The sequence below is a fragment of the Schistocerca americana genome, chromosome 1 (genome assembly GCF_021461395.2).
Source record: "Schistocerca americana isolate TAMUIC-IGC-003095 chromosome 1, iqSchAmer2.1, whole genome shotgun sequence".
NCBI lineage: Eukaryota > Metazoa > Arthropoda > Insecta > Orthoptera > Acrididae > Schistocerca > Schistocerca americana.
The window spans coordinates 657,772,321-657,844,409 of record NC_060119.1 but is presented as its reverse complement, the minus strand read 5'-3'; the positions used below and the strand labels follow the sequence as shown (position 1 = coordinate 657,844,409).

General features: G+C 43.1%; 1 protein-coding gene across 1 annotated transcript; it reads right to left on the bottom strand.

The window, feature by feature from the left end:
* Positions 1–14,762: 14,762 nt before the first annotated feature.
* Positions 14,763–52,918, bottom strand: LOC124586965 (putative glycine-rich cell wall structural protein 1). Its single transcript, XM_047131428.1, has 2 exons — positions 52,648–52,918; positions 14,763–15,088 (listed from the first exon to the last, which is right to left on the bottom strand). Exons 1-2 carry the CDS (start codon positions 52,916–52,918, stop codon positions 14,763–14,765), a joined length of 597 nt encoding a protein of 198 aa, XP_046987384.1.
* Positions 52,919–72,089: the final 19,171 nt, after the last annotated feature.

The window sequence follows — 72,089 nt, the reverse complement described above, 5'->3', positions numbered from 1 at the left end:
CTGCCATACAATTACAGACTGCACACGAAATCTGTTGCCAATTTTTAGGCTGTTAGTTTTCACCTACATATACATCCACAGTGGGGGAGCCGCCGTGAAGTGCGTGGTAGAATATACTTCCAATTGTACCAAATATTACGGTTTATTCCCATTCGCGCGTGGAATGATTATTTTTAAGTGGTAGTCAAACGAGAACGAGACAGGTGGAAAAACAGTAAGCAAACTATTTATTATTTCAAAAGTAATCGCTGTAACTGTTAAATACATTAACCCCACTGAAAGACAAAACGGTCATTGCCTGCATGGGAAAACGTGTGACGTTGCCTATGAAACCATCACGATACCCAGGCGTGCAGGTCGTCGTCATAGCAAATCGACGACGACGACGACGACGTCTTCGTTCACGGCTCTAGAAATATGGAAATAACATGGGGAGGGACAGGTACTGTATGTCGTATGTGTAATGGCTTCCCAGCGAAACTTCTGCAACATCGTCGAAACAACGATGGCAATATTTGGGCGGACATTACCCTTCAACAGAATGATGCTGCTCGTCAACGTACGTGGGCGTTTGGACTCAAGGGCATGCATCAGTTTTTGCAACGTGTTCATTTACCGCAGTGCGTTAATTGGAGCGTCGTGTTCAAGAAAGCCGGTGAACAGCGGGCCCTTCCACTCTGAGAAAGAGCTCATCATAACTTTTAGGAGCCGCCGTGCACGGCTTTGGGTATTTCCACTGGGGGGGGGGGGGGGGCTAAATCGGTGTGCTTCCATTGTTGCCGCCGATGGTTCCTCTCCGGCTCAAAATGGTGACACCATGTTTCATATTCCGCGACAATACGGGACTGGCAACAATATTCTTCATCGTGATACCGCTCCACGTTCTGCAGCGAAGTAGACATTCTGTTCGCTGATGGACAACGTGAGTTGAATGTCATTGTACGACCTCTGTCGAACATTTCTGACGGCAGTGTCCACCGCGAGCAATGACGGAAGGGGTAATGACACGATGAGCTTGTCCTGGACGACTGCTGTGTTTCAATAAACTCTACTTTCCCGAAATCGTTTATTTCTCGCAAACACAGGCGCACGCGACGTACTGTGTTCACCATACACAGCAGACATTCGGGCATGAAGTTACATTCCACACGCTCCCTCCGCATTCAAAAACCGCTGAATACCTCGTTGTTGGCTGTTCCTCTTTCCCGACCTCCATCGTGAAGTCGGACGCACACACGGCTCGCTCATTTCACGTCGAGCAGGCCTAGCAGACAAATGGCAAAGCGGTGCACGTTCGCGCTATTCGTTCCCCATTCCTGATGTAGGGCACTTGCATACGCACACCTACCTCCGTTACCAGCGTCCGCGCCATTCTAGTTCTAAGACTTTCTCTCGTTTTCATTTGATTGCCTCTTATAAATGCCAAGGTGCGCGCTGCAATTGGTCCAGTCTTGTTAATATCGGTTCTTGAATTTTCGTAAGCAGGCTTTCACGGGCTAGTCTGCAAATTCGCTTTTCAGCATTTCTATGACGCTCTCCAACTGGGCAAACAAACCTGTGACTGAAACTTCCTGGCAGACTCGAACTCGGGATCTTTCTCTTTCGCGGGCAAGTTTTCCATCAGGCAAGGCAAAGGTCCCGAGTTAGAGTGTCGGTCCGGCACAGAGTTTTAAATTGCCAGAAATCAGCGCACACTCTGCTGCAGAGTGAAAATTTCATTATGGAAACCTGTGACTATCCGTACTGCAGCATCTTCATATACATCCACTACACCCCGTTAGTCGTGTTTGGTGCGGGTCTCTCTCTCTCTCTCTCTCTCTCTCTCTCTCTCTCTCTCTCTCTCTCTCTCTCTCTCTCTCTCTCGTGTTCCGTAAGACGTCTCCTTTGTAGATTGATGCCTTCTTCCCCATTTCCTGCCATTGAAAGGAGGTCTTTTAACTGCTTAACCTGCGACTGCGCGTTCCTGATCATTTCATTTCAAATCCCCACGTATACCAGCCCCGAGGTATTTGTGTGACCTGACTGATTCCAACTGTGATTCATTCCTACTGCAGTCATAGGATAATGCGGTTTTTCGTTTTGTGAAGTGCACAGTTTTATATTTCGGAACATTTAAATCGAACTACCAAGTCTCTGTACCACTTTGCAGCGTCATTGAGCTATGCCTGAATAACATAGTCATGGGCGTCCGCAAGTAGTCACTTGCCCGTGCTATAATCTGGGTGCAGGCTGTTCAGTCACTACGAAATTATTACATATCTCTAAGAACGATGGAAAAGGAAACTGAAGATGTGTTAGACAACCTTTAGGAAAGGTAAATTCACCAGAGAGGTAGTTGTGACGTTGCGGTTGATAATGGAAGTAAGACGACAGTAAAATAGACGCATTCATAGCATTTTATCGACCTGGAAAAAGCCTTCGACAATGTAAAATGGTGCAAGATGCTGGAAAAATAGGAATAAGCAATAAGGGAGAGACGGATATTAGACAATACGTACTAGAACTTAGAGGGAATAATAAGAGTGGACGACCAAGAATGAAGTGCTCCGATTAAAAAGGGTGTAAAACAGGGACTTAAGTGGACTGTTTAGACAGAATGAGGATGTCCTGCGCAGAATCGGAGAGGAAACTAATATGTGGAAAACACTGTCAGGGAGAAGGGACAGGATGATAGGACAACTGTTAAGACATCAGGGAATGACTAGAGGGAGCCGTAGAGGGCAAGAACTGTAGAGGAAGACAGAATTTGGAATACATCCAGCAAAAACTTGAGGACGAAGGTTGCAAGTGCTACTGTGAGATGAAGAGGTTGGCATTGGAAAGGAATTCGTGGCGGGCCGCATCAAACCAGTAAAGAGACTTTCGAACCTACAATTCAATCTATATATCGAAGAAGCAGTGATGGAGGAGAAAAAAAAGTTAAAGCGTGGAATTACAATTCAGCGTGAAAGGATATCGATAAGATTCGCTGATGACATTACTATCCTCAGTGAAAGTGAAGATGAATTACAGCTTCCACTGAGCGGAACGAACAGTATAATCAGCACGCAATATGGATTGATAGTAAATCGAAGAGACACGAAAACAATGAGAAGTAGCAGAAATGAGAACAGCGAGAAACTTAACATAAAGATTGATGATCACGAAGTAGATGAAGTTATGGAATTCTGCTACCTAGGCAGTAAAATAACCCACGACGGATGGAGCAAGGAGGACTAAAAAGTAGGCTAGCTCAGGCAAAAAAGGGCCAAGAGAAGTCTACTGGTATCAGACATAGGCCTTATCTGGAAAATAATGAGAAAGAGAAGGGGCAAGATGATAGAACATCCTAAGACATCAGGGAGTAACTTCCATTGTACTAGAAGGATTTGTAGAGGAAGACAGAGACTGGAATAAAAAGACATCAGGGAGTAACTTCCATGGTACTGGAAGGAACAGCAGAGGGTGAAAACTGTAGAGGAAGACAGAGATTGGAATAAATGCAGCAAATAATTGAGGACCTAGGTTGCAAGTGCTACTCTGACACGAAGAGCTTGGCACAGGAGAGGAATTCCTGGTGGCCGCGTCAGAACAGTCAGAAGGCTAAAAAAAAAGAGCGAATGAGCTTTCTCTTTCGATAACTTGTGTACAAGCCTATATTTCTCTCTACCCTGATCAGGAGACCTCACTGCCCGTGAGGCCATCTTCTAGGGTGGCCTTCGGCTGTGCGTCTGAGGTATGACTTGTGAGGTTCTCATATTGAGGTTCTAATAATTGTATGACAATGGTCTATAGCGTCCTTGCCTAAAGTCGAAATACCTGTTTGCACACCTTATACCATTGGGCATAAATACATATTCTCTATAAGCGTCCCTAAACTGACGCACTGATTCATCCAAGTTAGGCATATAATACCACAACTCTTCCAACACAATAACAGCTGCAGAATAATTAATCTTGTTGCCATAAAATGTTATAGCAAGTTCATCAATCCTCTGCTGGTTGTTAGGAACAAGGAAGGCGAGACGTAGATCGTCCGGGTAATTTCGGATATGGTCCCAGTTGGCATAAAAAAATTCCAACGCAGACATTAGCTGTAAACAAATACCTTTATTCAGAAAGTAACATTACCTTTCCTCTTACAAAATGTCATATAGACTCTATTCCATACAACGAATGTAACATATTTAACTTCACTTTGAACATTATCATTTTTCTCAGGTTCATCACCAGCAATTTGATGTCCAATGTAAAACGGATTAGTGCATTGAAAAAAGCGATTCTTTACATTCCTTCTCTAGATCGGTCCATGATTTAACTTTAGATATATCAGCACTTTGTTCGAGCAACGCTTCTCAGTGAGTCTACAGAACAAGAGGTTTAACACTACTGAGCCCGACAGAAAATATCGTGACTTTGGCAATTACTATATGTAAGTATCTAGGATTTTACGCTGTTGCGGGAACTTAACCGTCTTTCCTAAACGCCCTCTGTAGTGCCTGAGACCTTCGAAAACTCTGTAAGACAGCCCCAAATTCAGTAATACAGCTACGATTTATGCTGTCCATGTGGCTTATCTGCGCAAGAATGTGACGAGAACTGCCTTGGCTCAGCTCTAGACACTTCAGTCGGTTTTGGTTGGTTTTTGGAGATTTCCCGCATTCATCTTGTTAAATCCTGCTCCTGAGTAAAATTTGTTCCATACAGTCCATAAAATGTAACTTTCAGAAAACATGTTATTCAATTTTATTTTTAAGATAAAACTGCTTCAGCTGAAAATACTTCATTTATAAGCACAACTGGTTTTGCATCGTTATAGCTGCATTATCAGGTGCAACAAAATCCACTCATGTTCTGATCAAAAAAGAGAATGGTATGTATGACCCAGCATAGTCAGAAATTTTTCCCTATGTACCGTACGTTAATGCTCCCGTGACACCAGGACTACCAGTACCTGCTGAGCTGACGCGTCCCCAAATACCGAAAAAGATGGCCAAATGCCTGCCGTTTATGATAATCTACGGGATTATTTAAAATAAATCAGCGCCGGACCCTCATTTACCATCCTAACCACTCGCACTGTATGTACTTCCAGTTGAAGCGGTTTTATCTTTAAATTGATGTACTCTAGGCTGTGGCTGCCGTGAATACAGTCTTTTGCGTATTCAACTTTAGTTATGCCAGTCAACTTCAAAAATAGAAAGCATAGAACTGGCGCAATAAATCCATTAATGTGATAAGGTGTTTTGAAGTTTCGTAATCAAATTAATTGTTGAATAAGTGTTCCTTGTTTTTTCTCTTTCTTCACTTTATGGAACATTAATGTGGCACATTTTATTGATATCAAACAGGATTTTCTGAATCATTCAGATTTTTTATGTTGCAGAATTTTTAGCTGCAGTGTCAACCTAACAACATTCGAAAATAACGTTTCTCTTGTGAAAATTTTCTGCCTGTACTTTCAAGTAGACCTTGGATTTTTAGGTTGTAAAAAGTGCATTTTAGGGCCTAAAACAGGCTCTTTTAGTAACTCATTTAGGCTGTATAAAACCTAAAATAGGTCCTAAAAAGCGTTACGCAGGAAAACGAAACATAATGTAAAATACACACACAGTGTTGATATATATTATTATTCATTAAAAGAAAGAAAAAGAAAATAAGCTCAGTTCCACTACACAGCAAACATTATACTGTTTTAATGTTCAAACTAATATCATACCTTTGTTTTATCCAGATAAAAAACTATAAAACACATGGCCGTATGTTGAAATCCATGTAATATGCAATTTAATAAATGCCGGGTAAACTAGTGGTTTCACATATTCAAACGGTAGTTGGTTTCACAGTAAATAAATTGAATGTTTTCTAGTCGTTTAAGAGAGCAACTACATCGCTTGCCATTCCGTATTGCTTTATACTCCGAAATAGAATGTTCTACATCAACTGATATGACGGGTGCGTACGTCACTTTCAGCACATGTTGGGCACGAATGCTGCAATCAGGGGAGCTAGATTTTCCGCTAAGTATGTATGCTGCAGCGCACAAGCGCTCCAGGTGAGTGTTCTACAAAACGTTTTGCATTTGTGCCCGTACGTTTTCTCCCACTTCAACCGGGGCTTTATTAATTTGCTTTGTAAGTTCCTCTAGTAAAGAAATGTTCTCCGAGAGTCTATCTCTGAACCTTATAAACTGGAAATAAATCTTACGCCAAAATTAATGTGTAGTTATCTGTAATATAAACCGAGTGCCGTTGGGTTGAGGCATCTTTCAGTTATTGTTTTGCTGAAGTTACAGAGGCTTCATCCTCCAGTATCTTTTCAAGTACCTTCTGGACTGCTGGTAACGATTACTGCAATATTCTTCTCCATCTAACCACGTGGCCCAGCGGGTAACAGTAGGTTCAGGTGGCAAGCGGCGGACATCTGGAAGTTGTTCTTTAAATGCTTGTATCACTAATGGTGCACTAATAAAAACTTATTTTTTACCGTGGAGATGAATTTATTTACCTCAGGAAATTCTAGCCTTACTTGCTGTGCTATACAATTCATATCATGTGCTACATAACGTACATGCAGCATCACAGGCTAGAATACTTGATGCTGTAGAAACGCTTTAACCAAATATGCAGGGGCATCTGTGACGGCCAGAAACACCACTCCATTTGGGATAGCACTTCAGCCCATTGTTTCCAAAGGGTGCAACAGTTTGCTGGTTAGTGTGTGGGAGTCGTTTTGAACAAATCAAATAACCCTGGATGGCACATCTGGTTCCAACTTGCTAATAATCAGATTTACTTTGTCCCGGCCAACACAGTAATAGTTTAGTAACCGAAATCCATATGCATGACTGCCCAGTATTTTCTCAGATTCTGCGCAATGCGTCAGTGTCTTTCGAGGACAGTCTATTTTTCGAAAATTGGTGTTTGCTGCCACAATAGCATTACACAAGTCACTGTAGAATTGATTCTTGTGAGTGAATTCATCAGATGTCTGTATTAAAGGCGTTTGCTTCGATTTTGATTTGAAACATTTACCTTATTTAATGCTCCATCTGCATGCTGTGTTAAGTGGGATTTTTATCACTCGATATCTAATACTAGAAAGAAACGAGATGCTGTATAGAAGCGGATATAAAAAATGTTTGGTATTGTTACAGGACTCCGGTACTTAATTTTAGCAAGAAAAGTCATCTTTATAAAATTTGTGCTTAGTGTCATTTTAAAAACATTGGTTTGACTCGTAGCTATAACATTTGCACATTGTTTACTTTTCCTTTACGTCACAGCTGAACTCGGCAAACTAAAAATTATAATATTTGTGAACAGTTGAGTCCTGGTAATATAATTTTAAGCAATATTTACAAAATATGCTTAACAAGTGCTCTAGTGTCGAAAGATATGGAAAGAAATTCGCAGTTGCGACGTGACAAGAAAAACTAAGGTGCACAAAAACGTAAAAACTAACCTCTTTGTTGCGTGTTCGGCAAAATATGATTTTTCCATCCATCGTACAGTACAGAAACTCTGTCAGTAGTCTTATACGACTAGACTCTGAATTAGCCGTTATTGGCACTTTCTTCTGTTAAACTATTCGTGCACTGAAACCACAATAGATTTTGTACAGTGAGCATGTTAACGCTTTCTATTTCTATCGGTACACTACGTACTAATTTAGTTCGGGCGGCGGAAAACAAAATAGTCTCGCTTTCCTACAATGAGAGTACATATGTAACAAAGGAGACTGGTAAGATTTTTTTAATTACAATGGGTAGGCAGCCTTAGCTCTCTTCTTGTTTACACTTCTTTTTTCCATCTGAGGTCAGTTCAAGACCTACGAATGGCTTTCTTTTTGGGAACAGGTAGTTGGTCAGGATTCTATGGGCTACAGATTATATTTTATTTATTTTTCAACTATAACCGTAGAGTCTTGTAAGCAATTCTAATCCTTCGAAAATACAAGAATTCTGTGTTTCAATAAAGAAATAGGTACCTTTCAAAATTTTAAAGCTAAAACAGTCATTAACATCGAAATAGCTGTTTTAGGTACTATAAAATTAACGGATCCGAGTTTAATTAGTCATGAAAAGTACAAGTTTATTTGCAGCTAGCAACTCAAGAAAACAACATGTTTTAAAACAAAGATCCACGGTCTACTTATGTCATTAGTTAGCTTGGATGTAATCGTTTGATGTAGCTTCACAATGTTCAATATCAAAAGATTGCATACACTACCAGGTTACACCAGAATGTCAGTTTTGGAATATCGCTGATTCTTGGATAAATTTCTGCGGACGGCCATGTGAACAGCTTGCCTCGGACACAGCATAAAATTACATAATAAGGGTCGTTGATCTCTACAATTGTAGACGCAGCAAGACTGGACACACATGGCACCAAGTCGTCTTTCCAGACAGGCTCCTGTTCACTGTGCAGTATCGCGATGGAGGTGGCCCTGTGAGGAGTCACAGAGGCGAAGGAACTTCTCCATATGCTCTTTGCCCTTGCCACACAGACATAGCTCCTGGTATGATAACACGGGAAGCTATTGGGTACACAACACGATCACCTGTGGTTCGCGGAGCCAATGTTCCTGGGTTGCGGAGAGAGTGGCATACCACCACTTACCGGTCACTACTGTTGATGGACTCCAGCATAAAGTTGGAGTAAGGAATGAGGTACCCGCATGTGTCATTAAATTTCGTTCTGAGTCCATAACCAGTTTGGTTAGTGTTGCTGCCGTAAGTGCCAGTGTATGTTGTAAATTTCACCCCACTGCATACCTCCAAACAACCCAATAATTTAGTTCTGTTTTCTCTCTACTATACCCTACATGCACAGTAAATAAAATACTGTTCTTCAGCATCGTCCTTGGTGTTGAAGTATTAATGGCCAGTAACGCATTGCTGAATTCTAAATTTCTTAGCTACCACGAGGTTCAATCCAAAGGCAATGTTTCCTATTTTTTCTCCTTAACGATTGTTAAGTGAAACACTCTGAATTTGACTGTCTTTCGCTATGGTGTTTGTGCAGTCCAGTGCAGTAGTCGCTTTACGCGTCGACAGCTGCTATAGTTGGAGTCACGAAAGATAGCGGACAAGTTTAGCGTCGTTCTGCGCACCTACATCACGCATTGTCGTACAGCCAATGAGTGTACAACAGTGTTCTGAGCGCTGTGCTGTGTATATTGTATGCAGTGCGACCATTTAACGTTATCCCAGCGAGTTATTGAGTGAGTTTTGTTGCCAGCTGTCATGGCTGATGGTGGCGGTAAGCGACAAATTCTACACAAACAAGCGAGAGACTTAATTTGCAGGATACACAGTTACATCAAGCTGCGCTTGTCATAAAAAAAACGGGCATAGCTCCTGGACTGATAACACGGGAAGATATTGGGTACACAACAACTTCAACGTCTGTATACAGCTAAGGGTATTCATTTCATTGTAGTTTCTATTATGCAATTCCACTTACCGCCTCTTTCATTCTGGTTCAAAAAGAAATGAACTCATATCTCGATACCGGTCACAATTTCTTTTTACAAACTCCTCTCCTCCTAAAGAAATGCTGCAGTAGTGCGGAGGCAATTGCGCGTACAGCAACTTTCGCTTGGAACCTGCAACAATGCTTTCCCCGTCCTTGTCCCGACCTGCGCGAACCGCCATCGTTCGGGGATCCGACTATAGTATAGCAGTCGCTTGCAAAATGGCCTACTTAATGTTCGTATTAGACAGCGTTCTGTGGTAGAATTCGTGAAAGCAAAAGGTGAAACGCTCATTCGCATTCGAGAAAGACTGAAAATGTGCGCGGTGGCGATACAGTAGATACCAGCACTGTTACACGACGGTTCGTCGCTGTAATGCAGCTGAAGGACGAGCACCTTTGTCTGACGAAACGCGGAGCTGCGGGCCAGTTACTGCAGTGACTCCACACAATATTCAGCGAGTCGGTGACATTCTTAGTGACTGCAGACCATCTGTGTCGCATTACCTCGCTCAGTAAAGGTGCTGATTCAGCAACTGCGATATCAAAGGTTTCTCAGTTTGGGTACCAAGAATACTAGCCTATCAGAATAAAGAGATAAGAAAAACAATTGCCTCCGCCACTACTGCAGCGTTTCGTTAGGAAGAGAAGAGTTTCTAAAAAGAAATTGTGACCGGTATCGAGATATGAGTCCATTTCTTTTTGAACCAGAATGAAAAAGGCAGTAAGTGGAATTGCACAATAGAAACTGCAATGAAATGAATACCCTTAGCTGCATACATACGCTGATATAAGTTCGGGAATCGGCAAAAAGCCGCGAGTAATGAGTATAATGGGCATGAGCACTATGTATATAGTGCTGGACAATAAGTTGGGTATGTGGGTCTCACGGGAGGCGTGCCAGAGATAGTCCCTTCAGTCGCACTATACTCTGTGTCCTCGGTTGCTCAAATGGGTAGAGGGTCTGCCAAGTAAGCAGGAGATCCCGAGGTAGAGTCCCGGTCGGGACACACATTTTCAACTGTGCCCTTTGACTTTTATCAACGCCTGTATTCATTTCATTGTAATAAGCTGCATGGTCACCGATGGTATTTGTATCAGAAAGAACAGATATAGAAACTCAATGAAAAAGCAAACGTCCAAAACAGTGCAGTCGGTAGGGAAAGTTTTGGCTGCACTATTCTGGGTTGCAGAGGGTGTGATTGTGGTTTGTTGGAGCAGGGATGCACAACAAATTATGTCAAATACGTCAGATCCTCATACAGCTTAGAGCAAGCCTTCAGCAAGACTGCCGGGCAAGCGCGATGGCGAAATTTCTTCTTTTTTCTGACAAATGTAAGACTACAGAACCAGTCATCAAATCACTGAAGAGATTGTGAAAATTGGAGGGGAAGTCTTCCTTTATCTCCCTTACGGTCCTGACGTGTCACAATTGGACCTACGTCTGTTCATGCCGCTAAAAGATCATCATCAGATTCACTTTGAAGGTCAGGAGAACCGTTAAAACGTCTGTGTGTCAGCGGCTTCAGAAGCAGGATCTTGTTTTCCCTCATTGGGCCTTGTCGAAAATTGAACCAAAACTGTGGTAATGGATGAAGATTGTGCAGAAAAGACCTAACTCTATCGTCAATGTAGTCGTTTTTAAACTATGCCACTGCGTTTGATAATTTTGATAAAAAAAGGGGATGCTTCAGTTTTTGACTGACCCTCGTAGTTGAAGTTACTGCTAGTGTATCGGACCAGACGCTTAAAAGCTGACGATACACGTAATTAAGGAGACGATACTCATGTGTCTACCATAGAAGGATTACAGTTTACATGACAGTATCGAAACAGGGCTATTATTGATGGGCGACGGATGTCGTCAATGAACCGCATGTTCTGGTTAATAGCATCGTTGTAAGTTGTGAGAGCACAAAAAAATAAATCCTTCTGTGGTATAGGATGTTTGTCTTCACAGAGGAGGATGTGAGAATACTGTTCTTGCTATACGAAATGTACAAAATTGCAAGTAGGGACATCATCAAGCTTTCACTGATGCTCAGATTTCCGGGATATTACCCCAGGTGAACATCTGTAGCACCGTCGAAAGTGTAATGTTGTTGCATTAATTTGAGGTGTAAGCGGTGCTGATACTCAAGACCAGAAAAGTGGGTTAAAAGCTGTGAGCTATGTGAGGAAGTTAACCTTGCATTACTGCGCAACTGTTTCACCAGGTATCCAGTCTAGCTTACAAATTCCCAACCAGACTAACATTAATTATAATCTTTTTGTATTCATCTTACGATATCTGGTGATATATATAAATTTTTTACTTAAATTGTCATATATATATATATATATATATATATATATATATATATATATATATATATATATATATATCGAAACGCAATTTACAAAAGAAAAACCTCGAACTGGTTACTATCGTCTTACTATTAACCTGATGGGTCAAACAATTGTATAAGCACGTGGTACTGGTCTCACAAAGTACACCCCACGTGGGTTGAACATAAAGAAAAGTGTATATATATATATATATATATATATATATATATGACAATTTAAGTAAAAAGAAATAAATCAGTTTATATTTGGACATTTATTTTAACATTGATCATTGTTCCGTTACAATTTCAGCATATCAAACTTGATTCAGAACTAAACTAGTGCCTTATTTAGGATTGTGAAAATGTGAGTTTGTAATCTTACGGAACACATCAAATAGGGAGCCAAGATTGGGAGACTACATACAACACTGCATTCATAAAATAACACACGAAGAACGTTGAAACATATCCAAGAGGAAATGAACCACAACCAACCGATTCAATTTTCACCCAAAGAAGTTACGTTTGTAGCGCAATCCTGTCCGTCATAAAATCACCACACACTGGTATACTACATTCATACTAAACTCTGTGAAATCTTCCCGAAAAGAATAGCTGAGTGCTACTTTGATGATTACACCACATGCTTCACGTGGTCATCTTGGTTTACACAAAGAGTGTAACTCCACAATAAGTTTGATAATTAAAATAAATTACATCGAAACGCAATTTACAAAAGAAAAACCTCGAACTGGTTACTATCGTCTTACTATTAACCTGATGGGTCAAACAATTGTATAAGCACGTGGTACTGGTCTCACAAAGTACACCCCACGTGGGTTGAACATAAAGAAAAGTTGCTATATTGAAAAATATTGTCTAGACGAGACGTTATAATCTCACGCACATTCGCATTTAAGATTGATGATTTTAGTTAGAGTTACTGATCAATACGTGGTTCCACTTTACTCACAAAGTGGTGACAAAGCAACTAGCGGAAGATATTCTGAACTTCACACTCGAAATACACTGTGTTACAATTTAAGATAACATTAGATATTTTAGAACTAAACCTGAAATAAAGGTGATTAAATTTTCAGTTAGGCTGAACTTAAGAAATCTTAAGTCCTACGGACATAGCAGACACGCACTTAACCGGAGATCTTACCACTTCAGACGCTCGCCGCGGATGGACTGACCTGGGCTCCTACCGAGCGTGCTTAACGGATACAAACAGAAGTGACCAGAGAGGCAGCTTCCTATACCAACATGACAAGGGACGGACAGGACCATACTAAGAATAGAAACCTCTCTGCTTTTAGAAAGCGTAGCTACCTGTTCCGACGTTGGTCCTACTGTTCTCTAGCAGACAGGCTTGTCTGCTACCATCAAGCATGCAACTAGAAATACATTTGCTCATTCATCCTCTCACACAGAAGGGAAGGGGGATGACAGTATCTTATCATATACAGTAAATAAAAGAAAGTGGATGTAGGTTCCATATGAGACTGAGTGACATGAATTACATATAAACTGTGTTTTAACGTGTAGTAGTGTGACAGATCGTTCTTGTTTATGTGTAAAAGTAACACGTTTGACTGCTCAGTCTCCTCCCAGATAGTCAGAAACACTACAGTAAATTTAGAAGAGGAATTTATGCCGTAAATGACAACAGATGTAAGAAATTAACATGAAAGGAATCTAACAGAGACCTTTTAAAAGTCCAAATAAAACCGTATGGATTCTCCGCCACACATCGTGCACTTGCTGTTGGGAGCACTTTAGATTTTAGGAAGACGATCATAATCTGTCATTTCCCAATCATAAAGTTCCTTTCAGCGCTGGAAAGTAACAAACAGTCGTAATTTCTCAACAGCTGAAGCTATCGTACAGTTTTAACTTTCCAAACCTGCATTGCTGTCACATTATTACTTGATATCCCTGTATACAGCACCCAAACAGTGACCTTGCACGTACATAAAAGAAACTGAATTCGAATGCGTTAAACGAGCCCTAAATGCAAATAGCCTTCAGCTTGACGAAGTGACTGATGTAGAGACGCTGTAGGTCAAGTAGGGCTGCGTTACGGATGGAAGACCGCCGCTTAATGAACGTCTGAGACTGACGTGGCAATCACTCTCGGCTACAAAGCAGATAGAGCGACATGAGTGTCTCGACACTCATTAAATCGTAATTGGCCACGGAAAGAAAACGCGTAGATTCCCAGTTTGTTTCCAGAAGCCACTTTGAGCCAATTAACTATGTTTTGAGTCATCGGCCTACCACGAATTCCTCTCCTGTGCTAACCTCTTCATCTTAAAGTAGCAACTGCAACTTAGGTCCTCAGTTATTTGCTGGGTGTGTTCCAATTACTGTTTTTCTCTTTAGCTTTTACCCCCCTTTACCATAGAAGATATTTTCCCCTGTGTTAACAGATGTCCTACCATCCTTACCCTCGTTGTTAGTGTTTTCCATCTATTCCTGTCCTCGCCGATTCTCCGAAGAACCACTCATTCCTTAACTTTTCAGTCCACCTAGCTTTCGACATTCTTCTGTAGCACCACATATCAGACGCTTCGATTCTCTTCTTTTTTGGTTTTTCCACAATCCATGTTTCACACCATACAATGCTGTGCTGCAATCTTACATTTGAAGACATTTCTTCGTCAAATTGAAGGCTGTGTTTGATACTAGTAGATTTCTCTATGCCAAGAATGCCATTTTCGTCAATACGAGTCTGCTTTTGGTGGCATTCTTGCTCCAGCTGTCGTGGATTATTTTGCTGCCTACGTAGCAGACTACCTTTTCATTTACTTCGTGATCGCCAGTCCCGATGTTACGTTACTCACCTTCTCATTTTTGCTACTTCTCATTTTTGCTACTTCTCATTTTTGCTACTTCTCATTTTTGCTACTTCTCATTTTTGCTACTTCTCATTTTTGCTACTTCTCATTTTTGCTACTTCTCATTTTTGCTACTTCTCGTTTTTGCCGCTGCCCTGCCCGCCTTTGCCGCTGCCCTGCCCGCCTTTGCCGCTGCCCTGCCCGCCTTTGCCGCTGCCCTGCCCGCCTTTGCCGCTGCCCTGCCCGCCTTTGCCGCTGCCCTGCCCGCCTTTGCCGCTGCCCTGCCCGCCTTTGCCGCTGCCCTGCCCGCCTTTGCCGCTGCCCTGCCCGCCTTTGCCGCTGCCCTGCCCGCCTTTGCCGCTGCCCTGCCCGCCTTTGCCGCTGCCCTGCCCGCCTTTGCCGCTGCCCTGCCCGCCTTTGCCGCTGCCCTGCCCGCCTTTGCCGCTGCGCTGCCCGCCTTTGCCGATTTACGCTCAATCCATGTCCTGTACTCGTTAGACTGCTCACTCCAATCAGGAGAGTCTGTAATTCTTCTTCATTTTCACTAAGGATAGCAATATCATCAGCGAATCTTATCATTGCTATTCTTTCACCTTGAGTTTTATTCCAGTCTTAAACCAGTATTTAATTTTCGTAATTGCTTGTTTGATGTGTAGACTGAACGATGGGGGTGAAGGACCACATCCCTGCCTTACATCCTTTTTATTTCCAATCACTTCGTCCTTCGTCGTCCACTCCTGTTATTCCCTCTTCGTTCTTGTACATATTGTATATTATGTGTCTTTCCATACATCAGACACGCTTTTTTCTGATAATTTCTAACATCTTGCACCATTCTACATAGTCGAACGCTTTTCCAGGCTGACAAATCCCATGAACGTCTCTCGATTTGTCTTTAGTCTTCCTTTCATTATCAACTGCAACGTCAGAATTGGTTCTCTGGTGCATTTACCTTTCCTAAAGCCCAACTGTTCATATAACACATCCTCAGTTCTCTGTTTCATTCTTATGTGTTATTTCTTATCAGCAACGTGGATACATGAGCTGCTAAGCTGACGGGGCGATAATTCTGGCAATTGTCAGCTCTTGCAGTCTTCGGAATTTTGTGGACAATATTTTTCTGAAAGTCAGATGGTACGTCGCCAGGCTCACACATTCGACAAACCAAGGTGAATAGTCTATTTTTCCCCACTTCCCGCAATGATTTTAGAAATTCTGATGGAATGTTGTCTATCCCTTCTGCCTTATTTTATCGTAAGTCCGCCAAAGTACTCTTAAATGCGGATTCTAATACTGGATCCCCTATCTCTTCTAAATCGACTCCTGTTTCTTCTTCTACCACATCAATCTATCTTCACCCACATAGAGGCTTTCAATGTATTCTTTCCACCTATCTGCTCTCTCCTCTGCATTTAACAGTGGAATTCCCGTTGCACTCATAATGTTACCACCTTTGCTTTTTCATTTCACGGAAGGTTATGTTGACTTTCCTGTATGCTGAGTCAGTCCTTCAGACAATTATTTCATTTTGGATTTCTTGACGTTTTTCGCCTTGACTTCCCCAAACTTTCTAATTATTTCATTTCTAAGTGATTTGCTTTTCCATACTGCTAAATTTCCCTGAACATTTTTGTACTTCCATCTTTGATCGATCGGCTATAGTACAGAGTGTATACATCCCGGGACAAACGGGAAATGCGGAATTTTTTTCGTCGGGGAGAAAACGGGGAACAACCTGGGAATTGTTCATTGTTCAGTTTTCAGTCAAATTTTTGTAACTTTGAGTGGCGAGAACTGATACTCCAGCAAAGAATTTTACTGTGTCTCTCTACTGCGGAACGATACTGCAGCAATAAATCATGAAAAACAAAAATAATAAATAAGTTCCGAAGGAAATAACTCTATTAACAACAACAAAACACGGTGCCCACACAAGTATCTGCCAACAGCAACGTGTGTCAACGAATTTACGACGAAGATAATACAATACTTCATAACAAACTGCTTCCGAGAAGCGTGACGTCACAATTGTTCACGTTAGGTTCGTTTGAACAGTTGCAAGTGGGCTCATGTGCAGGCGCAGTTTGAGTCACGTGTTACCAGTACCTTGTCCCATTTCTGTCTGCTTTAAGTGTGGCTGTTAGCTGTATCAGCAGTAGCAGCAAGTAATCCGATGCTACCCAGAAAAATTTTCTGACGCACCCAAGCTGTCAAACTCGCGCATGCGCAGAGCAGTCTGAGCTGTGGCGACGGGGGGAGGTAGTCTCCACGTGATCCCTGTTTACGTCCAGTGATTTTCTTGTTTCCTCTTCGTTCACAGTTCGCACGTCGAGTGAAAACAAAACGGATTTCTGTGGTCGAGAGCAATTATCACGTGAATTAAACTACGTAAGGACGGAAGGTTGAAATATGTTATTAGTTTCAGTTTCTGATTTTATTTCCACGTCTTTAATAGTTGCAGTCTTTTTGTCGGTTTGCTAAAGAAATTTGGCCTTCATTGATCTTTTTCGCAGAGGCAGTCAATTTACTTGAAACGAATTGTTTCATTCTACACTATTGGCTAGTTTCAACTGTTCTGTGAATTTCAAGCACAAGTTTTCATTTTCTGACACGTATGGCACTATGCCATAATAAAGACACAAGCATGAAATAATACAGTAACGGGTAACCCAAGAAAATTTGCAGCCGGCCGGTGTGGCCGTACGGTTCTATGCGTTTCAGTCTGGAACCGCGCGACTGCTACGGTCGCAGGTTCGAATCCTGCCTCGGGCATGGATGTGTGTGATGTCGGTAGGTTAGTTAGGTTTAAGTAGTTCTACGTTCTAGGGGACTTATGACCTCAGCAGTTAAGTCCCATAGTGCTCAGAGCCATTTGAACCATTTGAACCAAAATTTGCATACCGAAAACCACATTGAAAAGCTTAATATCAGGTTGGGAAATTGGGCTGTTTCGAAAATCAGCCTTTTGCAAACAGAATTAATTTATTTCAAATCTTAATAAAGTGAGTCTCTCAAAGCCAAGGCCAGCATTTCCCACGAAGCTCTATAAAAAGGAAAACATAAATTGTGTTTGCGTAAGGCTGATTTCCAAAACAAACCAAGAGAGTAGCTTCAGACTTTACTAAAATGAGTCTGTCAGGTTGGGGCCTACTTCATTATGAATCTGGACATATGAATGTGCCCGTTGTTCCGAATTACGCATTTTTAATGTGGTTTACAAAATTTCGATGCTCTTGGAGTATCCTCTGATGTCCTGTTTCTTTTATGGCGTAATGTCTCAATGCTACATCGTACCTGCGTACGAGCAGTATCGCCTGTTCTCTGGCGCTTGCTGGCAACTGGCGAAACGAACTTGTTTCTAATAGATCGCGGGAAAATGTAGCGAATGTTGGATTGAAAAGCGTTGTATTGTATTGTATTGTATTGTATGTTAATCGGAGACCTAGAAACGACGGAGAGGCTCCGTCCCCGCCGCAGCCGCAGTGGTCCACAAACCCACGGCGACTACCGCAGCCCATTTCACCCTTCCGCCGCACCACACCGAACCCAGGGTTAATGTGCGGTTCGGCCCCCGGTGGACCCCCCCAAGGGAATGTCTCACACCAGGCGATTGTAACCCCTGTGTTTGCGTGGTAGAGTAATAGTGGTGTACGCGTAAGTGGAGAACTTCTTTGCGCAGCAATCGCCGACATAGTGTAACTGAGGCGGAATAAGGGGAACCAGCCCACATTCGCCGAGGCAGATGGAAAACCGCCTAAAAACCATCCACAGATTGGCCGGTTCACCGGACCTCCACACAAATCCGCCGGGCGGATTCGTGCCGGGGACCAGGAGCTCCATCCCGCCCAGAAAGCCGCACGGCCAACCGATCGGGCTACTGAAAGGCGTTACTTTCTAAGTAAATTTCGTTTTGCGCAAGATGAATTTACGTTACGTGCGAGAATGGGCGATGAATTCCTTAGGTCACAGAGCTTTTGATTCTCATTTAAAACTTAACATTTTCAGAACGAGCCACTTGCAAGAATAGACCAGAATTTATGTTATTACTTAAAATGTTACTGACATTTGTGTGATGTATCTTAAAGTTTAACACACACAAAAGAGAACCAGTATTTTGCGGAAAAGTTTAGTTTCTCCTGTTGCTACACTGCGTATATTAATTTAAAACATTGACTTTTTGTATTTGTGTTTTCACACTACTTAAGTGTTGTTGCAGTTGTCTGACTACATCACGTGTCCTATGCTCCAAATATCTGCTGTCGTCGGCTGGCGAGATCACATGACATAAACTATGATTGGCTACAAAAGCGCATCATAAACTCGATGTCAATGCTTCGGAAAGTAGCGTGCTGTATTTGGTGGAATTCGAATTTAGACTTTCGTAATAAGAAAATATGCATCTTACGTGTAATAAAGTACAGAGTGCAGCAATCAGTCGTTACTTTCAGATTTTATTATGGGAATCCAGATTTTGGCTAGTAGCTAGCCGAAATCTGGATTTGTATAATGAAATCTTAAAAAAAGTACGACTGACTGCTGCACTCTATAATTTATATGTCACATACAGTTGCAGAGTGCATCCACTTCCCGAATCGAAGGTACCCTGTTGTATCGTACGTGTTGCTGCGGATCAAAGATCTTTCCAAAACCCTTCTTTTAATGCCAGGTAGCACTACGCTGGTGTATAAAACCTTTATTCAAAGAATTGAGTTCTACAGTTCTGTTGGAAGTATACTGTCACTTAACACGGAGAAAGTGTATTTTTAACCAGAAAGTCTGGGAAGAATCCGGGAATTTTTTTTCTTGTCCGCGTATACACCATGTTGTATTTCTTGTGTTACCCATGGTTTCTTCGCAGTTACCTTCTTTGAATCAATGTTTTTCTGTCCAACTTCTGTGATTCCCCTTTTTAGAGATGTCCATTCCTCTTCATGGTACTGCCTACTGAGATATTCCTTATCGTAGTAGCTATAGCCTCAGAGAACTTCATGCGTATCTTCTCATTGCTTAGTGCTTCCATATCCCACTTACCATAAGGAGCACACATGCATTTGCTTGCGAAGGTTGAGTTGGCTCTCGCAACTTGTTTCCGTAAAGGTACCGAGACGCTAAGGAAAACCAGATACATATGTTTGCATCGTCTCTATGTAGTAAAAGACCGGTGACTACCTCAAGACCCCAGTGTAGATATAAGTTGGATACGATAATAAGTTGCTTAATAAATTAGTTTTACGTCAGTGCGCACGTCACTCCGTGCAACGCAGGTCTTCTAGGTACTTAGAAAAGTAGGGAGCTGTTGGTTCGCCCTTCTGGTCATTGTCAGTGTTTCAACGCTGCTTTACGCTGTCACCACTGTGAAACTAAGAGCTGGTAGGACTAAGTGCAAAGCAATAGCGACTGAAAACGTCTCGTTCTCAGTAGTTACTGCGTTCAATGTAGAAGCAGTAATGCCCAGATTTACTGGTCTCCTAACACCAAGGTTATCATTATAATTTCTTTCTTGTCTCAGGCGTTATGTTTGGTTAAAAATGGAAGGTGACGCAGACCTTGGTCAAGCGTGACTTCCTTTTAACTGTACGGTATATGTTACATTGCATTTAGGAACTTTCGGGTAATTGAACAAGTGTCAATAGTTACAGATTTCTGTAGTTGTATATATAAGTTTGGATTTAGCTGTATTGCATTGATGTACTGGTGGATATTGTGTGGTATGACTCCTGTAGTTGATAGTATAATTGGTATAATGTCAACTTTATCCTGATGCCACATGTCCTTGACTTCCTCAGCCAGTTGGATGTATTTTTCAATTTTTTCTCCTGTTTTCTTTTGTATATTTGTTGTATTGCATATGGATATTTTGGTTAGTTGTGTTGATTTCTTCTTTTTATTGGTGAGTATGATGTCAGGTTTGTTATGTGGTGTTGTTTTATCTGTTATAATGGTTCTGTTCCAGTATAATTTGTATTCATCGTTCTCCAGTACATTTTGTGGTGCATACTTGTATGTGGGAACATGTTGTTTTAGAAGTTTGTGTAGTAAGGCAAGTTGTTGATAAATTATTTTTGCTGCATTGTCATGTCTTCTGGGGTATTCTGTAGCCGGCCGCGATGGTCTAGCGGTTCAGGCGCTCAGTCCGGAACCGCGGGACTGCTACGGTCGCAGGTTCGAATCCTGCCTCGGGCATGGATGTGTGTGATGTCCTTAGGTTAGTTAAGTTTAACTAGTTCTGTTCTAGGGGACTGATGACCACAGATGTTAAGTCCCATAGTGCTCAGAGCCATTTGAACCATTTGGGGTATTCTGTATTTGCTAGTATTGTACATCCGCTTGTGATGTGATCTACTGTTTCTATTTGTTGTTTGCAAAGTTTGCATTTATCTGTTGTGGTATTGGGATCTTTAATAATATGCTTGCTGTAATATCTGGTGTTCATTGTTTGATCCTGTATTGCAATCATGAATCCTTCCATCTCACTGTATATATTGCCTTTTCTTAGCCATGTGTTGGATGCGTCTTGGTCGGTGTGTGGCTGTGTTAGATGATACGGGTGCTTGCCATGTAGTGTTTTCTTTTTCCAATGTTATGTGATCTAAAGGGTTGTAGAAGTGGTTATGAAATTGCAATGGTGTAGCCGATTGATTTATATGAGCGATTGCTTTGTGTATTTTGCTAGTTTCTGCTCGTTCTATAAAGAATTTTCTTAAATTGTCTACCTGTCCATAATGTAGGTTTTTTATGTCGATAAATCCCCTTCCTCCTTCCTTTCTGCTTAATGTGAATCTTTCAGTTGCTGAATGTATGTGATATATTCCATATTTGTGGCATTGTGGTCGTGTAAGTGTATTGAGTGCTTCTAGGTCTGTGTTACTCCATTTCACTACTCCAAATGAGTAGGTCAATATTGGTATAGCATAAGTATTTATAGCTTTTGTCTTGTTTCTTGCTGTCAATTCTGTTTTCAGTATTTTTGTTAGTCTTTGTCTATATTTTTCTTTTAGTTCTTCTTTAATATTTGTATTATCTATTCCAATTTTTTGTCTGTATCCTAGATATTTATAGGCATCTGTTTTTTCCATCGCTTCTATGCAGTGGCTGTGGTTATCCAATATGTAATCTTCTTGTTTAGTGTGTTTTCCCTTGACTATGCTGTTTTTCTTACATTTGTCTGTTCCAAAAGCCATATTTATATCATTGCTGAATACTTCTGTTATCTTTAGTAATTGGTTGAGTTGTTGATTTGTTGCTGCCAGTAGTTTTAGATCATCCATGTATAGCAAATGTGTGATTTTGTGTGGGTATGTTCCAGTAATATTGTATCCATAATTTGTATTATTTAGCATGTTGGATACTGGGTTCAGAGCAAGGCAGAACCAGAAAGGACTTAATGAGTCTCCTTGGTATATTCCACACTTAATCTGTATTGGCTGTGATGTGATATTATTTGAATTTGTTTGGATATTAAGTGTGGTCTTCTAATTTTTCATTACTATGTTTAGGAACTGTATCAATTTAGGATCTACTTTGTATATTTCCAATATTTGTAGTAACCATGAGTGGGGTACACTATCAAAAACTTTTTGGTAATCAATGTATGCATAGTGTAGCGACCTTTGTTTAGTTTTAGCTTGATATGTCACCTCTGCATCTATTATCAGTTGCTCTTTACATCCTCGTGCTCCTTTGCAGCAGCCTTTTTGTTCTTCATTTATAATTTTGTTCTGTGTTGTATGTGTCATTAATTTCTGTGTAATGACTGAAGTTAATATTTTGTATATTGTTGGTGAGCATGTTATGGGGCGATATTTAGCTGGGTTTGCTGTGTTTGCTTGATCTTTAGGTTTCAGATAAGTTATTCCATGTGTAAGTGTATCAGGGAATGTGTATGCGTCTGCAATGTAACTGTTAAATAATTTAGTTATATGTGAATGTGTTGAGGTGAATTTCTTTAGCCAGAAATTTGCTATTTTATCTTTTCCAGGGGCTTTCCAATTGTGAGTAGAATTAATTGCTTGGGCGACTTCATGTTGCAAAATTATCACTTCAGGCATTTGTGGTATCATCTTCTATGTATCTGTTTCTGCCTGTATCCACCGTGCATGCCTGTTATGGTGTACCAGGTTTGACCATATGTTGCTCCAGAAGTGTTCCATGTCTGTTATGTTTGGTGGATTGTCCATTCTAATGTGTGTGTTATCTATTGTCTGGTAAAATTTCTTTTGGTTTGTGTTGAATGTTTGGTTTTGTTTCCTTCTATTTTCACTTTTTTTGTATCTTCTAAGTCGTTTGGCCAATGCTTGTAATTTTTGCTTCTTTTCATCTAATTGCTCTATCGCTTCTTGTTGTGAGATTTTACCTAACCTTTTCCGTTTTTTTTTCTTTCTGACATTTCATTTCTTATAAATTGTGTTAGCTGTCCGATGTCTTTTCTCAGTTTTTCTATTTTGATCTGTAGCCTGTGTTGCCATGCTGGTTTTGTGAGTTTCTTCCGTGTGTTGGTTGGTTCTGATCTCTGCCTAGTGTGTATATTTAGTTTAGTGAGTGCTCCTATATAAACCAGTAGTTGTAACTCTTCCATAGTTGTGTATTCATTTATTTTGTTGTGTATGATTGTGTTGATAGTTTTTATTGTTGTTTCGACTTGTGGGTTATTTGGCGGTCTATGCAAGAGTGGTCTAATGTCTGTATTTGTGTCTTTGTATTCTATATATGTCAGCCGAAATTTTTCTTCTATATCTAACATGTGTGTCACTTCGTGTTCTATTTGTGCTTGTTCTGGTGACTGTCTTAAGATTTCGTTTTCCTCTGACTGTTTAATTCATGCGTGTTGTTCTTTGTTTGTTTGCTCTGGGATGTTTGAGTCCATTACTGTATTTTCTTCTTCTTTTGATTGCACATTATTTTGTTCCAGTATTTGTTGTACTTGTTGTTTGATGTTTTCTAATTCTGACTGGGGTATCCTGTTATTTTTGAATATTACACGGATCTGATCAGCTAGTCGTTGTTCTGTTAAAAATTTTAATTCTGGGTATCTGGTAATAAATGTTGTGTATACTAGTGGTCTGTATCCAGTTGTGTTGGTTCCTAGGTTTGTTGCTTGGTAATAACAGAACATGTGTCGATTAACTTCATCTGACCATCTCATCCTCTGTCTTTGTTTTCCTTCTAGGGCGGTTGCAGGAAGCATATCCTGCAAAACACCTCTATTTGGATTTGAATCATTTTCCAGTTGGCTAGCAGTGTCGTTACCATTGTGGGCGGGTATAGGGTTCAAGCGTCGTCCCCGACCATGACGGCGCTTGTCCGAGGCTACTTTAGTTCTGTCCTGAACCAACTAATCACACTAAAAAGGGGGTTAGCCCTATTAGTGGTTTGTTCTTTTCGTCGCCTTTTACGACTGGCAGAAGATATCGGAGGTCTATTCTTTTCCCGGGCCTCCACGGTAATTTTATTATTATTATTATTATTATTATTATTATTACTACATAATTTATTTTCTATTTGTTTGCAAGCAGCCTACATGTCTGCCGTCCGGTACACATCGAAATACCCACGCCACAGTACAGTAGCACGACGCTAGGGGAGCCGCAACTTAATGGCGCAGTCCAGTGCATTGAGAAGGGCTACTCCATTTTGTGTTGGTTCCCTAGGGCGTACTGCGGTAGTGTCGTGCGGGGATCTGAATGTGTCAAAGGATCGAGGTGACAATTTCTTCATGACCAGCCCTTGTGCATGTCGTGCTTAAAAGTTACCCAAAACAGCGGTGATTTCTGCGACAAGGCATCTGAAAACTTGATGTTTCACGCACAGGAGAGTTTCATTGAACTGACAGCGGCCACGGAAGCTTATGCTGTAATCATTTGGTTTTCCGAAATGCACATTTCAGTTCGTAATTCGCACCAGACGGTATGTTACTATCATCTCAAATCGGCGCTTTCCATTTTTAATCAATTTGATACACTGCTTGTCGTCCTCTTACACTGAGATGACAGAAGTCCTGGGGAACCCCCAATATCGTGGAGGGCGACTTTACGTGGCATGTACTCATAAAGTCGTTGGAGGTCCCTTGCAGATATACTGAACCATGCTGCTTCTATAGCCGTCCATAATTGCGAATGTGTAGCCGGTGCATAATTTTGTTTACGAGCTGACCTCGCGATTATGTTCGCCGGGATTCATGTCCTGCGATCTGTGCGCCCATGTCATTCACTCGAATTGTCCACGCTGTTCTTCAAACGAATCAAAAATAGTTGTGTCCCCACAGACATGGCGCATTGTCATCCATAAGAGTTACATCTTTGCTTGGGGACGTGACGTCCATCAATGGCTGCAAATGGTCTCTAAGTAGCTGAAGAGCCAAAGTACCTAGAGCATTCCATGTAAATACAACGCAACACCATTACGGAGCCCCCACTAGCTTTCACAGTGCCTTGTTGACAAGTTAGTTCCATGTCTTCGTAGGGTCTGCGCCACGCTCTGATACTACCATCAACTCTTACTAACTGAAATCGGTACTCAAATGAACAGGCCACTGTTTTCCAGTAATCTAGGGTCCAAAATACGTGATCGAGTCCAGGAGAGACGCAGCAGGCAATGTCGTGCTGTCAACAAAGGAACTCGACTCAGTTGTCCGCTGCCATGGCATATTACCGCATAAATTTCGCCACACTGTCCTAACGGATTCGTTAGTTGTGTGTGCTACATAGATTTCTGCGGTTACTTCACGCAGTGTTGTTTATATGTTGGCACTGACAGCACTAAGGAAACGCCACTGCTCTCTGTCGTCAAGTGAAGACCACAGGCCACGGCATTGTCCGTGCTGAAAAGTAATGCCTGAAAACTGGTATTCTCCGCACAGTCTTGACGCTGGAGATCTCGGAATACTGAATTCTGCCGGCCGAAGTGGCCGAGCGGCTCCAGGCGCTACAGTCTAGAACCGCGCCACCGTACGCTAAGTTCTAGGGGACTGATGTCCTCAGCAGTTAACTCCCATAGTGCTCAGAGCCATTTGAACCAATACTGAATTCCCTAAAGGTTCCGAAATGGAATGTCTCTTGCGTTTAGTTCCAACTACTACTCCGCGTTCAGACACTGTTAATTGCCTAATCACGTCTGAAACGTTTCCACATCCGTCACCTGAGCACAGATGTCAGCTCGGCCAGTGCACTCCCCTTTCATACTTTGTGTGCGCGATACTACCGCTATTTGTATGTGTGCTTATCGTTACCGGCTTCTGTCGCAGTGTACATTCTACAACGGCAAAACGATAATTGATGCATATACTACGTTTAGACTCTGCTACTCACTCCAACTGCCATCTAGTGGCAGCTTCAAACTGGGCAGATCGGACTGTCCAGTATAGTGTGTTCCGTGTTGGGAGACCTGGCAACCGAATCTGCAGAAGGAATATGTTGTATTCATGCACGAATATGTCCGACTGGGACACATGGAGATCTCTAATACTCAAGGTATTATTGGTCCAAGGTGTTACCTTCCATTTCAAAAAATGCAGCTCCACTACTAAACTGAGGATAGTATTTGCTGGGTCTGCTGCCACTTCTAATGGAGTATCTCTCAATGATATCTTGATGGTTGGTCCCACTGTCCAGCCACATTTATTTTCCATTATTATAAGATTTCGCTTCTTTAATGTGGCTCTGTCAGCTGACATAGCAAAAATGTATCGCCAAGTGTCTCTCCATCCTGATGATAGGAATTTCCTGAGAACTCTGTGGCGGAAATCATCGTCTGAACCGATTCACGAATATAGACTGTGCACACTCACGTACGGAACCTCTCCTGCTGCCTTTCTTGCTACTACATGTCTTCAACAGTTGGCTTTGGAAAATCAAAATAGATTTCCAATGGCATCGCAAGCCTTGATGTTTATCTTTTATGTGGACGACTTCTAAGGTGGCTCAGCTACGGAAGCTGAAGCTCAGGAACTACAGACCCAGCTGACTCCAATACATGCTTTTGGGGCTGTTTCCTCTGAGGAAATTGTGCTCCAGTAGTCACAAGGTCATGGAAAAAATTTCTGTGCAGGACAGAGAAACATCTTTGCCTTGTCATCTTACTGTTGAACAAGGCATAAAAACGTTAAGGGGTATTATGGCACATTCCATTGTCATGTGCAGCTGACGAGTCATCGGCTCTCAAACGTTACCAAACGCAATGTCCTGTCTACAATAGCATCAATCTATGACCCGCTGGGGCTTCTAGGTCCAGCAGTCATAAGACGTAAGTTGTTCTTGAAGCGCTTGTGGCAACTAAGCGTTGATTGGGATCAAATTCTTCCATCCAACCTCACTGATGAATGGAATGCTATTCGTGTGCAACTGCCTTCCCTAAATGGTATTTTGGCATATGGTGCGTGTGTATACGGCGATGTGTTCTTGCCAATAACAGTGTGTTGATCTCATTGGCTGTAGCCAAATCTCGGGTCTCCCCTGTAAAACAATAGTCTCATCCACGACTGGAATTATGTGGTGCTCTGCTTCGTGCCCGACTCATTCACAAGGTGGCCAATGCCTTAGACATCATAGATAGTGGCGACACCCATTTGTGGACGGACTCCACAATAGTTCTCTGTTGGCTGCAGCATAGTCCTCGTCACTGGAAAACCTTTGTTGCCAACAGAGTCTCTGAAGTCCAGGAACTAAGTTCAGTTGCCAACTGGAGACATGTCAAATCAGAGAATAATCCTACCGACCACTTATCACGTGGTATTAATCCAGCTCCCTTGAGTTCACTTGTTCAGTGGTGGTCTGGCCCGTCATGGCTATCCACTTGCGGCCTCGACTGCAACATCTGCATTCCACTTAGTGTAGAAGCTGCGCCCGACAGAAGGTACACACAAGTATCCTTGGTGTCGGTCATTAAACTTGATGATGAACTGCTGTGTAGCCGGCCGCGGTGGTCTAGCGGTTCAGGCGCTCAGTCCGGAACCGCGCGACTACTGCGGTCGCAGGTTCGAATCCTACCTCGGGCATGGATGTGTGTGATGTCCTGAGGTTAGTTAGGTTTAATTAGTTCTAAGTTCTAGAGGACTGATGACCACAGATGTTAAGTCCCATAGTGCTGAGAGCCATTTTTGAACTGCTGTGTAAATATTCATCACTCAAGAAAACTTAGAGTTTTGGCTTATGCAGTGAGGTTTGCTAATAATACTAGCCTTCAGCAAACAAACAAGGTAACTGGGCCACTCATTCGACAGGAATACCACAACGCTATCAAAAGGGCATTTGACGTAGCTCAACGTCGTGAATATGGTAATGAGATCACTTTGTTGAAGGCAAGTTGCCCTATTCCACATAACAACAAATTCAGGGATTTGCCCTTGTTTGTTGATGCCGAAGGTATTTTAAGAGTGGGAGGGAGATCAATGAATGCTGGTGTACCATATGATGAGCGCCATCCTATTATCATACCGCCTAAGCAACATTTGACAAAAATTCTCATAATAGATGTACATGAAAATCTGTTGCACGCTGGGTCACCACTTTTGTTGGCTATGTTGTGTAGGAGGTTTTGGATCCCCAGTGGGCGTAGCACAGTCAAAGGAGTTATCAGGAAGTGTTTAAAATGCGTTAGGCTTAAGTCCAAGACAGCAGTTCAACTTCTGGGTCAGCTACCTTCAGCTAGATTAAACCAGTCTCGTCCATTCCAGCACTTTGGAGTGGAATTGTGCAGGCCCTATTACTATAAAGCACGGTGGAAGACGGAGTAAAGTTAACACCAAGGCTTATGTTGCTTTACTCATTTGCTTGGCAACCAAGACCATCCACTTAGAATTAGTTAGTGACTTGGTAACAAGTTTATTTTTTGCCAACCTCAGGAGATTCATTGCAAGAAGAGGGAAACCTTCTCACATGTACAGTGACAATGGCACCACATTTGTAGGTGCAGACAATGAGCTTAAACGTTTTTTCTCTAATGATGCTACTGTTGAAGGTGTGGTGAATTTTTCGACCTCAGAGGGAATCAGTTGGAGGTTCACTCCACCTCGTGCCCCTCACTTTGGTGGACTCTAGGAGGCAGGAATCAAATGCATGAAGTCGCATCTCAAACGCGTCGTCGGCAATGCAGTACTGACATTTGAAGAACTGACTACTGTGTTAATTGAGATAGAAGCATGCTTGAATTCAAGGCCGTTGTGTCTTCTCTCTGATGACGTAGATTCTCCTGCTGCTCTCACTCCAGGTCATTTCCTAATAGGACAGCCCCTTTGTGCTCATCCTGAACCCTCTATCCTTAAGGTTCCTGCCAACAGGTTGCACAGATGGCAACTTGTACAGCAGTTGCATCAGTCCTTTTGGAAGAGGTGGTCCACAGAATACACACAATATCTGCAGCAACGCAAAAAAAGGACATGGGAAACAGCATGGCAACCTCAGATAGGTGATAATGTGCTAGTAAAAGGGGGATAACTTGCCTCCCTTGGTGTGGAGGCTGGGTGTCATTGACCAGCTGTTTCCTGGTCCTCATAAGTGTGTGCGTGGTGGTGATGGTAAAACTGCTAATGGGCAGATTAAGAGGCCTGTAGCAAAATTGTGTCCCCTGCCTAAGCAGTGAATCAGTTACGTGTTCTCTCAGATCTGTGTAGTGGTATATGATAGAGGTCCACTACCAAATTGCTATTTACTGGAACAACCTCATAATTCATAACCTCAGCTTGGTTCGCTGTGGATATTTCTTGTGGACTAACTGCTGTTAGTACTGATTTTCATGTTTTTATGCAGTATGATATTAATACTTTGTTTTGTGTCCTACATGTTAGTACCCATCGTGTTTCACATGCAGTGTGACAGTGGTGTTTTGGTGATGTGGGCATCCCCAAATATTAGTGTATTCATGTTTTATGTGCATTGATATTGTGCCTGGTTATATTTTTGTTTTCCTTGTTTTGGTTTTGTTGTTCGTTAAAATTTGTATAATGAGAAAATTCATTTTAAAGTGGGAATATGTTTGGACTCTGCTACTCACTCCAACTGCCATCTAGTGACAGCTTCAAACTGGGCAGGTCAGACTGTCAAGTACAGTCTGCTCCCTGTCGGGAGACCTTGCAACCTACGTGCAGAAGTGGATGTCCCAGGTCCTTTGTGCGCGCAGGTGAGATTAGCAGTTGTAACGGCCGAGCAGATAGCTTCGAGAACCCGTCCAGTTATTGTGAGTGGAAACAAAGGGAGAACAGTGAGTCCTCTCGCACTATACGCTCACACTCCAATGTGCCACCATGGGAGGAAGAACCCGCGCGTACATACTATTTGTCATTATTAGCATAACGTGCTGTTCAAAAATCGTCATTGTCATTATCAGCATCATGCGAACTCCACCAATTCTGAATTCCAGTTTCCCTTTTGTCTTGGGTGACATACCTCGCACCTCAGCTTTGGCCTTCCAACCCTCCTGTTTCCTTCAGCGACTAAACTGAAAATTTTCTTATTAATTCTGTCGTTAACTCTCAGTATACGTTCGGCGAAGTCAAACCTTTCAATGTATCTGACAATGGCACCTTACTTAGCCTGTATGTATCGCAAATCTATCGCTCAGCGCGAAGACCCAGGCGACTAGAAAAAAGCACTGGTGACTCTCGTTTATAAGTGTAAATGGACGGACCCGCTAAATTACGGACCAATCCTGTTGACACCGATTTGCTGTAGAATCCTAGAATATATTCTCAGTTCGAATATAATTTTCTTGAGAGGAAAAAGGCTTCCGTCCAGCAATCAGCACGGCTTTAGAAAGCATCGCTCGTGTGAAACACAGCTTGCTCTTTTGTCACTAATATATTGCGAAGTACGGATGAGCGGCAACAGGCACACTCAATATTAGTATGTTTCTGAAAAGAGAATCCAGTACATTGCCCTCGACGGTGAGTGTGAATCAGAGAGCAGGTTATCGCTAGGCGTGACCCAGGGAAGTGTGAAAGGACCGCTATTATTTCCTATATACACTCCTGGAAATTGAAATAAGAACACCGTGAATTCATTGTCCCAGGAAGGGGAAACTTTATTGACACATTCCTGGGGTCAGATACATCACATGATCACACTGACAGAACCACAGGCACATAGACACAGGCAACAGAGCATGCACAATGTCGGCACTAGTACAGTGTATATCCACCTTTCGCAGCAATGCAGGCTGCTATTCTCCCATGGAGACGATCGTAGAGATGCTGGATGTAGTCCTGTGGAGCGGCTTGCCATGCCATTTCCACCTGGCGCCTCAGTTGGACCAGCGTTCGTGCTGGACGTGCAGACCGCGTGAGACGACGCTTCATCCAGTCCCAAACATGCTCAATGGGGGACAGATCCGGAGATCTTGCTGGCCAGGGTAGTTGACGTACACCTTCTAGAGCACGTTGGGTGGCACGGGATACATGCGGACGTGCATTGTCCTGTTGGAACAGCAAGTTCCCTTGCCGGTCTAGGAATGGTAGAACGATGGGTTCGATGACGGTTTGGATGTACCGTGCACTATTGAGTGTCCCCTCGACGATCACCAGTGGTGTACGGCCAGTGTAGGAGATCGCTCCCCACACCATGATGCCGGGTGTTGGCCCTGTGTGCCTCGGTCGTATGCAGTCCTGATTGTGGCGCTCACCTGCACGGCGCCAAACACGCATACGACCATCATTGGCACCAAGGCAGAAGCGACTCTCATCGCTGAAGACGACACGTCTCCATTCGTCCCTCCATTCACGCCTGTCGCGACACCACTGGAGGCGGGCTGCACGATGTTGGGGCGTGAGCGGAAGACGGCCTAACGGTGTGCGGGACCGTAGCCCAGCTTCATGGAGACGGTTGCGAATGGTCCTCGCCGATACCCCAGGAGCAACAGTGTCCCTAATTTGCTGGGAAGTGGCGGTGCGGTCCCCTACGGCACTGCGTAGGATCCTACGGTCTTGGCGTGCATCCGTGCGTCGCTGCGGTCCGGTCCCAGGTCGACGGGCACGTGCACCTTCCGCCGACCACTGGCGACAACATCGATGTACTGTGGAGACCTCACGCCCCACGTGTTGAGCAATTCGGCGGTACGTCCACCCGGCCTCCCGAATGCCCACTATATGCCCTCGCTCAAAGTCCGTCAACTACACATACGGTTCACGTCCACGCTGTCGCGGCATGCTACCAGTGTTAAAGACTGCGATGGATCTCCGTATGCCACGGCAAACTGGCTGACACTGACGGCGGCGGTGCACAAATGCTGCGCAGCTAGCGCCATTCGACGGCCAACACCGCGGTTCCTGGTGTGTCCGCTGTGCCGTGCGTGTGATCATTGCTTGTACAGCCCTCTCGCAGTGTCCGGAGCAAGTATGGTGGGTCTGACACACCGGTGTCAATGTGTTGTTTTTTCCATTTCCAGGAGTGTACATAAATGATCTGGCAGACAGGGTGGGCAGCAATCTGCCGTAGTTTGCTGATAATGCTGTGGTGTATGAGAAGGTGTCGAAGTTGAGTGACTGCAGGATGATACCAGATGATTTAGACAAAATTTATAGTTTGTGTGATGAATGAAAGCTGGCTGTAATTATAGAAAAATGTAAATTAATGCAGATGAGTAGGAAAAACAAATTCGTTATGTTCGGATACACTATTTGTAGTAACCTGTTGACACAGTCACATCTGGACGTAACGTTGCAAAGCAGTACGAAATGAAACGTGCATATGAGGACTGTGGCAGGGAATGCAAATAGTCGACTTCGGTTTTTTGGGAGAATTTTATGGAAGTGTGGGTCTTCTGTAAAGGAGGCTGCATAAAGGGCGCTAGTGCGACCTGTTCTTGAACACTGCTCGCGTATTTGGGGAGACATCGAAGTAAATCAGGGGCAACCTGCTAGGCCTGTTTGGAAGAACACGCAGAGATGCTTCGGGAACTCAAATGGGAACCCCTGGAGGGAAGGCGACGTTCTTTTCGAGGAACACTATTAAGAAAATTTAGAGAACCGGCATTTGAACCTGACAACAGTACAATCCTACTGCCGCTAACAAACATGTCACATGAGGACCTCGAAGATAAGGTAGCGAAATTGCTGGTAGGGAGATACGTTGACGTTTTTCCCTTGCTCTATCTGCGCGTGGAACAGGAAAGGAAACGATTAGTACTGGCACAGGATACCATCCGCCATGCTCCGTACGATGGTTTGCATGGTACGTATGTAATGTAGATAAAGATTATATAATTTCTAAAAAAAATGGTTCAAATAGCTCTGAGCACTATGGGACTTAACTTCTGAAGTCATCAGTCCCCTGGAACTTAGAACTACTTAACCCTAACTAACCTAAGGACATTACACACATCCATGCCCGAGGAAGGATTCCAGCCTGGGACCGTAGCGGTCACGCAGTTCCAGACTGTAGCGTCTACAATCGCTCGGCCACTTCGGTATGATTTCTAACCGAATTCTCTTCTCGACACGCCATTTTCTTCGTTCCATTGGCCCAGGAATTTGTATCGAGGTCTTTGGTTGGTTGGTTGGTGGGTGGGATGGGACCAAATAGTGAGGTATCCAGTCCCATTGGATTGGGGAAGGATGGGGAAGGAAGTCGGCTGTGACATTTCAAAGCAACCATCCCAGCATTTGCCTGATGCGATTTAGGGAAATCACTGCAGATGGCCAGACGCGAGTTTGAACCGCCGTCCTTCGGAATGAGAGTCCAGTGTGCTAACCAACCACTCCGCCACCTCGCTCGGTCTCGAGATATTCAGGTACGTAAAGCTCCTTTTCATCAAATTTCTTTAGTGATCCGGTTTCAGCACTGTATGTTAGCACCGGCCTTAATAAAACTTTATAAATCATAACTTAGTTTTTCTGAATAGAACCTTAGGTGGTCATAGTAGCACTTTTTGGTGGGCAACTTTCGTTTTTGAGTTTCAGAGGCGACGTTGTTCCTACAGTTTATTTCTGATCCAAGGTAAATGAAACCTATCATCAATGTTAGAAGAACCAATTTCTTTGAACAGTCTTCATTGATTAATAGCATCTACTTTGTTTTCCCTTCATTTATCTTCTTTCATTGCTCTTTGAGTTCTTGGAATTACATCAGTATCATCTGCATATGATTTGTACGTGATAGTCCCAAGGTTGTATTACACAATAGGTAGGACAGTGATCTCCTTGTCCTACTCCATTTCTTCGCGGTCACTTTATATGGTGACAATTTTCAATATCTTAATTGGATTCCTGGTGTTTTCCATACTGGCTTTCACGAAGGCCATCAGTTTATTAAGAAGCTCTGATTATTCTATAGCTATACACAACCACTTTCTGAAATCGGCCCTTCCCGTTTTTAATCATTTTTATGCACTGAAATGGTATATCATTCCTTTCACCCTCGTTTCTGTTTCATTCAGAAGAGGAAAGATCGCCGTCACTACCTTCTGACCGAGCGAGGTGGCGCAGTGGTTAGACACTGGACTCGCATTCGGAAGGACGACGGTTCAATCCCGCGTCCGGCCATCCTGATTTAGATTTTCCGTGATTTCCCTAAATCACTCCAGGCAAATGCCGGGATGGTTCCTCTGAAAGGGCACGGCCGACTTCCTTCCCCATCCTTCTCTAATCCGATGAGACCGATGACCACGCTGTCTGGTCTCCTTCCCCAAACCAACCAACCAACTACCTTCTGAATTTCTTTAATTTTGCAACCACTTTTGTAATTCCAGATAACCTCTACTATGAGAGTAATTCTTCTACATAGAATTTGCCTTATCATCCTTCTATTGCTTCCATCCATGTTTTGTGTTGTAGATTGGTACAAAAACATACTCTCCACTGTAGCGCCAATGCTGGCCTTCAATGACACGGACATTTATACCTATGAAAGACGCTATCGCCATCTGGGAAGAAAGTAAGCACGAAGGAATGCAGGTGATCCCCAATAGTGTTCAGGTATTCCACGGCTGTCATATGGCCTTTCATTATTACCACAACCGCCGTGGAATCCCAGGTGAATCTCCTACATCCCACAGTACTGCCCCTTCCGGCCTAGGTTCGAGCTGCATTGCGCGTTTCGAGCAGCAGTTTGCTTGACTGACGGTGTATCCAGATAATCGACCTAGTGCAACAAGAAATGTTACCAAGCGATATATGAAGATGGTTTGAATAGTTCTCGGAACAGAATAGAAAAAAAGTACTTACATCACTTAAACTTTTTTAATTTTTCAATTTAGTCTCCTTGTAGATTAATGCACTTAGTCCAACAATGTTCCAGTGGCTTGATCCCATATCGAAAATGAGTTTCCTTCAGGCCTGCAAAATATTTGTCAACTCCGGTTATCAGTTGTTGGTTTGAAGTGAATCTTGGTCCACCAAGAAAAATTTCCAGTTTTGGGAAGAGACGGAAGACCGACGGAGCCATATCAGGTGAATAAGGCGAGTGTGGGAACAATTCATACCTTAGTTCTTGTAATTTTGGCATGGCGACGGCACACAAATGGTACTCCACGGCTCCGAGCACACAGCCCCATACAAAATGCAACACAACCACAGTGACCCGGTGTACTACCAGAACCACCAGGCAGTAAACCAAAATCGTACTAAGCCAAGCCGGCTGCGGTGGTCTAGCGGTTCTAGGCGCTCAGTCCGGACCCGCGCGACCGCTACGGTCGCAGGTTCGAATCCTGCCTCGGGCATGGATGTGTGTGATGTCCTTAGGTTAGTTAGGTTTAAGTAGTTCTAAGTTCTAGGGGACTTATGACCACAGATGTTGAGTCCCATAGTGCTCAGAGCCATTTTTTTACTAAGCCAAAACAAGGACCGTGTGGGCGCACGTCAAGAATCGCGGCACCAATCTTACAGATAATTTTTTCATTTCTAATTCTTCAGTTAAATTGTGATATACCCTTTCAGATGACATCTGGTAGGCGTGAGCAAAAAAATGGTTCAAATGGCTCTGAGCACTATGAGATTAACTTCTGAGGTCATCAGTCCCCTAGAACTTAGAACTAATTTAACCTGACTAACCTAAGGACATCACACATCCATGCCCGAAGCAGGACTCGAACCTGCGAACGTAGCGGTCGCGTCTTTCCAGACTGTAGCGCTTAGAACCGCTCGGCCATCCCGGCCGGCAAGCGTGAGCAATTTCACGCACTTTCAATCGGCGATCCAGCACTTTTGCAATGATTTCTGGAGTAAGTGACGCATCTTGGCCGACCATTGCGCGGTTCAAATTTAAATTGATTTGTCAACTTGGCAACAGTTGAATATGAAGGAGCAGAGTCTCTCATTGTATTCTGGAAATCGGCAGGTATGTCCTTTGCTTTCATACCTTTCTTCATGAAGTATTTAATCACTGCTCGAATCTCGATTTTTTTTTTTTTTTTTTTTTTTCATCTTCGCAAATCACTATGCGGGAACAACAACACAGCAACGTCACCGCCACAGTTCTCTTACAAGAGCACGACTGTCGTGGCACATGCTTGTATCACGTGAACAACTCGTTGCTCTAGCGCTGACCTCTCGTGGTGATTCCGAGAACTTTTAAAAACCACTCTCGTATTTCCATTGTTCAACGGTCCAATCTACACGACTCCGTGCCCCTTAAAATCGCAACTCGTCCGATGTCGCCGGTCAATGTGAGATCACATAAGGGTCATTCGCAGCGAAGACCCACGTCCAGCAATGTGCGCAGAACGTTGTTCTGCGAAACACTAGTGCCAGCACCAACATTGTAACGGCAGAGCCTTCAGTCTCCACTTTTTAATATGGTACTTTGTCGCCTGCCGTGATTTCATCGTCCTTCAACCGTTTTGCGTAGGCTCGCTGTTAATACATCGTGGGTACAGGACAGCGGCCGCTCCTATATATCCGTAGAAAAATGAACAACTGTATTTTTTCAGAAGTTTTTTTATTTACACAACCAGCTTTGGCATCTCATTTATGCCACCTTCAGGCCAGATACATCAATGCATGCATAACTGATGCTATCTGTAGCTGGATTCCGTGAATTTTTTGTGGAGTGTATACCTCGAAGACTTGATAGTAACTCACACTCCACATAAAATTCACGGAATCCAGGTATCGATGGCGCCTGTTCTCCGTGCATTGATATATCTGATACATGGAGTGCATACGGGCCTGAAGATGGCATTAATGAGATGCTGGAACTGATGGTACAAAGAAAATAACTTTCTGAAAACATATAGCTGTTGGGTGATTTTTCTTCAATGGTAATTTTCCATAGTTGCTAACGACAGTAGCACACGAACAGCCGACCAGCATCGACGTTTCCGAGATGTTCGTTCCCAGAGGCTGAGCTGTAACACTCTGATTTTGTCAAATCGCTTCAGTGAGTTCCGTATTTGCGTCTTGTATCGTCGATAGAATGATTACCCTGTTCATCACGGCTCCGCCTACGTCCTCGTATTTCCTTTACCGTGCATATACCCCTAAAGCCAGTAGGCGGCATCGACTCCGGCGGTGGCAATAGTCACGATGTTCTGGTTCAGGGTACATAACTTGATGGGGATTTGAACTTCATCCCTTCTGAATGCGGTTGTCAGAGGTAAGTCCACCTGTAAAAGAATAAATGACAACCAGCGCATCAGCTGTGTCGCTCTGGAAGCTGACTGATGTTGTGTTACGGGGTAGCCCTTTGCGTTGCTAAATGAGAACGCCTCAGACGGAAGCTAAGTAATTTTTATTTCTTTCCGATGGACAGCAGTGGCGTGCAGTCGTACGGCCGAAACCAGGGCAAGGACACGATGACGTCGCAAGGTAGTCAGTACTCGTCCTTGGACAGCCTGGAGGTTGTAGAAAAAGTTGCAGTTCACTTGGTAAAAGCCGGAGAATAATTATGGAGGCCATCCACATGTCACATCGCCCCTTATAACTAGTATATTCGCTTTTGAGCGTGGAATTAAAATCATTAAATCCGCTAACAATGCACATAGCACTGCGCATGCAAATGACCTGACTAAAATTGGGAGATTTCACCCACAGGTAAACTTTGTGCACAAGTAGACGGAATTTTTCTATGTATTGTTTCTTTAGCTGTTTTGTATTTAACTTATTTATGTTATCTAAAATACGAATTTTATGTGTGAATTTGATATATCTCTTATTTTACGTAATTTTAATGCTGTACCCAGAGAGAAATTAATTCAGTAAAAGGAAAGAACGAAAATGTTGAGAAAGAGGATCAGATTATGGGGGTTGAAGCGACAGTGTGTGATTTCCTTGTGAAACCAAGTTTAAATTGTTAAATATCAATTGCTTCTCTGTAGAGGTTGTGAGGAGAGCTCGAGTCACCAAGGATTTGATACTAGGCTAATGATATTATACAGGGAGGACTGACTGCCTGAGACGTCTGAACGGGAAATCGAACAGATTCGGTGAAATACCGTTTTCTTATGTGAACTGAGTTGCACGTGTGAGAACAACGGGCAGAAATACGAAGCGTGATCTCAGAGTGACGAATATTTTATAATTTCGCGTGTGCTGTTAGTCACTTTTTTCAAGTCATGTTTTCCGACTAGTTTGGTGCTGCCCGCCACGAATTCCTCTCCTGTGTCAACCGTTTCATCTGAGTAGAAATTGCACTCTATGTCCTCAATTACTTGCTGGATATATTCCAATCTGTGTCTTTATCTACAGTTTTAACCCTCTACATCGCCCTGTAGTTCCATGGAAGTTACTCCGATGCCTAAACAGATGCCCTATCATCCTTTCCCTTTTTCGTGCCAGTGTTTCCCATGTATTCCTTTCCTTGCCGAGTGTGCAGAGAACCTCCTCATTCCTTACCTTATCAGTCCACCTAATTTTCGACATTCTTCTGTAGCACCACATCTCAAATGCTTCGATTCTCTTCTGCTCCGGTTTTCCCACAGTCAGTGTCTCACTACCAAACAATGCTGTGCTCCAAATGCACAGTCTTAGAAATTTCTTCCTCAAGTTAAGACTTATATTTGATACCAGTAGACTTCTCTTGGACAGGAATGCCCTTTTCGCCAGTACTATTCTGCTTTTTGTGTTCTCCTTCCTCCGTCCGCCACGCTTTATTTTGCTGCCTAGGCAGCGCAATTCCTTAACTTCGTCTATTTCGTGACCATCAGTCCTGGTGTTAAGTTTCTCGCTGTTCTCACATCTTCTACTTTTCATTACTCTCGTCTTTCTTCGATTTACTCTCAATGCATATTCTGTAGTCATTGGACTGTTCGTTCCATTCGGAACATCCTGCCAACTCTTCTTCACTTTTACTGAGGACAGCAATGTGATAAGCGAATCTTACATACAGCTAGACATCTACATGGATACTCCGCATATCACATTAAAGTGCCTGGCGGAGTGGTCATCGAACCACCTTCACAATAATTCTTAATTATTCCGATCTCGAACAGCGCGCGGAAAAAGCAAACTCTTATATATATCCGTGGGAGCTCTTATTTCCCTTACTTTATTACGATGATTGTTTCTCCCTATGTATGTCGGCATCAACAAAATATTCTCCCATTTGAAGGAGAAAGTTGGTGACTGAAATTTCATGAGAATGTTCCGCCGCAACGAAAAATTCTTAGTTTTAGTGATGTCGACACCAAATCCTATATCATTTCAGTGGCACTCTCTCCCCTATTTCGCGATAATACAAAACGTGCTGCTCTTCTTTGAACTTTCTCGATGTACTCAGTCAATCCTATCTGGTAAGGATCCCACACCGCGCAGCATTGTTCTAAAAGAAGACGGACAAGCGTATTGTAGGCAGTTTCCTTAGTAGATCTGTTACATTTTCTAGGTGTCCTGCCAATAAAACGCAGTCTCTGGTTAGCCTTTCCCACAACATTTTCTGCGCGTTCCTTCCAATTTAAGTTGTTCATAGTTGTAATTCCTAAGTATTTAGTTGAATTAACGGCCTTTAGATTTGACTGATGTATCGTGTAACCGACGTTTAGCTCACTCATGTGGATGACCTCACACTTTCCGTTATTTAGGATCAATGGCAAATTTTCGCACTATACAGATATCGTTTCTAAATCGTTTTGCAATTTGTCAAACTCGAGCAGGAGCTACACACAGAAATAACAAACATACCGCGCAGTTCGTGCAGTTCAGCTACTCACATTAAACTGTTTGTGTTGTTAAAGTTAAACCATTCACTGATGAGGAGAAGAGCACATGTTCGAACTGTCTGATCGAACTGTAATTCCACCAAACCCTCTGTCAGGCTTATCAAGGTCATGCGCCCTTAAATGAGAAAAAATGTATGACATACCTTCCTACCAAAAGAAGAAATCATCAAGAACTTCAATTTCTGTCGTATACAATTGGCCAACATGTGTCAAAGAATAAACCATGTGTGGAGTAGAATGCCTAAGAGAATGGAAAATTGTCATTTGTTTGATTTTTGTTCACATTAGCAATGATGTGAGAGTTGAGTATTAATTTATATTTATTTATTACAAAATATTGACGAAGCCCACATGTTCAGTAAATAATTTTAACGTTAACGTCAAGAAGAATTGGTATTTACCCCTACATTCATTTTAACGAAAATAAGGAGAAAAAAAAAAACAGAATTTCCACGTAATTTTAAGACCTGAGATTTTTTTATCTCCTGAGAAGTTTAGTATCTTGGACATGTGACATTTCTCAGTATTCTCATTCGTTTAGTCTCTTGTCAGCAATCAACGATGTTACCCGTGTTTTGTGGTAAATTTAGTATAAAAATTTCTCACAGAATTTATGCTTTTGGTTAGTGTGATAAGAGTTAAACAAGCGTCTACGTGGGGGAGAATAAGCATTTCGAAACTGGGTCGTGAAAACGTTGAAAACCACGCGCGTCCTGGACGAACCGCGGTCATCCGAAGAAATCGTGGAAGAAGAAGCAACAGCTGCTCTGAATACCCGGAAGTGTCCCATTAATGTATTCGAATATTCTGGGTATATAATATCTAATAGAAAAGTTTGTTCATACCTTGTTAATTCCAAGAAAAACAGCGGCAAATGCAAGCTTCTCACAAGTCGCTAGATAAAGTTAACAGCGATGCAGCACTACGGAAACGTGCCATAACGCGTGAGGAAAGATGGATTTACGGTTATGACGTAGAGCCTCCAAGATCCAGTCGTCCAATTGACCGCAGAAATCCGCACAAGATGGGGTAAAACGTGAAGGTTAAGCTCACTGTGGTTTTCGGTTTCAACGCCATAGTGGGCCATATGACTTTCCTCTTTCCAAAAATAAACAAATGCGTTAAGGGCCGTCGTTTTACAAGCATGGGTGACAATATAAGCGTACCTCATTGACAGCTTTTTGCTATCCCAAGGATAATTGCAGACGTGTTTAAGATAGCCGAAAACGCTGGTATAAACGTAAAATATCTAATCACGATGATTTTGAAGGTGATCGGTGACACTGATGTGGAGGAATATATAAAATTCTTTCCGAACTATAAAATTCCCGTTAATTTCTGTTCACTGTATTCGGACTATTTAGCAAATGAAGGCCCAAATACCGTCGCGTGTGCGTTCATTCGTATTTGAAAACATGTATTTAAGTGAAAATTTTGAACCCCATCCAAACATTTCCTACCTAGCGACTGGAAAATATTTATTTGCTCCAAAACTGTGAACTCTCCAGCAACTTACCACAACAAAGTAATTATATCCTTTGTGTCTGATTTGCATCCGTTCACAACGAATGCAGCAGCATCTTTCGCTATCTTCAGGTGCCACACGCGCATTTTACTTACAAACATCGTTGGCAACAGAAAGAGGTTAATAATGGAAGGCAAGCACTTAAATGTGTCACGCGTGTATTCAGTGTAGCGATCATTATTAGTTTGGAATCAACAAAAAGTTCGAAGACTTCGTCATCATGATTCTTTCAAGGATTAGGCTGTTGCCTGTTTCGAACTCACAAACGAAATCATCCCCATCTTTTCTTAGGCCTTCCAGTATATCTTTCCCCATTCGGCTTGCAGTTCAGGATATTCCTAGGAATTCTGTGACCTGACATTCTCATGAGGTGTTGTTTCCAATCTTCATGATATATCTGAAATCTTTCATTTATTCTGAAATCATTTAATTCTGCTCTAATATCTTCGTTTCTAATCATCTCTCTTCTTGTGCAACCTTTCGTCTTTCTTAGGAACCCCATCTCTGCTGTTTGAATTTTATCTTATTTATATATAACGCTCAGTGTTCTGCTAATGGTACCACATACAGCTTGGCATTTGTGTGTTTTATTTTCAGTATCAGGTTATAAATTGAAATTTGCAGTACAGCCCAAATAAGAGATCTGAGACACTTGTTCTAAAACTGAGTTATTCAAAACAATTTTTTGACCTGACTGGAATGACATTCTTGTTTTGTTACTAGAAATGTTAAAAGTCGTACTTCTTACGAATTTTGTTCAGCTGGTATACTGATCTCCAGAGGCTATCTTCATTCTTTTAAATAACGACGATGTCAACAAGGAAACAAAAGTACATTCATGTGTTCCTCATTTGTTTGGTAGTTTCTTCGTTTACTTTACGCTTTCATTTGCGAATAATGATGTCAGTGTAGATATTAAAAAGGGTAGGTGATACTCCGCATCCTTGTCTAACGCCTTGGTTAGTAATTATTTCTTCTAACCGATTCCTACCTGTGTTTATGACAATGCGTGTAGTTTTGTGAAGACCTTACTCACTTATTTATCAAATAGCTTAGGAGTAAGAACCCTCTCGTAGGCGAAATAACACAAGTGTTCGTTATATTGACTTGGACGTTTTGAAGTTCGCTTGTTCGTAGCATCTTAATAATGATAATGATGATGGTGGTGAGCCGGCCGGTGTGGCCGTGCTGTTCTAGGCGCTTCAATCGGGATCCGCGAGACCGCTACGGTCGCAGGTTCGAGACCTGCCTCGGGCATGAATGTGTGTGATGTCCTTAGGTTAGTCAGGTTTAAGTAGTTTTAAGTTCTAGGGGACTGATGACCTCAGATGCTAAGTCCCATAGTGGTCAGAGCCATAATGGTGGTGATAACAACATGCACACCCAGTCCCGATCTGGCCGAATACCCGACGCGGCCGGGAATCAAACGCGCCTCCCTGTGATCAAGAGTCAGCAACGCTAACCACAAGCTTTTCACAGGTATTATGCAAATTTAGTATTTGGATTACTTCGTGTGTTTTCAGTCCCATTTTACGCCGAAGTAAAGATAAGCGGCGGGAGGACAATGAGTTATAATACTCAAGAACAAAATTAGAGTTGTAACACTTTCGTCAGGCTTGGTTAAATGCAAAGATGTAAAAAGCGAATAGAAATCGTAGGGACAAAACATTGAACTTGTTCCTGAAAATCGTAAAACCAAATCTTCATAGAAGTTATTACACACGTTGCCGTAACTCCGTTACACACAAATTCCAACATTATTTCCTAAATCATTTATGACAAAACAGAGGAAAAATTCAATTTGGAAGCAGGGAGCGAAACTCCCCCTTCCCCTCTCTCTTCCTCTCGACCCTCCACCACCCCACTCGAAACAAAAATGGAAGTATTTTTTATTATTGTGTCAGCCCTTTCAGCTTCACAGTAGGATGAAGAAAAAGTTAAAGGCACTTAATACGGGCAATTTTGAATGAAGCTATTACCGTACTATTTACCGCAGACCTACTGTAGCAGACCTATGTCTCAAAACTACACATCCGAGCTTGGTTATGTGAAATGCTTTTCACAAACCATCAAGAAAGAAGTAAGTGCTCAGCCTCACATAGCCTGGAATCAGTTCGAAACAGTAAGAAAACCTGGCCAGCTTCAGCATTTCAAATATAAAGCTGATACAGAATCAGTGTTGTAGGATAAAACACTTAAATCTGAACATTTTTTGTTTGAAACATTTTTATCTTTTCCGCTAAAAGCGTTTTCAAAACTGTCCCGTTGAAAATATTAAAGGAAACTAACATTTTTTGTAAGGTAGTAGTAGCTATTGAAACTTAATTATTAATGCTGAAATACAGAAAAGATTTTTATTACACTGTGTCTGTGCGTCTGATCTGACAAGTGGAGCCCAAAGCTAGAGATCCATTCAGTTAGTACATCATGTAGATGTAGATGTAGACGAACAGTTAACAGCCAATTCACAATCATAACGCCGGAATTATCTACATGTACATTCTCAAAGAGATATTTTGCACGGGAGCGGAAGAAAAGAGTGCAGTAGTAGTAGTCACCGATTTTCCCTGGTTAACAAAAATATGAGATAGAGCGGTATCATCTCGATGTTACGCTGCAGGCATCGGCTGGCGGTTCATCGTCGGATCACACGAACTGTAAACGTCACGATTTAGATAGTCTGATACTCCCCTGCGCGATCTCTCGGAAAAGACCTTCCGCCACCATCGATTGTGGCGGGCAATGACTACTCGACGTGGACAGTACGTGCTGCCTGCTCCAGAAGACTAACAAAATTGACTGATCCTGCTAGGTTCTATTCAAAGACAACAAAACAGCACAGTCTCAGGGTTAGCAATATTTCCTGTTGCTAGCCTAATCGGCGTTCTTAGAAGAAAACTAGGTAACTTTCACCTCTCCTGATCGACAGACCACCATCTACCTACCGGCTGATAAAGGCCACTTGCAATACCGGCCGGAAAGTTGGCTCAACATTTCGCAATATGTCGCTGCCTGAAACCCAGAATTTTGGGTATTGTATATACAACTACTACGACGACTACTATTATTATTATTATTATTATTATTATTATTATTATTATTATTATTAAGGGCAATAAATCAAAGGCACGACGTATGAAGTGTCCCAGAAAAAAATGAAATGATCGTATGGCATTGTTGGCCGGGAGGCCCCATGCGGGGAAGTTCGGCCGCCGTATTGCAAGTCCTTTTTAGTTGACGCCACTTCGGCGACTTGCGAGTCAGTGATCATAAGAAAGGAAATGATAGACCGGGGCCGGCCGGGGTGGCCGAGTGGTTCTGGGCGCTACAACCTGGAACCGCGCGACCGCTACGGTCGCAGGTTCGAATCCTGCCTCGGGCATGGATGTGTGTGATGTCCTTCGGTTAGTTAAGTTTAAGTAGTTCTAAGTTCTAGGGAACTGATGACCTCAGCAGTTAAGTCCCATAGTGCTCAGTGCCATTTTTGATAGACCGGGATTTGGGAAACATGCCAGTGCGTTGTAGCTATTTGCTAGCACATACAGGTACTTTCGGAAATCCACAGTGCATGAAGATAGGTAAAAGTGGGCAGAAAGGAAATTTTTCCAAAAATTTGTAAACAACAAAGATTATTGAGTTAAATATATTGATATTTTTAATTCCAAACGATAATTTATTTAAAATAGGAAATTCAGAAAGCGATTTTGCCTCAATCTGATACGTCAGATTTATTTTTAATCCCACCTGTTATTCTACAAGGTTCCTGTTACTTTCTTTGTGTTGTTCATCCTGGTAGCTCTAAGAAAATTGTCTTTTGTTGATTACAGTATAGCAACAAGAATTATTGCTGGTACAGTAGAATCCACACCGATCGCTGTGGTGCAAACCATCGCTAACATTCCACCACCTGAACTGCAACGCCAAGAGGCAACCAGTCGAGAATGGAGGAAGCTAAATAACCCCGACTGCCCCAAAGACCTTGCAGTCCATACAGTCGTAAACGACCATCCACCAGATCGCTTGATATCACGCATTCTACTGTGGCATAATGGAAGAAACAAGAAGTAGTAGTTTGCCATTAACGAAAAGTGCCGGGATGGATCGAATGCTTCTCCAACAAAACATCAAGGTGTTCAGCAACCATCTCCCAGCCTACCGGAACCTGATCTGACGAAGAATGAGTGGACAGGACTGGACATAATGAGAACCGATCATTCTGGATGCAGTGCTGTGACTCACAAATGGAGATTCGAAACTCTCCAGCGTGCGATTTTGGGGACAAGAACAAACCATCAGCATATTGTCAGAGACCGCTCTCCCAGAAAGTATCCAGGACCTTTCAGTGTCTTTATTAATGCTGCTCCCTCTGCTATCATTTGGCCTCATTCATTAGATGCTGAACTCTGATTAACTGTATCTATTAACAGTCCTAATCTTATAGTTCAAATATTCTCCTTCTTGGCATTATTAAATTAATGATATCGGAATGTAAACACATTTGCTTCGTGTCTAAAAGCTTAAATGTAAAACTGCAAGCAGTATGGAGTATTTCTCAATATTTGCTGAGTCACTATACGATAAATACGCAAAATAAACAATGTAAACGATTTTCCACGTGAAAATTATTTAATTTTGAAAGCTATGTCCAGTCTTTGTAATTTCCAGCCATATTCATATCTGGAATTCTTAAGCTGACCTCTCCTCTTCCAGTTCGCTGCAGATTCCAAGTAACATGAGTTTCGTCTTTAAATTTGTGCTCTTAACAAAAGAAATTTTCGCATATAGTTTTAGAAAAAAAGGGTTGTCACGTTAACTCTAGTGCATTGCGCAATATCGTCACCGACTGCTTAGTACACGATATGAATATGGTACCCGAGCAGTTGATAATAAGTAGCGTATCTTTTTGGCAGACAGCAGATGATAGAAATAGATCATAAAATATAAATTATTTTCCAAGAAAAAGGAAAGTAAGTTATGAAGTGCTTAAAGACTGTGTCTTAGGCCTCCCTTGCTCTCGATTTCTGTAAATGGTGTGTCACTTGGCAGTCGCTGAGTCGGTGTTATTCGCAGGTGGTACTAGCATTTTTGTAATTAAAGGACGCAACTGATTTACAGCGGAAGACCTCTGTGACAAGAGGTATCACGTTTAGAAGCAATAACGTGATGATAAACATGAAAACGGCATGGCTTTCTTTTGTAGATATAAGAACAAAATCTAGGAACAATTTACCCCAAGAGTTAGGCGTCTGTAGCGCTGAACCAACATCTAACGCGGAATTTCTACGAACTACGAATAAATGATCTTTCTAGTTAGGGAAACATGGTCAGCTACTGAACAAAACGGTTAAATGAATACTGTTATGGCTTACGAATGCTTAGTGAGTACGGTAACATCGAAACAATACTACATGGTTATTATGCAAATGTGCATAGTCCGTTAGGATATGATTTCACGTACTGGGGAAAACAAGTTCTGGAAAACAACCATTTACAATAAAAAAAAACAAAAAGTAACAATTGAAACGGGTTACGAAAACGAAATCAATCAGAAAGAAATTTTAGAGATTTTTAAACTTTCCACTTTTTTAGGATTGAATATAAATAATACAATGAAGAGTCAAAGAAACTGGTACGCCTGCCTAATATCGTGTAGGGCCCCCGCGAACACACAGAAGTGCTGCAACACAACGTGGCATGGACTCGACTACTATCTGAAGTAGTGTTGGGAGGAATTCACACCGTGCACCCTGCAGAGCAGTCCAAATCTGTGATAGTACCAGGGCGTGGAGATCTCTTCTGAGCAGCACGTTGCAAGGCAGTCTAGATATGTTCGATAATGTTCATGTTCGGTGGACAGCAGAAGTGTATAAACTCAGAAGCATTTCTGTAGCAACTCTGGACGTGTGGGGTGTCGCATTGTCCTGCTGTAATTGCCAAGTCCGTCGGAATACACAATGGACATCAATGGATGCAGGTGATCAGACAGGATGCTTATGTACGTGTCGCCTGTCAAATACGTATATAGACTTATCAGGGGTCCCATATCATTCCAAATACACACGCCCCACACCATAGCAGAGCCTCCACCAGCTTAACAGACCCTGCTGACATGACATGCAGGGTCCATGGATTCATGAGATTGTCTCCATACCCGTACACGTCCATCCGCACGGTACACATAGAAACGAGACTCGTCCGATCAGGCAATATGTTTCCAGTCAATAGTCCAGTGTCGCCCAGGCAAGGCGTAAAGCTTTGTGTCGTGCAGCCATCAAGGGTAGACGAGTGGGGATTCGGCTCCGAAAGCCCACGTCGATGATGTTTCGCACGCTGACACTTGTTGATGGCCCAGAATTGAAATCTGCAGCAATTTGCTGGAGGGTTGCGCTTCTGTCACGTTGAACGATTCTCTTCAGTCGTGCTCAGTCCCTTTCTTGCTGGATCTTTTTCCGGCCGAAGCGATGTCGCAGATATGTTTTACCGGATTCCTGATATTCTCGGTACACTCGTGAAATAGTCGTACGGGAAAATGCTGTGTCCCATTGCTAGTGCGCCGACTGTAACACCATGATCAAACTCACTTAAATCTTGATAACCTACCATTCTAGCAGCAGTAACCGATCTAACAACTGCGCCACACACTTGTCTTGTGTATACGTTGCCGACCGCAGCACCGTATTCTTGCCTGTTTAAATATTTCTATATTTGGATACGCATACCTACACCACTTTCTTTGGCGCTTCAGTATGTGAATGTGTTACTTTAGACCATAAAAGAAAAATTTTTGTTTTATTACAGTTGAAAAAGATGCGAATATCTAGCACTTACAATGAATATATAAATTATTCACATTAATACAGGTCAGCCACTTTATTCAAAATTTGTTTGTGGTAAGATCCTAAGGGGACCAAACTGCTGAGGTCATCGGTCCCTAAGTCTACACACTACTTGAACTAACTTACGGTATGGATGCAAGACTGAACGCGAGGTCAATTCGATATTACTCGTTGCAAGTATTTCACATCCATGGCGATGGATACGACGTGAAAGCTTACGCAGTACAGTACACAGTAATAAATGTAAGCGTCATGTGATGGGCCACTTAGGAAGTATTGACGCAAGTCCAGTCACAGAATTATTACTGTCCTTTACCAAGCCAGCGTCAATAGCGTTGGAGGTGGCCGACTGCCTCAACCATCAAAACAGAATAGTAGTAGCAAAATCAAATGAAAGACACAGGAAAATATATCACATGTAATTTTAAACAGACCGCACGTGGTAGGCGTCTTGTCACGGTCCGTGCGGCTTCCCCCTCCCTCCCCCGTCGGAGGCTCGAGTCCTCAATCGTGTGTGTGTGTGTGTGTGTGTGTGTGTGTGTGTGTGTGTGTTCTTAGCATAAGTTAGTTTAAGTAGTGCGTAAGTCTAGGGACCGATGACCTCAGCAGTTTAGCCCTCTAAGAATTCACGCACATTTGAACATTTTTGAACGTATCAACGCCAACCAAACGGAATAAAGAGAATCCAGAACGGTAGTAACTATATTCCTAATATCTTGCAAATCTCTTATGGAGGAGGGAAATCCACTAGCAGTATGTTCTGCGCCTATTCTCATTGATTCTGCAGTTTTTTCAGATCCATATTACATGGCCAAGAGCTTGGCGCTCCAAAAAAATAGTTAACATATCTCCATGGGAATCACTGAACTTGTGGACGATTGATATTATTACTATCATCGTCGTCATCGTTCATTCCCCATTAAGGAGAGCGCTAGAACACAATCAGTTTCCATTGCATTTTTCTCTTTTTTTTTCCTCTTGCCAAAAATCTCTCATATATTCTCTGTGTTTCTTCTTCCTCTCTTCTGTCCATTTGTTTTCCGTTTTCTTGGCTTCGGGCGTTAGCTGAAATTTCTGTCTTCTGATATTTTTCCTCTGTATTTTTCCTGTCTGCCATTTCTTCTGTGGAAACCTTCAGTTTCTTGTGGTCCTCCAGGCTTCTCTTTACCCAGCTGATTTTCACTTTATTAGTTGTCACTATGTTAAAAGTTTTCTTGGGCAGTCTATTTTCGTTCATCCTAAGTGTACGTAGAGCTTTGATCTACCTTCCCCGTTGTCGTTTGTAATCGTCTGTTCGTACAGTTCTTTTGTCAATCTCTTCATCCAGATCCCCCTTTTCTGAACCGGCCCGTAGATCTTTTTCGGTTTTCTCCTCGCTTGTTTTTCCATCTCCTTGATCTTAGTTCTTCCCTTGACAACTGTTGTTTCTGAAGCACATATGGCCTCTGGTATGCCTACTGTACTTGGTGTCTTAATTTGGCATTGATAACTTCTGTGGTAATGGTTTCATGTAAGTCTGTATGCTTTTTGTAGTTTCATGATCCTTTCTTCTTTGGATGTCGATTTCAGTCCTGTTTTCTTTAGTATCTCCTTTGAGACTTTGTACTTCTGATATCTTTCCATACTTAGCTACCAGTGGGTGGCTGTCGGTGTATCTTGTGTCCATGTACTGCATTTTTTCATATGAGATTTGTAGTGCTGCTCTGACTGAGGTATCGTGTAGTATCCCTAGAGCTTCTTTGGCTTCTTTTGCACTTCGTTATGGTGGCTATATCATCATATCTTCACGTTCCTATTCTTCTGTCTCCCTTCTTTACCTCACTGACTTCTCTGTCCCATGCCCTGATTATTTTCTCCAAAGCTAATAGAATGGGTGACAGCCCATCTCCCTGCATCACTCCTGTCTTGATTACGAATGGTTCCGAGATCTCTCCCATAAACTTCACTTTGGTTGTCGTATTTGTTTATGGTTCCTGAATTAGCTGTATGGTCTTTTTGTCCACCTTCATATCTCCCAGTGTGTTGAAGAGAGTTCGTCTATCAGTGGATTCGCAGATTTTCTTGAAGTAGACGAATGTTATTGTGGTGTTCCTGGACTTCATTGTTGATAACATTGCTCTCGGGCACCTAATCTGTTCACTGTATGATCTTCCCTTTCTGAACCCTCCTTGGTATTCTCATATCTGTGGCTCCATGTGCGACTCTAGCCGATTTAACACAACTGTTGACAGAATTTTGTATGTCACAGGAAGTAGAAAAATTCGTCGGTAGTTATTGGGGCCTGTTTTGTCACCTTCCTTGCGGTGGTGTTGTATCAGCGCTGACCTCTTTTCTTCTGGCACCTTTCCTGTTTACCAGGTGTTTTTGATAATTCTGTGTATATTGGGTGCGATGTTTTCGTCGTCTAATTTGCAGATTTTCTCACTCAGATCATCATCTCCAGGTGACGTGTTCTCTGATTCCCTTATTTTGACGATCCGGTTGTGTGTTGGCGGTTTGGAATCGGTGAGATTTTGGTTTCTCAAACTGTAGAAAATGCATCGAGTTATTGCAGTGTAGTAGTACATCATAGTATTGCGCTAATATTTCAGTTTCCGTCGTGTCTTTTGAAATATAAGCGTGGTGGTTGATATCACATTTTCTTTGAACGTTCTGTCAAAATGCCGTTTGTTCTTGCGGTTGACGTCCCGTTCTATTCATTCCATCTTTTGTTTTCGTAACATCTTCTTTGTTACTGTGCGGATTATTTTCGAAGTGGTCTTCTGTACCCTCTTCCCCTCCTTCGGATGTTCTATCTGTTAAACTTTTTCCAGGCTTGTATTCTGTCCTGTATGGCTCTGTCAGACGCCATTTTCCACCATCTGTTTTTCCTTTTTCTCAGTGGTTGTCACAATATTATCAGTTACTTCATTTTTCTGACAGTAGTGTCCTATAATTTCTATCGGTTTTCTTAATTTTTTCTATTATTTCTTACTTGTTTAGTTGTAGGTACTCTGGGTGTGTTTAGAAAATTATTTTGGTTCTCTTAATTTGACTATTGGGTTTAAATTTCACTTTAATTTGGAGTAGGTTTTGATCTGAATCGAAAAATTCATTCGTTATGCTTACATTTATAATTTCTGTAATGTTTTTCCTTGATATCGCTATGTGATCTATGTGAAATTTTCCTAGGGCGCTGTAGGGGGCTGTCAGAGTTCTTGTTTTATTGTGTAGTTCCTGGAATTGCGTAGATATGATTTTGAAGTCGAAATTCCTGAAATTTTATCAAATGGCTCTGAGCACTATGGGACTTAACTTCTTTGGTCATCAGTCCCCTAGAACGTAGAACTACTTAAACCTAACTAACCTAAGGACATCACACACATCCATGCCCGAGGCAGGATTCAAACCTGCGACCGTAGCGGTCACGCGGTCGCAGATTCAGTCTGAACCGCACGGCCAGAAGTTCTATCAAGTTCCCTCCATTCTTGTTTGACCGCTTGTGTACCGTGTGTTCTAGTGCAGTGTTTCTGAATTTTCTTTCCCTTCCTAATTGGGCATTAAAATCTAGCAACACCTAGAGTGCTTTGTGGGGATTTTGTTGTTGGTTTCTTTCAGATCTTTCAAGATTCTTCTAACATCTATGGGTTTTTCTGGTTGCAGTTATTTGTGGGGACATGTGCATTGATTTTCTTAAAGGCTTTATTTCCAGATCGTATAGTGATTGTTGATATTTTTTCTAATTTTGAAGTTTATTTTACGGAGTTGGTTGGTTTCCCGCTGTATATTCTTTAGTAGTATGAAATAGCCTCTACCTTCGAATCCGACTTTATGACGATGCAGCATTCGATGGTGATGACCCTCCACATCGAAGCAGCCGTCGGCAGGTGAGGAAAGATTGGGGTGAGTCCTATTAGTTACAGCAGCGAGGATAGTGTTAAACTTAATACCAAATTGGGGACTATACAGCAGACAAAGTAAAGGAAAATAACGAATGTCGCACAAAGATACTCCAGCAAAGACGGCATCCCTAGCCAAAGGAAGTCAAATAGTGACAAAAGTAGCCCTTGATATAAGGAAGAATTGCCAGAGTGTGTACGTCAAAAGAACCACGTTGCATTATGTGGATCACGTACTGTGGGGAAAATCGGAAAAGAAGAGAATCAAAGCATTTGATTTCGCAGAAGGATACTAAAAATTAAGTGCCCCAATAAGATTATTCTTGTGTTCACGTAATGATTTTAGTTTGATGTTGCAGATATCCGGATAATCGATCACATCCAAACTGTCTGTACTCAAGCGGGGAAGTGTTAAACCGAACGGCGTTTCCAAAAATGCATGGAACCTTCTTCCGTGGCATTGTGAAAATGTTTTTGTTTTAGTCTATTGTAAAGATGTACCGCGGTTTCTTTTTTATTTTGTTGTTTTATAAAGGGTTTTCCGTGCCCCCGAGTGTAGATTTACGGAACAACTGTTGCTGAGTGTGTGCGTCATGAAATAAGACTATAATGATTCGCACGATCTCGTGACGTCACAAAAACGAAAGACTCCAGCACCACTGTTTCGACGAATTGACCGAATAATTGTAAAGAGCAGCTCCTGCACCTGGTGCCGAGACATAGGCGTCGCGTGACGTCACCGCTATTTTCCCAGATGCGTGCCGCGCTGGCTGGGAGAAGGCAGCCACTGGATCGGTGGCTACTGCAGGTGGGAATCTGGCTCTAGCGAGCGCGGTCATGAATGGTGGCGCCGAGGCGGTGGTGGTGGTGGCAGCAGTGAAAGTGCCGGCTGCGAGGCGCCGTGACCGGGTCACCAAGTAGCGCCGCGGCTGACGTGGCGTGGCCGCCGCAAGCAGGTCTGCCAACTGCAACAGCATCACCGACTGGCTGCGTGAAATCGGCGCCGGGTTTTACTGGTACGTCGTGAACATAAGTAAGAAAGATCGTATGCAGCGTTCTCCTGCTTCACATCGGGATATGGCACAAAGGCGAAGAACTGGAATTACATATAAAGCGAACCAAAAGTAAAACCTTGTCTTGCTTTGCAACGATTAGTCATATCTACATCCACACATACACCTACATGAACATCTGTACACGATACACAGCACACCGAAGTGGACGACACATGATTCATAGCAAAGTACCACATTTTAAGGTTTCTTCGCATCTGGCGTGCGGAAAGAATGACTGCTTAATTAGAGGTGCGAGTTGTAATTGTAGCCGGATTAAAGTTACTCCTTAGTTGACGTCTGTAACTAGCTGCTGTAGTGTCACATCGGTTGCAGGCTGCCGCTTTGTTAAAGGCAACACTCAACACGGCATGTCACTTGATAAACGCTATTTATTACTTAAAGTGTAAAGCGGAGCAATGGTGGAAGTAGGCGCCGTGAGGTATCAGGGTTTCCACAAGTTCTGGAAGTAAGGGAATTTGAAACGTGTCAAGGAAATATCAGGGAAATTTGACAAAAAAAGAAGAAAAACTAGAAAACTGTCGTTTTTGTCGTTAGAAATCGTTTGTTAACTGAGATGTCATGGCCGGCCGAATTGGCCGTGAGGTTCTAGGCGCTGCAGTCTGGAACCGCGAGACCGTTACGGTCGCAGGTTTGAATCCAGCCTCGGGCATGGATGTGTGTGACGTCCTTAGGTTAGTTAGGTTTAACTAGTTCTAAGTTCTAGAGGACTAATGACCTCAAAAGTTGAGTCCCATAGTGCTCAGAGCCATTTTTTGAAATGTCATGCATTGTCGCTGGCTGGGCGCAGTTGAGTATGTGCGCCTCTTCCCTACTACATCGTTCTTACTTCTTCTCCCCTTTCTACCACTTCCCTCAGCTTGCAGTCAGTCTGATGCCACTACTTCTTGTTGCTAGCCTAGCAACTGCGGACGAGAGCCAGGGGCGGCGCGAGGAGTGGTTTGTTTGGCTCTGATTCTCGAAACTGTTGACACAGCGGCCGGAGACGGCGGTCATGTGTTGATGAGTTGTCTGAGTGACTATGTGAACGTGTGTGTGTGTGTGTGTGTGTGTGTGTGTGTGTGTGCTCTCGTTTTCTGACAAAGGCTATGACCAAAAATTTAGTTGAGGATGTGATTATATTTTGTGTGTGCCTGTCTGCGACTCAGCGATCATCTTTATTGTGAGTTGCTACCTATCCCCATTAGTATTGATTCTCAGAGTATTCGCACAATTTATCTGTCGGATGGACTGATCACAGCTGTCTCATTTCATCGATATGGTGTATGTGACACACGAGTAGCTGGCCACATTAGTGCACTTCCGTGACGGGCCAAAACTGCAGGCCATTTCTGTGGCTATCTCCAATGGATCGGGCCTGCCGTTCTGAAGTCCTCCGTTTTCCACCGATGTGCAGGCCCTGCGAGTCGGATCTAGTCTCACCAATCTGCCCACTGGCCAGGTATCTTTGTGTGTGGCGTAATGCAGTGGATTTTCGTGGTTTGTGCATTGAGCCAGGACTGCGGTGCTCGTCGGCAGACTAGAGGCCACGGGCAATGGATTTCAGGAATTGCGACTGTCACACTGCAAAACATTGTACAGTACGGCGTTTCATAAACATTTTATTTATTGTAGTATGTTTCGGTACTTTGGCAGTAGTTTATATACTGGAAAGTATGGGCGATAAGAAGAAGAAGATGGTGGCAGTCGCTGGCACTTAGTACAACATGTTCTCACGTATGTCTTGAAAGAAAAACCACTCAATACCTGTAAAATAAGACATAACACTGTGGGTAATAACCAGCAATAACGAACATGTCCAACGGACATTTTATTGGCAGCACCTATAGTGTTGGTTTACACAACTCTTCCATGCCTTTATACACTTCTTTCAAGGGACCTACTTTTTGTCTAATGCTATTTCTGAAATCAGTGAAGGTATTTTAAATCAGTCATGTAGCTTCAACGTAATGCGTATTTTTGTCAACAAATTTGCTTCGTTTTATTGAAATAAAATAACATCAGTGGTCTTAATAAAACATATATTATTTGGCTTGCTTTCTCCATCTAAAAACAGTTCATTACCAAAAGTGTTGTTTTTAATACTTTTTGTCAATTTATGTCTTTACTTACCCTTGAGATCTCAAAATTTGTCAGGGGAAAATGATAAAACTTGTTTGAAATCAGGGAAATATTAGGAAATTTCTCTCCGAGAAACTTGTGGCAACCCTGGGTATGACGGGAACACGAGGTGCTCTGGCGACAACTGATTTTAAGTGACCAATGAACGAACTGCGGCAGACGAGGCGATCTGTAGCCCTGAATCTCTCATCGAGCACAGTCCCAAGTGACTGGAAAAAAGCGCAGATGACTACACTACATAAGAAAGGCAAAAAGAACGGACCCACAAAATTACAGACCAATATCCCTAACTTCGGTTTGCTGCAGAATCCTTGGACGTACTCTCAGTTCGAATATATTATACACTACTAGCAATTAAAATTGGTACACCAAGAAGAAATGCAGATGATAAACGGGTATTCATTGGACAAATATATTATACTAGAACTGACATGTGATTACATTTTCAAGCAATTTTGGTGCATAGATCCTGGGAAATAAGTGGCCAGGACAACCACCTACGGCCGTAATAACGGCCTTCATATGCCTCGGTATTTAGTCAAACAAGGCTTGGATGGCGTGTACAGGTACAGCTGCCCATGCAGCTTCAACACGATACCACAGTTCATCAAGAGTAGTGACTGGCGTATTGTGACGAGCCAGTTGCTCGGGCACCATTGGCCAGATGTTTTCAATTGGTGAGAGATCTGGAGAATGTGCTGGCCAGGGCAGCAGTCGAACATTTTCTGTATCCTGAAAGGCCCGTACAGGACCTGCAACATGCGATCGTGCATTATCCTGCTGAAATGAAGGGTTTCGCAGGGATCGAATGAAGGGTAGAGCCACGGGTCGTAACACATCTGAAACGTAACGTCCACTGTTCAAAGTGCCGTCAATGCGAACAAGAGGTGACCGAGACGTGTAAACAATGGCACCGCTTACCATCACGCCGGGTGTTACGCCAGTATGGCGATGACGAATACACGCTTCCAACGTGCGTTCACCGCGATGTCTCCAAACTGGATGCGACCATCATGATGCTGTAAACAGAATCTGTAGGTGTCTCCACCGGCGCCAACCTTGTGTGAATGCTCTGAAAAGCTAATCATTTGCATATCACAGCATCTTCTTCCTGTCGGTTAAATTTCGCGTCTGTAGCACATCATCTTCGTGGTGTTGCAATTTTAATGTCCAGTAGTGTACTTTCTTGAGACTGAGAAGCTTATGTCCGCGAATCAGTATGGTTTTAGAAAGCATCGCTCGTGCAAAACTCAGTTTGCCCTCTTCTCTCATGATTACTGAGAAGTTTGGATGAAGGGCAACCAGCATATTCCGTATTTCTAGATTTCCGGAGGGCATTTGACACTGTGCCCCATTGCAGGCAGTTAAAGGAGGTTCAGGCATATGGAACAAGTTCACAGGTAGATCAGCGGCTAGAAGACTTCTTAAGTAATAGAACCCAGTTTGTTGTCCTCGACGGCGTGTGTTCATCAGAAACAAGGATATCGTCAGGAGTGCCCCCGGGAAGTGTGGCAGAACCGCTGTTGTTCCCTTACACATGAATGGTTTGGCGGACAGGATGAGCAGCGATCTGCGGTTGTTAACTAATGATGCTGTGTTGCACGGTAGGGTGTAGAAGTTGTGTGGCTGTAGGAAGATATAAGACGATTTAGACGAAATTTCTAGTTGGTGTGATGAATTGCAGCTAGCTCAAACTATGGAGAAATGCGGATGAGTAAGGACAACAATCTTGTAACGTTTCGAATACAGTGTTACTAGTGTCCAGCTTGACACAGTCAAGTCGTTAAAATATCCGGGCGCGACGCTGCAAAGCGATATGAAATAGAACTACCATGTGATAACTGTGGTAGAGAAGGCGAATGGTCGTCTTCGGTTTATTGGGAAAATTTTGGGAAAGGATGGGTCAACTGTAAAATACACTACTACTCGAGTGTTCAGAGTCCGAGTCAGGCCGTATTGAAGAAATACGTCGAAGCAATTCAGAGGCGGGCTGCCACATTTGTTAGCGGTATGTTTAAATAATACGTAAGGGTTAAGGAGATGCTTCAGGAACTTAAATAAGAATCTCTGGAAGGAAGGCGACGTTTTTTCGAGAACCGCTATTGAAAAAAGGTAGAGTTCCGGAATTTGAAACTGACTGCCAAACGATTCTGCTGCTGCCAATATAAATTGCGCGTAAGGATCACGAGCATACGAGATAAGCGCTCATACGGAGGCGTATAGACAGTCGTTTTTCCCTCATTCTGTTTGGGAATGAAACAGGGCAGGAAATCGACTACTAGTGGTATATGGTGCCCTCGGCCACGCACCGTACGGTGGTAGCAGATTATCAATGTAGATGTACTTGTATTGGCCAGACCAACCACGACGTCGTGATTTGCAATGTATTCGAGAAAATGGTGGCCAAAATTTTGTAGCAGAATTATTCATCACGTTCTCTTTGCTCATGGTGATTAAACTCACGAAGGAAAAATTTTAATTTGAGCGCCGACAGCAAACAGTAGTTTCTCGCTTTCAGTGCTTGCCTGAAACTATGCTTACAGTGAGTACACGAGCTGTCGAATTACCAGCCGATGAGCAGTCCAAGTTATAGGTGACACAGGCGGACTCCAAACGAAAAAAGAACGATAGGAAGAAAGAATAAGAGCAAATAAAGCAAATACAATTATGAAAATGACACGGCAAAGTATTTTTATTTTTTATTTTATTTATTTATTTTGTTTTTTTTTTTTTTTTTTTTTTTGGGGGGGGGGGGGGGGGGGGGAGAAGTTGCGCAAGTGCGAGTAGAACTCGTTGTTTAAGGGTTCCCTACGAACTTAATTATGTATATAAACAGTCCACCCATCTTGGGAATGGAAAATTTCGACGACTTTTGCCTGTTTTCGCCATTGATGCTGGGGAGATGTCAGTCGCGGGAATTCCAAGACTTTGCGAGAATCTTTTAAATTAAAGTTTTACGTAGGATAACAAATGACAAAAGAAATATATTCTCGTGTGGTAGAATTACAAATGAACAACGTTCGGATTTTGCCCTTTACTTGTGGCCGCGCGGGGTTAGCCGAGCGGTCTAGGGCGCTGCAGTCATGGACTGTGCGGCTGGTCCCGGCGGAGGTTAGAGTCCTCCCTCGGGCATGTGTGTGTGTGTGTGTGTGTGTGTGTGTGTGTGTGTGTGTGTGTGTGTGTGTGTTTTTTTTTCCTTAGGATAATTTAGGTTAAGTAGTGTGTAAGCTTAGGGACTGATGACATTAACAGTTAAGTTCCGTAAGAGGTCACACACATTTGAACCATTTACTTGTACTGTGAACTCTTGCTTTCTCCAAATTTTATGGTTCTTGATCAACGAGAGGTACCTTATAGGTTTTTACGAGTGAGTTTGCGAGTATCAAAGTATATTACCAAAATGGCCGTATCTTTTGATTGCATTGACGTAGAAGGTTACATGTATTGCACCGCAGAGGCGCCGCACGTCTTAATATGTGACACAAATTTCAACTTGGTACGCCTATCCGCTCCTGAGGAAAAGGCGCTTTTAACAGTGGGCAGAACAGCACAGTAAGATCGCAGAAACTTACGCAGATTCAGTTTAGTGTTCAAACATTTTCAGCTTATGTTACAATACCCTTTACAGTATCCTCCTCATCTGGATTTGGTTAGTGAAGCGTTACCATTATGAAGGTTATCTAAGCATAACCACGGGTTAGCATGAAGAACTGCGCTCTGACGTATTAAACGCCATAAAAATTCACAGACAACTGATACTTCATTGATATGTAACCTGAGCAGATTCTTAAAATACACTACTATTTACGCAGCCCCATAGACCAAAGATAATACACACGGCACATGAACAGAAATTCACTGAAGAACAGTTCGTAAAATAAAAGAACTGACAATACAGTGTTTCAAACTGATTGCTACACCATATCCGCCGAGCTGTTTCGTTACACTTCTACTGGAGCAAATGTAAAAACGATAACATCTCGTTAATATTGCGAATTTAACTGTCAAAAATGTAATACTAATAACAGTCGTTCAGATGTTAGAATCAGTGTCTGCTTTCAGCTGTAAATGAGAAAAAACTGTAACTGACTACTCGAATTCGCTTAGTGTGTAATACCAGAAACTGGGCCGTTTGCGCTCCATCATGTGACTTAGTTGTTGGTTTCAAACATTAACACGGCAGAGATAGGGGCGTGCTCGATCCAGGTGCCGTGCGTTATAGCTGTTGAACCTGCAACTGTGGTATTAATTTATCTTTGCATACGTGAGGATCATGTCTTTCAGCTTGCTGCCATATTATGTGCCTTGATATGTTGGAGAGTGTCTTCTATCAGAACCTTCCACCCTTGACACTTAAGCTGTTTGCACAAAAGTTGTCAAAGAGCATCTAACTGCTGTGTTTTCCACGTCTGTGTCTATTGAATCTATTCAAAGTGGTGTGACTACGATTTAAGGAATTACATAACGTGTAACAAAAGAAAACCAGAATTCTTTATTTATGTGCATAAAATGACAATGTATACAGTTCCTATTATTTTACCGGCGCCACTCACAGCGGCTAGCTGCCTGTGAATACCAACCATCTTACGATGAACGTTCGGTGGCTGAAAGCTAACTAACAGATGAATAAAACTCAAAAAATCATAAAGCGACTGTTGTAATACTGGATGCTTTGTATTGATGCTGCGACCAAAGTAATTCGTAACCATATAAGGATGTATTTACGAATGCAGACATACAAATATGTTCCACTGGACTCTTAATTAAAAGGCAACAAATAACTCATATCCTAATATAAATTACGAGCAGCAATATTTGTTTAATACGTCAACTGTTTCTGTAGGTGTTCACGTGATATCTACACTCCTTTTCACCGGAACGTTATTAAAAAGCTTCGTTGTGTGGCGGTTTGAAGCGACAGGGAGGCGAAAAATACAGTTAATTGACTTTAAAACAGGGAGAGCGAAGAGTTGGTTCGTTTGGCAAAAAAAGACATATATTTCAGATCTGTAATCCCCGTAGACAACATCGTGCTTCCACACTAACCACCAGTGCTATAATCGATCCGCGCGGTCGATAGTGTGAAGTTTCTCTCGCGGTCGCAGATACGATCGATCACGCGAGACCTTCACATTTTGCCGGCAAAGCTGCGGCGAACGCGAGGCGCGCGCCGGCGAATCTCGCTGGGATCGACGCCTCTGCTCTGGGAACAAGTGTTTAGCGACATTTGTAGGAAACGCGCAATTCACACGAACAATTCCCACTGTTCCGCAAATGTCAAGAACGGCGGCTAAAGACGTGCTCCCAGCACGATAAGGCGCTTTGTCGCCCCACCAGGAAGTCTTCCGTCGCACAACTGGTAGTTCCACTTAGAGAAAGCAGCTTATTATTACACTGTTGCATTAAGTTCATAGCGTGGTTTTTTTTCATGTTGGTATTCCGGTTGCTATGGTTTTATTTATCGATTGTCATTTTCATTTGTCGTTCACTGTTGCTATCTGAGTTAATAGTCATTTTATCATTTGGCAAGTGGAGAAATCGGAACATTTCCGACTCCAGCAGAGGTGTGACAGCAGCGGAGGCAGGCAGAAACATTTGAGTCTTGTATTGGAATAATGCCATTTGACAGAGCACGGCAAGAAAATTGTTTTCTCGTTTTAAGAAGAATCGTTTCGACGTTATAGATTCTCCACCTTCAGGAAGACCTTCGAGGTTTGATGAAGGTCGTTCAAACGCATTAATCCACAGTGGTGCACATCAGAGTACTCGAGAACAGATGAACTGTGATCGTACCACTATCGTTTGACATTCGCATTCTTCCAAAAATCGGGTGTATTGGTACTACATGCTATTAGCCAATCACAATAATCAGCTGATAAGTCAAAATGTTATGACCACTGCCCTCGGCAACGTTGTATGCCGCCCGGTGGCGTTGCGCACACGTGACGTGTAACAAATATACGAGGCGCGTTTGAAAAGTCCGTGAAAAAGTAAAAACTACTTACGTGTCTGGGGTAAACGTTTTTATTTTTCGACATAGTCTCCTTTTAGACTTAGACACTTCGTCCATCGCCGATCTAATTTGTTGATCCCCTCCGAGTAATTGGAATTGTCCAAGTCTGCAAAAAGCTATTAGTTGCTGCAATCACCTCCTCGTCCGAGTAAAACCCTTGTCCCGCCAGCCATTTCTTCAAATTGGGGGACAAATAGTAGTCCGAGGGAGCCAAGTCTGGCGAATAGGGGGGATGTGAAACGACTTGGAATCCTATTTCCATTAATTTTGCAATCACAACTGCTGGGGTGTGTGCTGGTGCATTGTCGTAACGGAAAATGACTTTTCTTGTCCAATCGCCGGCGTTTTTCTTGCAGCTCGGTTTTCAAACGGTCCAATAAAGATGAATAATATGCACCTGTAATAATTTTACCCCATTCTAGATAGTCGATGAGGATTACCCCTTGCGAATCTCAAAAGACAGTCGCCATAACCGTTTTGGCCGAAGGACTGGTCTTCGCCGTTTTTGGTGCCGATTCTCCCTTGATAACCCATTGTCTAGATTGTTGTTTGGTCTAAGAAGTATGGTAATGTATCCATGTTTCATATACAGTGACGAAACGGCGCTTTAAGTCCTGTGAATTCTTCCTGAACAGCTGCAAACCATTCTTGCAACTCTTCACACAGTTCCGTTTTTGGTCAAGCGTGAGCAATCGCGGAACCCATCTTGCGGATAGCTTTCTCATGTCCAAATGTTTACGCAAAATGTTATGTACCCGTTCATTCGAGATGCCCACAGCACTAGCAATCTGATGAACCCTAATTCTTCTGTCATCCATCACCATATCATGGAATTTATCAATGACTTCAGGAGTCGTAACCTCCAGAGGATGTCCAGAACGTTCAGCTGCACTTGTGCCCATATGGCCATTTCGAAAATTTTGAAACCACTTGTAAAGTGTTCTAATTGAAGGTGTAGACTCATCGTAAAGTTTATCAAGCTTCTCTTTAGTCTCCTGAGGTGTTTTGCCTTTCATAAAGTAATGTTTAATCACCACACGAAATTCTTCTTCGTCCATTTTTTGACTCACTCGACTTCCTTGATTCACACGAATGCCAAACACAAAGAAATAGACCGGTACAGCTGAAACTTGGTGTGCGTTCTTTCCAAGGCTGCTACATGACCTCGATACGCCCCGGTGGTGTCATCTCTCCGACTTTGCACGGACCTTCTTATGTAAACGGAGGAGACACGGACGGGGTATCACCCTAGCTAAGATACGGGCTGCAAATGGGGAGATCCATTGAGACAAGCGACTTTGACAAATGGCAGATTATAATTACGCAAAGCCCTTGAAAAAGTATCTTCAAAACCGCGAAGCTGGTCGAATTTTCACGTGCTACTGTCGTGAGCATCTACGGAAAGCGTTAGGAGGACAGTGAAACTACCACTAGGCGCTAAATGGTTGGAAATCCACGACTCTTCACAGAACGTGCGGTTCGGAGGCTTGTCTCCTGTGTATATTAGGATAGATTTTGATCTATGGTATCTCTGTCGAAAGAGCACAATGCTGGTTCACGCACAAGTGGTTCGAAGCACACCGTTCATCGTGCATTGTTGAACATGGAGATCCGCAACAGAGCACCCATACGTGTTCACATGTTGACCTAACGACGTCGCGAGTTACGATTGTAATGGTCACGGGACCATCGGCATTTGGCCCTCTATCAACGAAATCGTGTCCCTTGGGGGTGAATCATATTTTTATACACGAGGTCGATGGTTGTGTCCACAGACGCCGTCATCGAGGTGAGCGGCGGCTCGAAACGTGCAGCCTGCCACGATCTCAGGCTGGTGTGAGCAGTATTGTGCTATGTGAAACATTCTCCTGCGCATGCATGGTACCTGTGGTAATAATGGAAGACAGGATGACGCCTGCGAATCACCTGCATCCCTTCGCGCTTTACGCCTTTCACAACAACGATGTCGTCTATCAGGAGCATAATTGTCCGTATGGCGGAGTCAGAACCCTGCTACAGTAGTTTGATTAGCATTATAGTGAACTCATGTTCATGCCTCGGCGATCAGATTCGCCTGATGTAAACTCTGTAGGACCCATCTGGGTCGCTATCGTGCGCCGTCACCACGTAAGCAAATCAGCGGCCCATTGTTTACGCAAATTACATGACCTGTGCGTAGACATCTAATGCCACATACGTCCACAGACCTACCAGCAAACTACTGGATCCCTGATGCGCAGAATCAGTTATGTATGTCGATCCAAAGAACAACAAAAAAGTTAGTAAGCTGGTGGTTATATAGTGTTTTGGCTCATCAGCCTATACACTGATCAGCCAGAAAATTATTTCCACCGACCTACTATCGATATAAACCCGCCCAGGAAATAACAGCGAACCTAGCGAGGAATGACTGCTAGTCAGAGACACGCAGCGTGCATGTAGTACCAGTGAACGTTCTGTCCGTTAGTAGATTGGGGAAGACGATACATCTATCGGAGTTTGACCGAGGGCCCGGAGGCTCGGCACGAGCATTTCGGAAACTGCACGTGGAGTGTTGTGGTGAGTGTCCTCAACACGTGGCGAAACCAAGGTGAAAACACGTCCAGACGTCCTGGGGCTGGGCGGCCACTCCTCTTTACAGATGTAGCACGTCGTAGGCCGGGCAGACTGGTAAAACATTACAGGTGGCGAACTGTGGCGAAACTATCGTCAGACTTTAACGTTGGGCAGAGTAGAAGCGTCTGTACACACATTGCACCGAACATTCCTAACGAGGGGCCTCCACAACCAACGACCTATCCATTTGCCAATGTAAGACAGCGACATCGGCGAATACGACTAAAACGGGCACGTGACCATCGGTACTGGACGCTGGCACAATGGCAGAGCGTTGCATGGTCTGATGAATCCCGATACATTCTTCACGACGCCGCGAACCTGCCGTCTTCCAGGGAACAGCTCCATGACACATCTATTGCGGGACGGAGACATGCTGGCGGCGGCTCGGCTATGCACTGGGAAACATTCACGTAGACGCCCATGGGTCCAGTTTAGTTCGTGCAAAGCAGCATGCCGGCCACTAGGCATCGTACACTGATTGCAGACGACATACATCCCACCATGACGATAATGTTTCCCGACGGCAGTGGCATTTTTAGCAGGATAATACGCCATTTCTGAAGGGCAGGAGTGTATTGGACTGTTCTCTATCGAACAACCTTTTAGGAACTTCCTTTCCGGATGAAAAGGCGGTCCGAACTCGACTCAAGTAGAATGCAACAAGCTGCTTTTATGGAGGTTCATGGAGGGCCTGTGGCGCCCCAGACAGCACGCAGCCATCTGTACATCATTAGGTCGGTCTTTATTTATCCACAGCGAACAGCAATGTATGCTTGTAGAGGGTTGGCAAGTAATCACCAGGATCATTGATGTCGGTTTCTTTTCATCGAAGAGTGCAACATTTGTGATGACTGATGATCGTCGTGGAAGAGCGCGGAGGCGCCCAGGTACCATTACTCGCAGCTGACATGCAGCCCCACTGATTCTTTAGGGTCATTATTTGGAGTGGAATCGTGTACAGATGTAGCACGCCTATTCATCTTCATCGTGATTAATTTGAGGGCTGTGGAGTATCGGGAGAGGATCCTACAACCTAATGTCCTGCCCTACAGTCAATGTTTGGGCTCTGGACTTACCTTTAAAGGGGCAGGGAATCTAAAGAATCGAAAGAATCGAAAGACCTACGCTATCTGCTGACATGAACGCGATCAACGCTTGGGACCAATCGAAACTAGGTGTTTGGCCTCAGAGGAATCCTCCTCACCCATAGGATTGCTGTCATGTCAGAAATGCATCGTGAGTAATAATAAGGTTCTGAGAAACCCGTCGCAGTCAATCTCCCGCTCACAATAAAATAACAATGGCCGGCCGTAGTGGCCGAGCGATTGTAGGCGCGTCAGTCGGGAACCGCGCTGCTGCTACGGTCGCAGGTTCGAATCCTGCATCGGGCATGGATGTATGTGATGTCCTTAGGTTAGTTAGGTTTAAGTAGTTGTAAGTGTAGGGGACCGATGACCTCAGATGTTAAGTCCCATAGCGCTCAGAGCCGTTTGAACCATTTTTGAAGTAACAATAACAGGTGTCATCGTCGAACATCTTTTCAGCAGATCCTTCAGCAACCCATATCTTCGGAGCTAGTGGTAAAGCACCCTTCTGGAAACAGAGGTCTCTGGATCTAATCTCTGTAGGACCACGGAAATTTTCATTCTGCCTATAATGCAGCGTTTCCCTGTCACCGATCTAAGGAGTCGCCAGCAAAGATACTTGGCTGGAATTCCACATTAAACAGTAGGTCCACTTCACCCGGTTGGGTAACTGGGTAGATTACGGACATGCAAATCGCCAAAGTACCGTCCATTTCAAAGACTTGCAACCAACCATTGAGACACATTCACAAAATAGCGAGGAAAATATTGTCTGGCCAGGAGAGTCTCAGGGTACTGTAGTGCAGAGAAGAGTCGCGAGACGGATATTGAGGCAACGAAATATACGAGGCTTAGTGCAGTGACGGTGGTGGTGTTGAAATTGATGTGATAATAGAAGATGGAGAAGAACCTCAAGATATTCATACAAAACATCCCCAAAGAAAATAGTGCGACAGCAGCACGCTAATGTGTTTGTCCTAGTAATGACGTGAGAAAAACAAGCGTTAGGGTGAACAATGAAACATTTATTTGCCACATCCACGAAGCATCTTTCAGCCATAATTTTCTGTGAATATAATGTGAAAACTGACTTAACTATCCATTGGATTGCTAACAATAATTTCATAGCAGTCAGTCAAGAATTTCCACCAGTGGAATAGCGATCTTAATTAATTTGACAATTGGTATATACAGTTTCAAAGCGTTGTGTTCACAAATAGTTTGCAGAGGTACGTTTCGTTAGTGAAGAAGTTGACAGTTATCAATGGGAACTGCAGAACTGAAGGCGAGTTGCAAGATGTTGCGTCAAACTGGATGCTCGAATAGGATGTCTGGGTCGCATGGTCCTTACTTGTAACCTGTTCATTAAAGTATGATCGGACACAGCGGCTCCAGTAGCCCTTCTGAGGTCATCTTGCAGTGCGCTGAGGGTATCCGCACGCAACGCGCAATCGCCAGATGTCTGTCTTCACGTGGGGTTGTAATATGTCGGCTCTCCTTGTGTACTGACCTGTCTCTCTGTAGCGTGTCCACGACCTGCGGGTGACACACAGAGGCACCCGCATCTGATCCACGAAGGATGGACTTCGGATTGTGTTCCTGCAAACAGATCGCATTTGCGAATTGCAATGTTTTGATTAGCTGGTTCCGTCGTTTGCTGCGAGGTAAGGTGGTGGCCGTGTTTGTGTGGGAAGACCCACTGTCAGCAGATTTCTAAGGTTCTGTAATGTTGTCGGGGTGATTCAATGTTGTCAACAATACGGATCTTCTCGTGTTCCATGGTCGCTTTAGGGCCAGGCAGTACATGGAACAGATCATCTTGGACCACGCGGTGGCTGCTGCATAGAGTGGTGGCCCTGAACTCTTCCTAATGCCAGGGCCTATGTGGCGGTTCAGTGGGGATGCCTTGTAAAGCCTGGTCATTGAAGTAATGGAATGGCCAGCGGCGAGTCCCGACCTAAAGCCCATCACGCATAAGTGAGACAAGTTTGACAGATGTGCTCGTGGTTATCCTGTTCCACCACTCTCTCTCTCTCTCTAAGAACTGTCATTGGTCTCATTGAAGAATCGGAACGGATACCACACGGTGAGCCGGCCGCGGTGGGCGAGCGGTTCTAGGCGCTTCAGTCTGGAACCGCGCTGCTGCTACGGTCGTAGGTTCGAATCCTGCCTCGGGCATGGATGTGTGTGATGTCCTTAGGTTGGTTAGGTTTAAGTAGTTCTAAGTTTAGGGGACTGGTGACCTCAGATGTTAAGTCCCATAGTGCTCAGAGCCATCTGAACCACACAGTGACCTCCGTAGACTTAACACGGAGTATGCCTCGTAAGTGTCAAGCAGTGACAAACGCTTACGGAAGGCATACACGTTATTGAAGGTCTCAAAGTCCAGTGGAAAGCACCCAGGATGACGCGTTGAATGATTGTTTCCAGTTTGTTTTCTATATCCATCGGAGATTTTCGGTTCTTTTTATGTAAACGCTCGAGGATGTAATGATATTCTACTAATCTACTGTGCACTTAATTTGTGAGAGATAAATTTGCTTACATACGCAGTCCTCAAGTATTGCTCAATGAGTGTGACAGACACCCAGAATCATGTTTCCCCGATTGTTTTGAACAGTGTATTTAACCCACTCATATACTCCAGTCGCTTGCAACATGTTGTGCTGTTGTGGTAAGATTTCAGCTTCCACTACTGTGTACATCAGTTTTGTCAACTGATGTCATTGTCGTACTGTGTGTTGTGTCGAGATATTTTTTTATATGTACAGACCTAAACTAAGTAAGTTTATGGTTGAACTCATTTTACTTTTTAATGTGAACTGTAATAATTTGTAAACAATTGTACAGGCCAGTACTTGCATTGGCCGAGAACTGTCACCACTGCTTGACAATAATTCGAGAGATGCTTAAAAGCCCGTACATTGGTCACAGGTCGCCAAAATGACGTGGCACAGGCACGGAAACGCGTTTTCGAATTGTGCTTTGGGTGGACTCCACTGCGGTGTTCTGGGGGGGCGGCTTTCTCCACCAACTGCCGTCTGCCGGTTTGCACATATTTTGTTCCCGTTGGTGTGTCCTTGCACACTGTAAATGCACGGAACGTGCTTCATACACCATATGTGATTTTGTACTTTGCAATTAAATTTTTAGCAAGAAACAAACGAGGAAACACAAATCTCATCGAAAATAGTGTTTAAGAGAATTGCATTAACCAAAAGCTATTCCAGTCGCTCAATAAAGAGAAGAATGCACAATATAAGAAGTTCCCGAGGCTCCCCTACTTTTGAAAGACACAGAAGAAAGGAGAAAGTTTAATATTCAGGCAAGATTGTCAGCAGTCTAGCATATAATTACCGTGTGACAGATATTCTTTAGTTTACATCGTCAGTACCACAGTAAACTGCGTTGCCCGCCACGCTACATTTTTACCTCTTTTATCCGTGAGATTTCCATATGCGGTCGATCTTGTTTTGCTTTGCTTTCGTCTGTACAACTATTTCTTTTTCGGCACTAATGATAAACTGATGACTCTACGTCTGTATTTGTCGAATGCTGGTCGCATTGACATAACTTGCTAACAGGATCTTTTGCAGAATACCTTAACTGTAGCTTGCAGGTCATGTGAGAGACACTTTGGTGCATGGGCTTCAGTTGTTGAACTGCATCTCCTATACTGCACACAAGCCGTTTACAACGAAGCGCTTACTACTGCCCTTGTCTTTTCCCTACCGCACCTTCTGGGAAAGTATAGCCGAAATTACTTTGTATGCACTATGCATAAATTTTCCGGCTGTGTTAAATTACAGAGTAAGAAGAATTGCTCACATTTAAGGAGGAGAGACTTAATACTCGTGAACAGTGTTCTTCCCATGCTGTACGAAACGAACTGATAAGCAAACGGTAATGCGTAGTTTTTGGGTCGTAAAGGGTGTTAAATTATGTTGGCCAGATAATTGTTCAGTACTCAGGATGACTTTACTTTTACATATCATCATCTTTTCTTCTGTCTTTGTCGTGCATCGGCACAGGGTCGGCATGGTTATTAGCAGATTTGGCCGGGTTACTTTCAAGGCGTGGCCGGATTCTCTTCCTGTCGCCCCCGTTGCTCTCCGGGTCGGAATATGTGTACCCCAACTTTCTGCATGCAGTGTTACTCATGCGAAAGAGTGCGAAAGTTCTTCTCAGTGTTTACGAATCCTGAAACTCGTGCGCGACTAGGGTACCAGTCCAGTATTCGCTAGTGAAATGTGTGAAAACAGGCAACATTCAGGCTCGACCCTCGTCGTTCCGGGGCCCGTGCACCTCCCCGTCCCGGAAGTTGCACTTTAAGACGCACGACTATCCGGACAGGTACCTTTACACATTAAGTGGTGGTAATAAGTACTTTTAAAAAATGAGTAAGAGGCATATTGACAAATCGGTTTGGCCTTGACTGTAAGCATTTGACAAAGGCCTGTCGAGTTTCCGATTTAGAAAACTTAATCCCTGTATAAAACTTCTCAAATTACTCTGCATAACAGGTTATTCATATATGGACTCTCCAGTAATGTCTAATGAGTGAAAACAAGAAATTCGGCATCAGTAGACTGCAAAAACATTTTATCGAACATACATCTACATACAAACTCCGCAATCCACCATACGGTGCGTGGCGGAGGGTACCTCGTACCACAACTAGCATCTTCTCTCCCTGTTCCACTCCCAAACAGAACCAGGGAAAGATGACTGCCTATATTCCTCTGTACGAGCCCTAATCTCTCTTTATCTTATCTTTGTGGTCTTTTCGCGAAATGTAAGTTGGCGACAGTAAAATTGTACTGCACTCAGCCTCAGATGCTGGTTCTCTAAATTTCCTAAGTAGCGATTCACGAAAAGAACGCCTCCTTCTCTCTAGAGACTCCCACCCGAGTTCCTGAAGCATTTCCGTAACACTCGCGTGATGATCAAACCTACCAGTAACAAATCTAGCAGCCCGCCTCTGAATTGCTTCTACGTCCTCCCTCAATCCGACCTGATAGGGATCCCAAACGCTCGAGCAGTACTCAAGAATAGGTCGTATTAGTGTTTTATAAGCGGTCTCCTTTACAGATGAACCACATCTTCCCAAAATTCCACCAATGAACCGAAGACGACTATCCGCCTTCCCCACAACTGCCATTACATGCTTGTCCCACTTCATATCGCTCTGCAATGTTACGTCCAAATATTTAATCGACGTGACTGTGTCAAGCGCTACACTACTAATGGAGTATTCAAACATTACAGGATTCTTTTTCCTATTCATCTGCATTAATTTACATTTACCTATATACCTATATTTAGAGTTAGCTGCCATTCTTTACACGAATGACAAATCCTGTCCAAGTCATCTTGTATCCTCCTACAGTCACTCAACGGCGACACCTTCCAGTACACCACAGCATCATCAGCAAACAGCCGCACATTGCTATCCACCCTATCCAAAAGATCATTTATGTAGATAGAAAACAACAGCGGACCTACCACACTTCCCTGGGGCACTCCAGTGATACCCTAACCTCCGATGAACACTCACCATCGGGGACAACGTACTGGGTTCTATAATTTACAATTTAAATGTCTGACTGCATGCTTCACATGATTGGTTTACAGTATTAAGACGCTCATTTACATAATATAAATTCAGTGGCAATGATCAGCTACGCCTCCAAGTACTCAAATTCGGCAGCGTTACTGCTGGACTTCATGCTAATTTCAGTTATCACTTACCACTCCTGCAACTTTCCACACGGATGTTGAATGAAATGACGCAGTAGTTAACAATTTCATGAACGTCCTCTACGTAACTGTATCCTGGAGAGAATATGTTATTACCGAGTCAAGATGATTCCACACATCGTGGCGGAAGTTCACGGAAAATGTGAGATAGCCTCGAGACGCCCGCCAGATGGTGCGAAGAGCGGCTGACGCAAAGCGATCCTTAATGTGAAATCACGCACGAATCGGTGGAAATAAATTTTCTAGCGGTCTCGTGTTGCAACCAGTCCAGGCGACCAAGAACGCTCAGCAAAAACTCTCGCCAAAGTACCGGTTGTGTGGAGAAGCTGGAACACACGCGAGAAACAAATGGCATCGAAAGCAAATTTTAATAGACACAGTACGCTATCAGAAGAAATGGCACAATTTTAAAATTATCAGTGGTCAGTACGAGAGGATTTCAAAGTATTACTCCTTTACCACGCTGCTTATTTTAACATCCATGTGCCGTTTTTATTTTTCCATTTCCAGTTTGCTGTAAAAACGAATTATCCGTAGTCAAAGGAAGACACATTCTTCGCGAGTGTTGACCAGATCGTTTAGTCCGCAGTAGATAGTACTGAGAAGCCTGCGCTTATTAAAAAATCTAACCATATTCTGCTCATCCGTGTAAAAGAGCAGTTATGAACACACATTATGATGATAACACTGTATAGAAACATCATTAAAAGCCTGCCGGAGTGGCCGTGCGGTTCTAGGCGCTGCAGTCTGGAGCCGAGCGACCGCTACGGTCGCAGGTTCGAATCCTGCCTCGGGCATGGATGTGTGTGTTGCCCTTAGGTTAGTTAGGTTTAATTAGTTCTAAGTTCTAAAGGACTGATGACCTCAGCAGTTAAGTCGCATAGTGCTCAGAGCCATTTGAACCATTATTAAAATGCTTTAACCAAGGCGAATCACTTCAGTGTTCATGGCACGGCATACATTTTATAAGAAGCGTTTCTGGTGTGTCCTCCGTCGACAGATGGAATACAATTGTTCTCGTGTTACTGTGCGTGCTGCTATTACTTTCTTGCTTTCCGCAGTGCCCTTCAGTGCAAAAAAATGGTTCAAATGGCTCTGAGCACTATGGGACTTAACTTCTCGAGTCATCAGTCCCCTAGAACTTAGAACTACTTAAACCTAACTAACCTAACGACATCACACACATCCATGCTCGAGGCAGGATTCGAACCTGCGACCGTAGCGGTCGCGCGGTTCCAGACGGTAGCGCCTAGAACCGCTCGGCCACTCCGGCCGGCCCTTCACTGCAGCGAGTTGCAGAATGTAGCTGGTAGACTCTTGCTATGAATGACACTTTCGGAATTTATGTAACAGATTTTGATAAGTTGTACTGATAAATTGTAAGGCGCCTTCTATAATTTACGTTCATATTGAAGTCACCAGTGAAACGAGCCTCTGACATTCATGCTCTCCTCCTTTGTATACGTCCAGTGTTTAA

Excerpts from the sequence above, each read along its gene's own strand:
- LOC124586965 (XM_047131428.1), bottom strand. The coding sequence starts at position 52,918 with ATGCTGTTGCAGTTGGCAGACCTGCTTGCGGCGGCCACGCCACGTCAG. Across the intron at positions 15,089-52,647 it reads CGCCTATGTCTCGGCACCAG|GCGGGCAGCGCAGCGGCAAA; the intron begins GTGCAGGAGCTG and ends AAATCGGCAAAG.